Here is a 67,441-nt window from a genome sequence, read left to right as displayed (position 1 = left end):
AAGCTAAGAAATAAACATAGAAGTTATTTATATCATCAGAGAAAGAAAAGGTAATAATGCATCCACAAGCAAGTTTTAGAAAGAGCTCTTGGAAATTAAAAATATGATAACAAACATTAAATATTCAATAGCAGGTTTGTAAAAGAAAATCAAGAAAATTTCCCAGAAAAAAGGGCAAGAAGACAAAGAGATGAACTATAGAAAAGATAAGAAATTTAGAGGATTATTCCACAAGGTCTGACATACAACAAATAGCAGAGTTCTAGAGAAAAAGACAAGAGAAAATGCAAAGAGTAAATTATTAAAGAAATAATACAAGAAAACTTCCCAGGACTAAAGGACATGAGTTTTATAAATCCATGTCTGAGTGCCTTGCACTATAAGTGAACCAAAGACTCATCTCATGGCACTGTGCTGGCGTATAACATTTAGAATAAAGGGAAGACCCTAAAAGGAAACAAAATCAGATAGCATACAAAGGATCTAGAATCAGAATGGAATGAGACTTTCAAAAGCAATGTCGAAAGCTACAAGATTCTGTGGGAAAATGATTTTCAATCCATAGTTCTGTACCCAGCCAAACCATGAAACAGTCATGAGGTAGAATAAAGGCATTTTTAGATTTGCAAATTCTAAAATTATCTCCCATGTACTCTTTCTTAGGAAGTTATTGGAGTGTGTATTCTCCTAACAAAGACGGAAATTTAAAAAAACAGTAATTCCAACACAGGAGAAACGCAAAAGAAATTCCCAAGACTTTAGGTGATCCTAGGCTGACACTTTTTAGTTGGCCTGAGGAGCAGTCAGTACACGTTGGAATAGAATGATAAGGAAGGTGGGTTCTAAGTGGGACATCTCCAAGCAAAAAAATGAAATTGATAACTTACTTGAGGTATTTGAATGTACTGAGAAGAGATTTACACTTCTGGTGGAGTTGGAGATTAATGAGCGATAGGTACAGAAAAACTAGGCAAATCAAAATAAGCAAGGCACTATTAAATCTGGAACAAACTAGCTGTTAAAAGAAAAATTGGAAATCTAATCATAATACGGTATTTAGGGCACTTTGGTAAATCATATGGTCATAAAATAATTAAAACACTGAATACTGATTTAACCCCAAATTAGGGTTCAATTATATTGGAACGGTGGGGCGAGAGGGGGGGTTGTGTTTGAATGTGCATATGTGCTGATGGTATAAAAGAGCTAAAAACCCTCATCTTCCATTGTTAGAAGTTAGTGGGTAATGTTTAAAACTGTATAACAGCTACCAAAAAAACAGCAATAGAAGAAATTTATTGAGCATTATGACTGTAAACAGCAAATCACACAGTTAAAAGAATAGAAAATGATTCTTTTTAGAGAGCAGGAATGGGAGACAGGGGTGTGTTGATTTTGTTAGAAGTTTAAAAGAACTATTTGACTTTTTTTTTTTTTTTTTTGCGGTACGTGGGCCTCTCACTGCTGTGGCCTCTCCCGTTGCGGAGCACAGGCTCCGGACGCGCAGGCCCAGCAGCCATGGCTCATGGGCCCAGCCGCTCTGCGGCATGCAGAATCCTCCCGGACCGGCGCACGAACCCACGTTCCCCTGCATTGGCAGGCGGACTCTCAACCACTGCGCCACCAGGGAAGTCCTATTTGACTTTTTAAAACAATACACGTGTGTAACTGAAAAAAAAAATTAAGTTTAAAAGACTGAGAGTGGTTGATTGTATTGACTGAAAATCAGGCACATTCACACTAAAATGTTGATAGAAACAGGAGTTGAAAAAGATGACAGTATACATAAAAACACCATAAAATAACTTCCTCAGTTGTGTACATTGACTGTATACATTTGTAGAGCTGATGTATATTTTAATCCCTTATTACTGTCCCTTAAATTGTTGATAGCACTGGGGGAGATTTGCCTTTTTTAAAAAATTTAATTTTTTTTTAGGTTTTAGATGCTATATTTAATAGTCAAGGAGGTTATACAATAAAGAGTTAGTCCACCTCCACAAAGGAAAATATATTAAAAGGTTCTTGGGTTTCTTTCAAAAATATTCTATGCACATATAAGAGTACATACTTTTTTTTTTGGCCATGCCACGTGGCATGTGGTATATTAGTTCCCTGATCAGGGACCAAACCCGTGCCCCCTGAAGTGGAAGCACAGAGTCCTAACCACTGGACCACCAGGGACTTCCCATATAAGAGTACATAGATTGCCTCTCACCGTTGTGGCCTCTCCCGTTGCGGAGCACAGGCTCCGGACACGCAGACTCAGCGGCCATGGCTCACGGGCCCAGCCGCTCCGCGGTATGTGGGATCTTCCAGGACCGGGGCACGAACCTGTGTCCCCTGCATCGGCAGGCGGACTCTCAACCACTGCGCCACCAGGGAAGCCCTGCTTTTACATATTTTTATATGCTCAGTAACTGCTGCCTTCTTGTGAGGGCAGAGACCATATCAGACCTCTTTGTATCATCCACCCGGCTTTGTACACTTTAGGCATTTAATGCATCTGTTGCCTTTAACAAAAATGGTTCCCACAGATTAATTTAGGACTGTTGCCTTGGGACTGTGATTAGGACTCTGCGCTTTCACTGCAGGGGGCGCAGAACTAAGATCCCACATGCTGCGCGTTGTGGCCAAAAAAAAAAGGACTATAGCCTTGATTGCATAGGATTGCAAGGGCTTGATCACCTTATATTCACTGGATCTAAACCCTATCATTTTAAGTCAGAGAATAAGCAACTGGCCCTTAGACCACAGCTATGGGGGAGAGTCTGACTCCTAGGCCAGCCAGTGTCCAGCCCACTATATCAATTTTAGTCTTTCATGTTAGGCATTCCTATCCTGCTCCTATGGAAAATCAAGGCAACCGACAATAGGAAACCCTACTTGAAATAAGGCATTTGAAGAGTATAAGTCACTGTAACTTACCTGATGATTTTTAAAGAGCTAGAAAATGAAACCCCATATGATTACCTAACAGGTCTGTGGTTAACTTTTCCTTCCTTCCCCCCTCCCTTCCTTCCTTCCTTCCTTCCTTCCTCCTTCCCTCCCTCTCTTTATTTTGGTTGTGCCGGGTCTTAGTATGACAGGCAGGCTCCTTAGTTGAGGCTCCAGGGCTCCTTTGTTGTGGCATGCAAACTCTTAGTTGAGGCATGCATGTGGGATCTAGTTCCTGGACCAGGGATGGAACCTGGGCCCCCTGCATTGGGAGCGCGGAGTCTTAAGCACTGCGCCACCAGGGAAGCCCCTTGTGGTTAACCTGTAACCTGGTATTCAAATATCTTCAATGCCCTGCTCCTAACCTTCGTAATCATAGGCCTACTAACTCCACATCCACACCCGAAAGCCATGATTGTGCAAAACTGAACTACTGATGGGTATACGCACTTTACTCCAGAGGAAATTAATCCCCTTGCCTTCTATTTCCAACCCCACTGGTCTCTTTGATCTATCAAATGCCACCTCCTTTGTGAAGCCTCACCTTCTTCCCTTCAGCTAAAAGTAACTTCTCCATTTTCTGAACTTTGCCACTCCCTTACGGCACCAAATCTCTCTGAATCTTGAATTATAGTTACCTACATCTTATCTTCCCTACCGTAATAAGCATAGTGAACGCAGAGTTTGTGTCTGATTTTTTACCTTAAACAGCGAGCTTTTGGGTAAGAGGCAATGAACATGCTGCTTAGTCTACCCAAGTCCCCATCCTCTCTCATTTAGGCTTGGGCAAAAGCCTTCTAACTCTTCCTTGGATTCTACTAGGCTCTTCTATCATGATCCTTTTGAAACACATCAGCTCGAGTCAGTTCCTTACTCAAAGCCCTTCACAGACTTTCCATGTCCTCACTACACCACTTGACTAATTTTGCTGCTATCACACTGGCCTTCTTGCTTTTCTTCTATCATGCTAACCACCTCCTGCCTCAAATGCCTTACATTTGATATTCTTTCAGGATAGAATAGTGGCTATTAATAGAATACAGGACTTCCCCGGTGGCGCAGTGGTTAAGAATCCTCCTGACGACGCAGGAGACACGAGTTCGAGCCCTGGTCTGGGAAGATCCCACTTGCCGCAGAGCAACTAAGCTCGTGCACCACAACTACTGAGCTTGAACTCTAGAGCCCGCGAGCCACAACTACTGAGCCCATGTGCCACAACTACTGAACCCATGTGCCTAGAGCCCATGCTCCACAACGAGAAGCCACCGCATGAGAAGCCCGTGCACCGCAATGAAGAGTAGCCCCGACTCGCCACAACTAGAGAAAGCCCGCATGCAGCAACAAAGGCCCAATGAGCCAAAAATAAATAACTAAATAAATGAATAATAAATTTATTAAAAAAAAATAGAATACGGTCTAAGATACTAGGTACGATTTGCTTCCTTACTCAAATCAGGTTGTCTTCCCCCATAGAGATCCTTTTTGGCCATTCTCTAGCACCCCTGTTAAGGGTGAAACCAGAGTGCCTGGTTTGGACAGTTGGCTTTACCACTTACTGGGTGTATGATCTGGGGGCAAGTTAACCTTTTTCTTCCTCAGTTTCCTCATCAGTAAAATGGGGATAATAATTACACATATTGATTGCTTAGAACACTGCCTGCCTGGTACACAGCAAGCGTTCAATAAGTTATTGCTTTTCCTCATAGTGCTCATCACAATCTGACATCTTTACATATTAGTCTGTGTCCTACACTTGAAAGGAAGCTCCTTTAGGGCAGGACTGTTTTATTGGTGATTTTATCCCTAGCTCCTAGAGCAGTGTCTTGCTATAAAGAACTTCAATGCATTTTGTTGAGTATGAACGGATTTATTCAATGTTTAAAAAAAAAAACTACTGAATTGTATTATTTTCTTAAATAGGCTTTCCATAACTGTGTGAATATTAATATTGACAGATCTATGTATTGTACTTTGTTGCAGAGGAAACCTCCTTGGCCTTTAAATTCAAGTGGAAAATAGCCACAAAGAGGAACAATGTATCTGAAAAAAATCTAGTCCACTATACTGTGTTATTGAACTAGATCAGTTATAGCTAACTTATTATGTGATAATACCAGAGTACTAGGAGAAAAAATGGATAATTGTGTGCTTACCACACAGTAGCTTCGAATAATTACTAGCAAATTATAAAAGCACTTGAAAAAGAAAATGCAGAAGTTATACTTAAGATTTTGACAATTGTATACACCTGTGTAACCACCACTGTGCTCTAGATATAGAACACTTCCATCACTCCAAAAAGATCTCCCTGCCCTTTTTTTTTCTAACAAACTCCCAGTCTTTGCAAGGCAAACACGTGGCAGGCAAAATAATGACCCCCAGAAAGATGTCCTTGTCCTAATGCCCAGAACCTGTGAATATGAACACACCTGTGACTATATTACACGGCAAAAGGGACTTTGAGATAGGGGATTATCTGGTACCTGGGTGGGCCCAAAGTAATCACAAGAGTCCTTAAAAGTAGAAGAGGAAGACAGAAGAGTGAGTCAGAGAAAGGTGCTACAGTGGAAGGAGAGGCAGGAGAGATTTGAAGTGTAAGAAGCACATGACCTACTCTTGCTGGCTTTGAGGATGGAGGAGAGGGGCCACAAGTGAGGATGGAGGAAAGGGGCCACAAGCCAAAAAATGCAGGTGGTCTCTAGAAGCTGGGAATACCAGCAAAGGAACAGGGACCTCAGTCACAATCATTAGGACTGAATTCAGCTAACAACTTGAATGAGCAAGGAAATGGATTCTGAGAGCCTCCAGAAAGAAATGCAGCCCGGTGGCAACTTGATTTTAGCCCAGTGAGTCCCATACTGGACTTCTGACCTACAGAATTGTAAGATAATAAGTTTGTGTTAAGCCCTACGTTTGTGGTAATTTGTTATGACAGCAATTGAAAATTAATGCTCTATTGAAAATTTCTATGCTCTATCACTATAGAGTAGTCTTCTCTGTTTTTGTACTTTATATACATGGAACCATATAGTAGACCTCTTTTGTGGCTGGCTTCTTTCAATTATATGTATATATAAATATATATATAAATATATATATATATAAATACATATATAGACACACACACACACACACACACCCATATATATATATTTTTTTTTGTCGCACCCTGCGGCATGTAGGATCTTAGTTCCCCGACCAGGGATCTAATCCGTGCCCCCTGCATTGGGAACGAAGAGTCTTAACCACTGGACTGTCAGGGAAGCCCCTCACTTATAATGTTTTTGAGATTCACTTATATTGTTTGTAACAGTAATTTTTAAAAAACTGCTGAGTAAGTAGTCCATTGTAAATACACCACAACTTACTTATCCATTCTCTCGATGATGGACATTTGGATTCTTTCCGGTTTTGGGGTCTCAAGAAGATGTACATTCTTGTACCACTCTTTTTATAGACATGTTTCCATTTCTCTTGGGTAAATACCCAGGAGTAGAACTGCTGGGTCACAGGAGAGCTGTATGCTTAACGTTAAAAGAAATGGCCAAACGGTTCTCCAAAGTGGCTGAAATTTCAAATTCCTACTGGCAGTTTGTGGGTTCCAGTTGCTCCGTATCCGTGAATTTGAGCAGATTGTATTCTCATTTTATGTATGAGGAAAAAAAAGATACCCAGAGAGGCTGATTTGCCTAAAGTCATATGGTTTGTATGAGCCAGAACCAGGACCCTGGTGCTCTCCATACTGGAGTTTACCTACTTTCCATCTGTACTCCCTCACCCTTCAGTGTTGCATTCTCTCTCATCTTGATAGTTGTCCATCACATTAGTTTAATTTTCTTGCTATTTTTATGCCTTCCAAGGGAAATGACAATTAAAAAAATGATGTAATATTTATTGTACCTATCTACTTAAAATTTTTTAATGTATAAAAATTACATTAAAACATCAATATGCAATTATTTTCCCACCACTCAAAAATTTTAATATGTATTGAAGATTTTGGACCAGAAAATGTGTAAAGAGAAGACAAGAAATATCAAAATAACTTATAACAAATTTCTAAAACCTCTCACATTTTAAATTTGTAAGACAAAAATATGATTTAAATACATGTTTGCCATTATGGTATAGATAAGAAAATAGCATCCATACTAAAATTTATTCATCCTACTTATCAAAATTCCTAGTATAAGAGTGAAAATACTCAGATGCTTATAAATAGGTATTCAAAAGTTTCTCTTGGTCAACATTCTTTGGTGTTCATAAAACTGCATATATTATTATGTATCTATTTATCATACAGTCTTTTCAGACTATACATTCAGTTTAAATTGTAAATAAAAAAATATAGATATTACTATAGAAACTAGTTATAGAGTAAGTATTTTGATTTCATAGTGCCCAAGGGTTTATGAACAAGATTTACTTATTAAACTTTAAAATAACCACCTAATTCTTTGATATTTCTTCTACATCTACATGTTCCAGAAATTAAAAAAAAAGTTACATCTATAGGCAGAAAATTAACTCTGAGTTGACAATTATTTATGACTCTCTCCACTGGCTGTTCCACAACATATGAAAAGATGAAAAGCCTAGCATTGCTTGGATACCAGCTTAATAAGCAACTTGGAATGCCAGATGCATAACAAGAAATGGAATTTTCTACTTTAGAGGAAGAAGACAAGAGTGAATAACATGAACACAACTTAGTCTAAGTTCTTTACCCTAATAAAGTAATTATTCATTTGCAAATATTACCAAAAGTAAAAAAATTTATTTTACAGAGTGGTTGGCTTTTGTAATACATCAAAAACTGTCATGTTATCCTTCACTATTCTCACTGCTGCCTCATATCAGTGGTTGAAGTTTCTCCCAAATAATTTAGTTTACATTTAAAGTGGCAATACAGGTTTTACTTAATGGATTTAAGTTATAATTAGAAACCAGTTTTATATACAGAAAATCCATAAATATAGAACTTTTATTCCTATTTTATCCTAGGGCTATGCAAAAAATTGACTAAAAATTTTTCATTTGGGTCTTTGTAATAAACATGTAAATACATTATTTACAATGGAGATGCTTTCTTACAGAAAGTAAACACACAGAAGTTATTTTGGTCTTCACTAGAATCCATCATTATATGTTCACTTTTGAAGATGATATGATACATCATGTTCACTTAAATTTTAAGTTTCCTGTTTTACACGTAATTTAAACAATTATTTTACTTGTACAATTAACGCTTCATTCTGTATTTAAATTTCCTTTAAGAAAGATTCCTTGATCCAACTGTAGGGAACTTTAAAATTTTTTTCAAATACCACAAAATGTTTCTGTACAATTATGTGCAATTTTCTTCCTTCTGGCGATATTATAAATACCCGGTCATTTCATCTTCATTGTTCATACCCCAGGGGTAATTCCCAAGTTATCTCACATGATGTAAGTACCATCTTTGTAGTATTTCATGGACTCCATTTGTTTTGTCATAGCCAGAACATCATGAAATCCAGTACTTAGGCCAGACATATGTTGAAAGTATGCTTCTTTTTCCACTTGAATTGTTAAATTGTTTACTCCAGCATCTTTAAGTATTCCTGTAACCTGTTATAAAAATCCATACATTTAAAAGCATTTAGATTAATGCATTTAGTGCACTTGGATTAAATAATAGATATCACATTCTTTAAAATAGCCACAGATAGTCAATGATAAGTCCTTAAAATAATGTTTATTATTTAGCTGGTCAAATATTACATAGGATCTTTTAGAAGGCCAGTAAATCACTGACCTGACATTCAAAGTAGAAAAGGAAAACAGCTACTGTTTCCAATTCGGTAGGTCTAGAATAGGGATACAGGAACTGTTTTGATCCTTATCTCCAACCATGACACATACCTGCCAACTTTATTATTATTATTAACTTAGGACTATATTTATAATAACTTATTTCTTGACCATCTATTGGGAACCAAGGTGGATTACAAATGAACTTTTTTTTACATTAACTTAAGCTTGTCCTCCACATACTAAAACTTGACTTTATTTTTTACCATTTTTGGATATAAAACAAATCTAGATGTAAAAAAACAACTTATCCTTGGACAGCTGTAAGAATGATATTTTTAAACAATTAAATGACTACTGAGCTGTATAACTTACAATGCGTGCAATTACCTCAACTGAAATTATTTTAAAAACTTAAGATTATTACCTGCTGTACTATTCTTTGTTCCAGCACATCAGATGTCACCTGTATATGAATTGTTCCTGCCACAATATTGGCAGAATGACGCCAAAAATGTGGATCTCGGTATGATATTAATCCTTCAATTTTCTGTAGCTGTCAAATAAAAGGAGAGGTGATATAAATGGATTTGAAGGCTAATTTACTGAACACAAAGCAGTCTTTCTAGTCCAGAAACCATTATTAAGCTGCTTAAAAAAAAAAAAGTAATAAGGAGAGCCCAGAAATGAGAAAGGAATGGGAGGGACAACTAACTTCAAGTAAAGGTGTCTAAAATATTTTGACCTGGCAGTGATGCCAGGGAAGGAAGTTTGGAATAGGAAGTGAACAGGATTACACAGGTGACTTTAAACCCATTTTCACCGATGTAAGATGTACTTTGCCTAGTCTAAACATTGGATACGTTCAATAAACCATGTTGTTTCCTTTATATTGATACAAACATTCCAGTATTATTTGTTATATTTGAGATAACACATGCAAAAGATATCCTTCATGTTCAACAACGGAGGGCTAGTTAAATAAATTATAGACTATCCACACAATGTAACACTACCCTGTCATTAAAAATGTATTAGAATATTTATCAACATGACATAATTAAGTGGGGAAAAATTTACAAAGCAGTACAAAACATTTTTTTGGCCATTTTTATTTTAAAAATATTTTTATACAGAAAAACGACTCAAAAGTGTTTCTGGGCTTCCCTGGTGGGGCAGTGGTTAGGAATCCGCCTGCCAATGCAGGGGACATGGGTTCAAGCCCTGGTCCGGGAAGATCCCACATGCCACGGAGCAACTGGGCCCGTGCGCCACAACTACTGAGCCTGCGCTCTAGAGCCTGTGAACCACAACTACTGAGCCCACATGCCACAACTACTGAGGCCCATGTGCCTAGAGCCCGTGCTCTGCAACAAGAGAAGCCACCGCAATGAGAAGCCCACACACCGCAATGAGTAGTCCCTGCTCACCACAACTAGAGAAAGCCCGCGCACAGCAACCAAGACCCAATGCAGCCCAAAAAACAAACAAAAAAACCAATAAATAAATAAATAGATAAATTTAAAAAAAAGTGTTTCTTTCCAGGTGGTGAAATTATATGTGATTATTATTTTTTTCTTTTTTCTACTTTGAAGCTTTCTGTAATGGATATGTATTATTTTTGAAATAAACTTTCTTTTTTAGTAGGATGTATTAGTTGCCAATTATGAGAAAGTGAGAAAACTTTACTAATTTTATTTATGAAACCAGTGGGTTAAGATGCTATACCTTAAGTATTCAAGATGCCAACTGTTCATCAGCAGATCCTAATTACTTTAATATGATATGTCAGGGACTTCCCTGGTGGCGCAGTGGTTAAGAATCCACCTGCCAATGCAGGGGACACAGATTTGAGCCCTGGTCCGGGAAGATCCTACATGCTGTGGAGCAACTAAGCCCATGTGCCACAACTACTGAGCCCACGTGCCACAACTACTGAAGCCCGTGTGCCTAGAGCCCGTGCTCCGCAACCAGAGAAGCCACCGTAATGAGAAGCCCGCGCACCGCAACGAAGAGTAGCCCCCACTCACCGCAACTAGAGAAAGCCCGCGCACAGCAACGAAGACCCAATGCAGCCAATAAACAAATAAACAAATAAATAAACAAACAAATAAATAATAAGATATGGCAAACCACAAGCTGAAATACATTCTATTTTGTGTTTGGTTTTTCTATGAATTGCCTGTTTATATTATCAGTCCATTTTCCTACAAGACTGTCATTTTCATTTCTCATTAGGTCAACTTATTTAATTTCAAATACTATTTTAAAAGGAAGAAGACTAGTAAACAAATTATACACAGTACCTTTTCTAAGGCAATATGTAGTTCTTTTTCATATTCTGGTGGCAGTCTCAGAAGGAGAACCTGACAGGCATCTTTAATCAGTGGGACAACACTGAGAAATATTAATATAGCGATAAAAAGAGAACAGAGGGGATCAGCAATGAACCATCCAAACTGCTCTATAAGAATGGTGGATACGATCACACCAATACTGCCAAGTGTGTCTGCCAAAACATGTAGAAATACACCTACAAGTAAGATACATAAAATATTAAAAATTAAAGCACATTTAATTTAGTTCTTTTATTCATTCTACAAATATTACGAGGTACCTATTATTCACCAGGCACTCTGCTAGGGGCTGGTACTTCAAAATGACTAAACATGGTCACTTCCATCAAGGAATTCATGGCATAGTGGTGAAAGTAAAGATGTGGGCAACTATTACCAGTGTGGTGAGTTTTATGATGGTGTGTGGGAAAGCTTCCTAGAAATCATACATGAGCCAAGTTTTGACATTACCTAAATTATTTCTACTAAAATATCAGAATAGGGAATTCTCTGGCGGTCCAGAGGTTAGGACTCTGCACTTTCACTGCTGAGGGTGAGGGTTCAATCCCTTGTTGGGGAACTAAGATCCCACAAGCCATGCGGTGTGGTCAAAAAAATAAATAAATAAATAAAACATCAGAATAAATATCTCAACATAAATGATACTTCCCCCATATTTTTTTTCAGTACAATAAAAATTTCTTAGTTCTTTTATAGTGAAAGTGCGTAATGCACAGTTTCCCTTGCAACTAATATTTACTCAAATGTCACTATGAAAAGGACTCTATAATTACAATAATTTATTTTTAAAAATTGACATTTATGAACAGTTGTGAGCATTTTCTGTAACAGATGACTTTAGATCTCTTTTTAGTTACAGGTTGGTTTTTTAAAATAAAATTGTACCAAGAGCCCAATATTTAATACAAATAAACAATGTCAATTCAGAACACAGTTGAAAGGTAGGACAGTATCTGGCAAGGACTCACCCCTCATGTTAGCATTCATGCCTCTGCCTGCAGATCCGTGGCTGTGACCGTGCCCATGGTCACTGTGTCCATGCACATGGTGTGAATGGCTGTGATCAGAGGAGTGACAGCTTCCTTGAGAAGCTCCATGGGTATGGTTATGGGCATGGCTAAAGGCACAGATACCAATAAGGTTTACTATCAGCCCTCCAACTGAGACTGGCTAGCAAAAAAGAAAAAAGAAAACCTTTAAATTTGTAATTAAAAAAATAAACTTGTTATTTAAAAGTTATTATGTTGCTATATATGTCTTTTGGTTTATAGTTTTGAAAATATTCATAGTAAAACCTCATTAAATTCAATAAGAAAATTTTAGAAGTGTGAATTTTAGAAGAAGCATTTAACTTTCAAATACCAAAGTGCTCACAAGTAAAAGGATTTAGATTTGCTTTAACTAAATGATTAAGAATAAAAATGTACTTGATTCAGGGTTTATGAATAAATAAATGATGCTAAAATTTTGTTTTGTTTTGTTTATTTAAATAAAGAGTTTGAAAGTACTGCTTACTAGAGCAAGTATACACTGTACCTGAAATCTCATTTATATTACTAGGTAAATATCAATACTTTAAAAGGCAATGATTGTAATTTACTAATGAGCGGATTACAAATAAACACAGTCTTACTGTTTCTTAACTATAGTAAAATTTCCCAAAGTAAAAAAAATACAATGGAAAAGCATTTTTTAAAAAACAAAGTAAATGAGATTATCTTGATTTAATGGTGCCACAATAACACCCCAAAGGATACTTACCCTTGATCATCCCCTCTTACAAAATGATTTTGAATAGTAGCTCTAGCTCAGGGCACTATTTAATTTACATACAGCTACAATTTCTCCTTTAGAGAAATCCATTTGTTTTATTTTTAATTTTTTAAATTAAAAAAAAAATTTTAACATCTTTACTGGAGTATAATTGCTTTACAATGGTGTGTTAGTTTCTGCTGTATAACAAAGTGAATCAGCTATACATATACATATATACCCATATCCCCTCCCTCTTGCGTCTCCCTCCCACCCTCCCTGACCCACCTCTCTAGGTGGTCACAAAGCACCAAGCTGATCTCCATGTGCTCTGTGGCTGCTTCCCACTAGCTATCTATTTTACATTTGGTAGTATATATATGACCATGCCACTCCCTCACTTCGTCCCAGCTTACCCTTCCCCCTCCTCATGTCCTCAAGTTCATTCTCTACATCTGCGTCTTTATTCCTGTCCTGCCCCTAGGTTCATCAGAACCATTTTGTTTGTTTGTTTTTAAGATTCCATACACATGTGTTACCATATGGTATTTGTTTTTCTCTTTCTGACTTACTTCACTCTGTATGACAGACTCTAGGTCCATCCACCTCACTACAAATAACTCAATTTCGTTTCTTTTTATGGCTGAGTAATATTCCATTGTATATATGTGCCACATCTTTATTCATTCATCTGTTGATGGACACTTAGGTTGCTTCTATGTCCTGGCTGTTGTAAATAGAGCTGCAATGAACATTGTGGTGCATGTGTCTTTTTGAATTATGGTTTTCTCAGGGTATATGCCCAGTAGTGGGATTGCTGGATCATATGGTAATTCTATTTTTAGTTCTTTAAGGAACCTCCATACTGTTCTCCATAATGGCTATATTAATTTACATTCCCACCAACAGTGCAAGAGGGCTCCCTTTTCTCCACACCCTCTCCAGCATTTATTGTTTGTAGATTTTTTGATGATGGCCATTCTGACCGGTGTGAGGTGATACCTCATTGTAGTTCTGATTTGCATTTCTCTAATGATTAGTGATGTTGAGCATCCTTTCATGTGTTTGTTGGCAATCTGTATGTCTTCTTTGGAGAAATGTCTATTTAGGTCTTCTGCCCATTTTTGGATTGGGTTGTTTGTTTTTTTGATATTGAGCGACACATATCTTAATTGTGGAAGAATGAAAAACTAAACAACAGTTATAAGTCAATGTTGCTAAAAGAAGATTGCACAAGATACAATGGGAATATTCAGAAAGGGAAATCTAACACACTTTAAGGTGGGAAGAGAGGGACTAAGGGAAAGTATCCCACCAAAGGTAACTTTAGAAGCAAAGCCTAAAAGGGCAGAAGTGAGGGAAGGGCGTGAGAACTATAAGGAACAGCGCATGTAAAGATTTGGAGGTACAGGGAAAACATTAGAAGTTCCCATAGCAGTAATTTAATCTAGAGTAAAGCCTTTGAATATTTCCTCAGGTATTCAAAAACACATCTTCAAACAAAAACGTTTAATAAGGCAGAAAAGAAACTGTTTTAGGATATTATCTAATATTTGACTACTAGTGTATTAGAGAAAAGTGTATTAATTAATTTCGAAGAGTCAGCAGTGTAAATGTAAATAGCAAGATAGGAAGTTATGTTAATTTAAATTAAAAAATAAGTAAATAAAACCTTCCTAGGTCAGTAACTACAAGTAGTTAAACTTTAGCAGGGAAAAAGCTGTATGAGTTTGAGCAGAAATTCAAATAGGAAAATGAAAAGACTTACTGTTAACATGTGTGTGTCTAATTCCGGAGGATCAATTAATCTAGCCACTGATTCCATAAACACGAAAAAAGCTATTACCACTAGAAAAAGCCCATTAATAAATCCAGAGAGAATTTCTATTCGGCCATACCTAAAAATGCAGAATATATTTTTAGAAAAGGAAAATGACAAATATTTTTAAAGTATAAACATTATTATGTTACAAATGAGGAAATGATTTTCAATGACAGATTTTCAATTACACAAATAGTAAGACTAAAAAATTACCAAGATTATAAATATCATACTAATGCTGGAAGGTTCTTTCCATACATATATGTTTGTTGAAATCTTATATATTTATCAAAGTCCTTTGTCAACGTCCCTTCTTACACAAAGCCTGTCCTAATTTCTTAGCAAGAAGTTATTTCTCTCTCCTTTAATCCTTTGGTGTTCTCTGTATCTCCGTCACAGCACATAGATTGGGCTTTGTATCAAAATTTTTTGTAATTTGGAGTCATCCATCTTTCAAAATATAAACAGCTGAAAGTAAGAGCTGAATTTATTAACCTATTTACAATAGTTCTTATCAAAATATCTTGCACAAATCAGGGATTCTAATATTCGCTGAACTGAATGATGACTTAGTGAAAGGCTACTGCATCATTTCACTAATGATGACTTAGTGAAAGGCTACTGCATGCATAGCCACTTTAAATTTTGAATTCTCTTTCTAACTGCAAAGATGTGAATGACCATGAACATTCCATTACCTCAAAGAACACTGTTGGCCAAATAGCTCACTATTTAACTGATTTTTTGCTATCTACCTATGAGAGGGATTTGTCAGGGAGTATATAGTCTTAAGCTTACTGCCATTCGGTATTTATCAAATGCTTGGTTTAGTTTCTCTTATCTACTTTAAATTAAAGAAAAATGAAGCTCTGAAAAATTAAATTTGTATTAAAAGTAGTAAAATTTTATTCTATAAGATGGAATTTGCTACAAGCCTTGACAGTCAGGGTACCTACCCATAGGAGAAAATCCGAGTTGCTTTCCATCTACTCATCAGGGCTGCAAAAAGTCCCATGACCAAAGCAGAGCAGTCAAAGAGCATGTGAAATCCATCTGAGATCAGACCCAGACTATTGGTCAACACGCCATAGAATAATTCCACAAAGGTAAAAAGCTAAAACACGTTGAAAAAAAAATAGGAGAGGAGTATGTTGGGAAATACTGTTTCAAGAGAGATTTATCAGAATTTAATCATAAGGATTTTAACCTTTAGTTACCCAAACCTTACTTGAAGATATTATATAACTGTCTCTTTCGTTATTTAACTGGTTCTCACACAAGAAACCTCATTTCATATAAACTATAAGAAATCAAGCTAAATCAGATATGTCTATCTTATAAACTATTTAAAAGGGGATAGTTTTATTTATATGTCTGTACAACTAAATAAACTAGACTATAAAATGTCAGCAAACTGGTTGGTAGTGAGATCTTATAAGGAGTAGATAAAAATCTTTTTTTCTTTTTGGCTGTGCCGTGTGGCTTGTGGGATCTTAGTTCCCCGACCAGGGATTGAACCTGGGCCCCTGGCAGTGAGAGCAAGGAGTCCTAACCACTGGACCACCAGGGAATTCCTGATAAAAATCTTTATAAACTACTATATCTACTAATTTGAAATAGCACACTAAACCAACGTTTTTAAAATACTTCAAAAAATTGTTTAAGTAGTATGAATATGATCCTGTAATCTTTCTAATACTTAGAGAAAATATAATTTTAGCCCATTTCTAATTACTAAAATTATTCGGGAATTACTAAAATTATACCAGAACTGTCAAAATTAAAAGATTAAGCTTTTAAGATATGCCACTAATATTTAAAACTCTTACCAGATTCAAGCACAAGAAGTAAAAGATCTGTCTAGAGTCATTCTCCTCAAGAATTTGTTTTAGTGATTCCTTAATAAACCTAGGGACTGACTGGGAGCTATGCTGAAAAGCATCACCCATGAAGTTATAAAGAGGTGTTCCTTCAGGAGAATATCCAATTAGGGTACCTTTCTGTCCTCTCTTAGAAGGAGATGATAAGATGTTGGCAGCTAGAAACGGAAGAAAAAAAAAAAAAAGGGATATTACAAAAGTTTAAAAAATTTAAGCCACCAAAACCCAACACAGTATCTATCAGCACTAAATGTATGAAGCATTGAACAAATTCCCAAATTTAGTAAATGACTGAACATCAGAATCCAAAAGATGAAATTTGCTAAGGGGAAAAATGCTTACACAAAATGAAGAATATAGCGCTCACTACCACCCCTCCAGAAAGGACGTGTTCTGTGCTCTCCTGGTGTGCTGCTTTGTTTATGGCCCGAAGCTGGTCTGTTATTGGATGCGTCCAAAAATTTCCAAAAAGTAGAGCACTAATAAAAATGGGAAAGGATCCATATCGGGCACATTTGGAAACTTCCATTTTGACTGAACAAATGGAATCGACATAGAAATCCAGGATCATGACAAAAAAAACAACCGTTGTGAAAGGCATAATGAGAGAAAACCAAGACTCGACTTTACTCTAGAAATTAAAAAAAAAAATTTGTTAATACCATACGGGTATAAAGTTCACATCTTATATTTTAGTTAATCCCTTTATGTATAAACAAATATTCCCATGATTCAATATGATTTGTAAAATGCCAAAATATAAGAGTTATAAGATATTGGCACATTTTCCTAGTATTCCCCAAAGTATTAAAAAAAGAAGCATTATTGTTTAATAATTTTATAAATACTTGGTGATATATAATCCTTGGGTTTGTGGGTAGGTATTAAATTATTATTAATATTATTATTAGTATTTAACTGATTTCTATGGGCCACAGGAATGGGAGGGATATATAAATGTAATAGTACTCAATAATTTAAAGCCACTTGCAACATCAAATTGAAATAAAATACAATGTACTGAACTAAAATCTATAAATAACAGCAATTTATTTTACTTATTACCAATAAATTCCTGCTCTTACCTCAGTTGTCACAGAAAGAACAATGACCCATGGGCATAAGAGAAGCACAGAAACAATATGGGATAAAGCTTGAAGACGTTTGGTTCCACCAACATCTATAGAGAGTTTTCTGGAAGCTGTATGAAAACCAACTTTACAACACAAAGCCAGTACTAGCAATAATACTCCACCCTATGAGTAAAAGTAGATAAGTCTCATTAGAAACACACAGTTCAACACTCAAGGCTTAAATACATAATATTTAAAGAAATGGAGCTAGCATGTTTTTTCCATAACCCAAATTACTGAACTACTTAAATGGCTGGCAGTACTGTAAATTACTGATAACCTATTTTAAATGTACTTTTATAGCTACAGTTGCTGTAACTTTTCAGAATCTTTTGATCACCTTAGGAACAAAGAAAAGAACATACCTTGTGATCTGCCACACCTAAGAAGGCAATGGCTGTGTAAAGCATGTGAGTTAGAGCACTGTCATGATGTCCTTCAGCTAAGTGAGTTGGAGTGAAGGAAAAAAAATTCCAAATATTAACTCTTTGAATCCTGAAGTCCTCGTGGAATTTTAGCTACATTATTTTGGGTTGACTATACACTAATCTGAGGGCAAACCTGACTATCCTCAACAATATATTTCCCTTAAAAACAAAAGGAAATAATTAAAAATTTAATTTTGGGACATGATTTATAAATTAGAATGGCCTATATATATTTCTTTTGTTGTCTCCAAAACAATTATAATAGTGCTTAAGGCACAGTTGTTAAATTTTAGTGCTTAACCTCCAAAAGACATATGCATGCATACTCTAAAGAGGACAAAGGGACAAGGGCAAGGAACCTCCTTAGATCACTCCTATCCAATGGAATTGGATATGCCATGTAAAAATCAGTGCTAAATCTGTTTCTAAGCCATTGACCACATAAGCCTCAGCAAAGCAAGCAACAAGCAAAAGGGTACAGTGGGCAACAATTGTCTAACAATCAACCTGGAGTTCTGCAAAGTCATGCTGTCCTCTTTCACTGTAACAAAGTAAACTGACATTAGTTAACTAATAGGTTTTACAGCAGTATCAGTAACCAGAAGGATCAAAACTGGTGTTCTGAGTCCTGCTAAATGGAGTGGGCAAGGGTATGTAGATAGGAAAGAACAGTGCATGACTGCAGAGGAAAATGAGTAGATATATTTGATTGGAAAGTTGGGTTTATATAAGAGACAAGTGGGGGATGAGTTGGAAATAATAATTTAGAGCAAGAAGGAGAATACCAGGTTAAGGAATTTGAACTTCTTCTTTCAGGCAAGATGCCAAAGGTTTTTCATTTAATCTCAAAAAAGTTTCTATTTAGTAACTGCCACTGACTTCTAAAAGGAGCATTTAAATTGTTAAATTACAAGAGAGCAAATAGATTGATTTTGTTGAGTGGTAAATCACCTATTTTTTTTTTAATAGCATCAGGACATTCTCAAATATTCTTTCATTGTCCCTAAATTTCTGAAAACTTAGGGTGCTGTAAAAGATATTGAGATGCTATAAAATATTTAATTTAGACTGAATTTATTCATTATTTGAATGCTGATTTAGAATACCTACATCAACCTATGAAAGTTTCATTCACGATTGATCAGTATAATCCAGTCACTCCTTCATTTCCCATTGTGCCAGACTAAACAACTCCGATCTTTTGCAAAAGGATACGGTGTTCAGCCATTTTAGCCATGAGATCATCGTTGTCGAAAAGCAATAGGCAGATCACAGCAATAATGAAAAAAGCAGCCCCTCTTGTCTGAAAATGAAGAGAATAACAGCAAGAATAGCTTTTTCAAGTGTTGATTTTTAAGACCATGACTATACAAATGCTAAAGAAAATTTTTTTCAGATAAATATTTAAAGAAAAAATAACATCTGACATTAAAGTCCTTACACTATACAATATAAATTTACAGTATTAACAGTAAGATACAAAAGTAAAGAGCTCCAACAAATCCTGTAGGGTATTTTTAGGGCACTTGATAATTTGACAACTTCAGCTGTCTCCTTGCTAGTACTGATCAGCATGTTACCATGTACAAACCATTAAATGTTCACAGAACCAATCTTCCTAAATGTTACTTTGCTTCTGTTTGAAAAGCCCAAGTAACTAAGGAATAATTAGTAGTGACCTAATTTATTCTACAACATGCAAGTAATAGAGAAGACAGCTGATTTACAATAATGTCAGTAACCTAGTTACCACTCTTCTAGGGAAAAAGAACTAAGAGGGCATGTTAAGAAAATTAGCAAAGTCATCTCTAATAGCTAGTAAAGGTATTAAAAGCTGAATACACTTCTTATGTTCTCATTCCAGGGAAAGGATTTTGACAAGAGAAAATTATAGAAAGGGCATACTATCCACGTTTATGCAAACACTTCAGAATTTTTGGTACAGAAGCAATCTAAATAGCATTATTATACACTCTCTATTTACAAATTTATAGGTGTAATACCAGATATTTCGATAAAATAAAAATTTTAAGTGAAAAATGAGGATCCTATTTTATTCATTATATGACTACCACTACATTTGATAAATTCTCTATTAGTGTGGTAGGTATTTTGACAAAAGTTAGTATACATAAACCACATAATTTAAAATTTCGTAATTTTCATTGAATCAGGACAAGGTAACATTAACAATACCCAAATATGGAGAAATAACTTAATCTTTTCTTAGCAAAGAGGGCAACTGAGAATTTTGTGATGCTTCAGAGTCAGACTAAGGAAAAAAAAAGTCACAGTCCTGGCGAGATGCCCAGATTCATTATTGACACTAATGACAGGATATTAAGATCCATACTCTCATTTATGATTAGTGCAGTAAAATGTTTGTTTAATGTTTTAAAGTCATTTGTATTTCTTTTGTGAGTTGTCTTTTCCTGCCCTTTGCTCATTTCTATTGAGGATCTTCAGCATTTTTTTAAACTATTTGAGTGATTATATTTAAAAAAAAAAAAGTAGGGGTTTCCCTGGTGGCGCAGTGGTTGAGAGTCCGCCTGCCGATGCAGGGGACCCGGGTTCGTGCCCCGGTCCGGGAAGATCCCACATGCCGCGGAGCGGCTGGGCCCGTGAGCCATGGCCGCTGAGCCTGCGCGTCCGGAGCCTGTGCTCCGAAACGGGAGAGGCCACAACAATGAGAGGTCCACGTACCGCAAAAAAAAAAAAACTTTTATCTGTGGCAATTTGTTATTGTTGTTAGTCTGTTGTTTGCACAATGATTTCTGTTACACAGATGCTTGTAATCATTATGCAGTCAAATGTACGTAGTTTCCCCTTTGTGATTTTTTTCTACTGGTTTTATGCTCAGAAAGTTCTTCTCTGTCCACAGATTAATTATCCATCTATATTTTATTCTATGCTTTTACAAATATCTTTTTTTTTTAACCACAAAAATCTTCAATCCACTTGACATTTATTTTGGAGTACTCTGTGAGTGAGGGGAAAAGATTAAATAGTGGCATATGCTTTAATACCCAAGGATCCAATTTGAAATCTACAGGCTGGGTAGACTCTGCTCTACTTGGCATGTTACTTTGTTCACTTTATTTTATTCATCTGCCTCCATTATTTAGCCTGAAAGCCCCTTTCAGAACAGAAACTATTAAACCTTATTTGCCTTTATTTCTCCTTTCCTCTGTAACGAGCACAATGCGTCATGCATAGGAAGCATTTAATTTGGTAAATAAAAGTATTGTAGGTGTAAGTTATAATTGCACATTGGTGATGCATTTACTGAAAAGAGATTAATACTTAAATTATGGAAGATGAATAGGGTCACCTAGTTGGCAAAACATTCATCAGACTTTAAATATAACAAGGTCTTAGGGACGTATTTTCCAAAAATGATGTATAGAAGTTAAGAATGAGAGAGGAGAGGGATCAGGTATAGCATGAAGGAGATGTCTGTGGTGATCAATCAGTCCTGCACCTTGACTGTGGTGATGGTTACACAAATCTACACACACACACATATACACACGAGTGTATGTAAAACTGGTGAAATCTGAATAAGGTCCATGGATTGTACCAATGTCAATTTCCTGGTCTTGCTAGTATAAGAGCTGGGTAAGAAGTTACTATTGAAACTGAGTGAAGGGCACAAGGACCTCTCTGTACTATATTTGCAGCTTCCTAGGAATATATAATGATTTCAAAATAAAAAGTAAATATCAAAATGGTTGTGAGAAAAATTTATAATTAGCAGAAAAAGCCTCTGCATTCTTTTAAATGGTAAAGGATCCTATTTTACTGCCCTAGATAGCATTTTACATGTACACTTTCAATTTTCAAGTAATGAATAATGTAAAATTCTACCTTTGCTGGTCCTCCTCCAGAACTAGTGAACAAAACACTGAGCAGTGAGATGACAACAATATCACTGTGCTCGAATAGCAGCAAAGTCCTACAAAAATAAAACATTATCATTCATGAAATATATCTGATCTTTATCAGGAAGCATGAATTCAACGAGAGTAAGGGAGAAGAAAATAAATCTTTCCCCTTGATTTTCATAAAACATTATGGGAAAAATAAACATGTACAGCTGTTTTGGAAAATATTCTGGCATTATCTGTCTTAGGAAGGTTGAAGCTACAAATATCTAATAATACCACTTGTAGGATTATATCATACAGGTTTCTTGTATATATGTACCAGGAAACACTTATAAGATACCAGCATTGTCTGCAATAGCCCCAAACTAGAAACAACCTAAATACCCACTGATGAGAGAATGGATAATATAATTTAGAGTATATTCATTCAAAGGACTATTATACAGTGGTAAAAATGAATGAAATTCTATGAATATATTAAGAAATACAGAACTGTCTACTTTAAAAATGCTACAAACTGAATGTATGTGTCTCCTTCTCTCCCCCATTCATACGTTAAACTCAATCACCAACGTGACGGTATTAGGAGGTAATGAACACCTTTGAGAGGTGTTTAGGTTATGAGGGTGAAACCCTCATGAATGGGATTATTGCCTTTATAAAAGAGACCACAGAGAGCTCCCTCGCCCTTCTGCTATGTGAGGTTACAGTGAAGAGACGAGACGGCCGTCTATGAACCAGGAAGCAGTCTCTCACCACACACTGAATCTGCTTTGCCTTAATCTTGGCCTTCCTAGCCTCCAGAACCATGAGAAACAAATCTGTATTTTTTAAAAGTCACCCAGCCCATGGTATTCTTATTATAGCAGTCCCAATGGACTAAGACAAAAAGAGTGAATTTTATGGTATGTGAATTACATTTCAAAAAACTAACACAAAAGTGAATGAACTATATATATATGTGTATATATATATACACACACACACTTACACACACACATAACATACATACATACACACACACATACTCTACATGCATCAAAATGGGCAAATCTCAAACACAACACTGAATGCAAAAAGTATGCTGCACAAAAATACATGCAATGTAATTCTATTCATATAAAGTAGAAAACTTGCAAAAAAGAAATGTGTACATATATGGTAAAACTATAAAGAAAACCAAGAGAATAAAAATCAAAATTTAAGATGCTGGTTATATCCAATGGTAGGGGGAGAGGGGGATACACAGGGCAACAAAGGAACTGGTAAGGTTTTATTTGGGGGGATACATGAATGTTCATATTTATTTATATTTATTCTTTTATATGTATGAATATTAAAAAAAAATTATTGCCAGCTAAAGGGAGCTTATAGGATCTACATGGGAACAGATTTTCAGCTGCTCATTAGAAAAATTTTCATTTTTCCTCCTTATTCAAAAATCTGTAATGAGAACACAGTAGTGATTATTTTAGTTCTGTTAATATTTGGGAGATTACAATAAAAAAAATATATCAGCAGAATGATACTAACTTAAAATAAGACAGGCTATGAAACACCAAAGGAGTCTTTCTAATCAAGAAACTGAATGACAATTTTAGTAAAAGAATGAGAAGGGCAGTGTTGGCAGAGGAGCTGGTGGTAGTGAGTGGTTGTAAGGGCAGAAGTAGATGACTAAATAAGGAGCCAAGGAAGAATTTAACAACTTTCCCCCTTCCTTCCCTAGCCTAACACACAGGGACAGTGATTTAGTAACAAACAGACCAAAAGATCACTTCATGAATAAGAAATTACCGCTCAATCATATTCAAGCATAAACTGAAAAGGTTTTCTCCAAGCTGAGAAATCCCAGCCAGCTTTCCCACCACGCCAGGAAGCTGCTGCTGTCACGGACAGGGATATGACATTGGAATTATATACACCCTTCCTTTGACAAAGCACAGAGTAAACAAGCCAAAGGGAGCCAAACCCAGAGCTATTCTATTGTCTGGGAGAGGAGAAAAGACTTTTCACAAAGCATTTCCCACTGATCACTTTCTACTGTCCACTCCATCATCCTCAGTGAGACTCTTCAGAACACCCTTCATCTTATTCCTTACCTCTTGTCCCATATTCCGCCCCCCCATCAATGGCAAGGCACTTTTGCTTATAATTTTGAGATAGAGAAATATTAAAATAAGACTTATGCACAGTTGCACCTGTTATGATTCCTATTAAATTAAGTGGCCCTAAAGCATTCCCCCCCTCCCTGAACCGACCAATTTACATTAAAAGATCTATAGAGACTTAAGGGAATATGAAATGAGAGTTAAACTTATCTTTGACGATTGGCTCACTATTCCCAAGACATCTGTTTATAACCGTATCTTTCAAGCATCTTCTGCGGGCAGTAGAGGACTTTCAGAGTTGGGGGGAGGGGGAAGCATTTTTTAAAGATTTCCCTTTCCTCCTTATTGGTTGATTTTATTTACCATTTCAGACTTTTCATTTCTAAAATCAGCTGCTAAAAGGGATCACCAATGAATAAAAAGTCACGTATTCTAAATTTTTCTGAAACTGTTTGGACTCTAACTAGTAAAATATCTATGACAGATCATGAACAATACATTAATGGTATTCACCAAAGAACTAGGCCACAAGCTAAACAGGTCCTCAATATATATATATACTCAATGAGTTGTACCCAATGCTATAGAAGTGAAAGAAGCATTTGTACATAACTGACAAGCATTTGACATAAAACATAATGGCATAAAACTAATATTCAAAATGAAGAAACATAAACATTCAAAATATGCATTTCTATTTACCTTAGTGGTCCACAAAGAGTGAGGCCAAAAAACCACAAAAGTGAAATGATACACCCAGCAACTGCATGTTTAAATATTTTGATCCACTAAAAATGGAAACAAAAAATTAAAAATTTCAGTCATATGTTTTGCCAAATATCTCAAAATCTTAAATAAAATACATAGGGAAAGATAATGGTAACACAAATATTTTAATGGCCAAATAGTTACATATTTTAAAATTAAACAGAAATTATTAAGATCCCTTGACTAAATCTAGATTTGCAAGACAGTATTCTGTTTTTCATTTTCCATATTCTTGTCTGTCGCTAGATCCTGAAATCTTTTTCTATAGCGTACAATTTTCTCTGTTTTTTACAGTAGTTCTCACTGGTTTGCTAGGAACACTTAATGTTTTAGTTTTTAAATTCTTCTCCAGCAGGGATATTCAGTCCTTCAATTATTTGAAAAGAGAGGGAAAAAAGTTAAGATGGGTTTTAAAATATTAATCCTGTTTTAAAAAATGTTCTTGGTCTCTAAAACAGAGGTACTTAAATTCATCTAATAAAAAATCATGGCACAGGTTTCTAAGTTGTGGCATAAAGCAAATATGTAGTAGGGTGTAACTGCTGTCCAAAGAGGTGATAATATGAGATGATGCAGAATGAAGGACATTTCTGGTATGCATCCTGAACCTCAGATGCTTAAAGGGAATAATAACGATGAAGAGGGTGGCAGCTGATAATGTACTGCATACGCACTGTATGCCACACACTACTTTAAGAACTTTACATGTATTAATTCATTTATTCCTTATAGCTCCATTAGGAAGGCATTATTATCTCCATTTTACAGGTCAGAAAATGAAGGTAGAGAAATTAAGTAACTTGCTTAAAGTAAGGTTTGTCATTAGAACAGCCATGAATTTGTCTGACTCCAGAGGCCTTGCTCGTAACCCTTATGCTTTATCTGCTTCCCAGTGACATTTATCCTAGGCTTGTGGGCATGTCTACATGTCTGATTTGTAAATCTTTTCAGCATATGGATCCTGTATTAAAAAAATAATTATATGCATGCTGGAAACATTTTCTACCCTCGTCTACATTTTTAAACACTTCATTATCTTAGCACTTTAGCATTTACTCTTAAAGCCTCAGTTCTGAAATGCTAAGTCAAGGGCAAGTTAACTCTGGAAATGTTCTGCTGAGCACTTAAAATCATTCAGTAAGTAACCCTGATCAAGGAAAGAACACTGCCTCCTGGTCCACTGCTAGGACAAAAGGATTCTGCAAAAGACTTACCTGGCGTTTGGTAATACTTTTCCCAGAAGAAAAAGGCTTTTGAAACAAAACCATAAAAAATGCAGTCCTGTGAATATTGAAACATTAATATATTAATATTAATTAATCTTATATACAAGGTGTGGTTTTAAGTAAAGACACTTAAACAAATATACTAGAATTTGAAGGGTATGTTAACCTCTAAAGAAAATATACTAGAGAACAATATTTATTTTAATAAGGCTTCCACTACAATATTTTGGGAACTCTTCTTTCTTTTGTATCTGCCTTCAGAACCAGTTTACAAGCCATAAAAGAAGTCTCAATATTTTTTTATACTTTACTAAAGAAAATAATTCCTATCTTCTCTAAAACAGTAATAACAAATCTTGAAATAGAAATGAAGAAAGTACTAATCATATATCCCTACTTTTCATATTCCCAAAATAGTTAAATAAAAATATATTCAAGTGGTGCTAAAAATTTTCTAGTCAAGAATCACTTTCCATAATTACTAAAATTGCCAGGAGTCTAACAGATTCTTTTCTTTCCTTTTTTTTTTTTGTCTGAGTTGGGTCTTTGTTGCTGCACACGGGCTTTCTCCAGCTGCAGCGAGCAGGGGCTACTCTTCATTGCGGTGCGCGGGTTCTCATTGCAGTGGCTTCTCTTGTTGCAGCAAGTGCGCTTCAGCAGTTGTGGCATGCAGGCTCTAGAGTGCAGGCTCAGTAGTTGTGGTGCACGGGCTTAGTTGCTCGCAGCATGTGGGATCTTCCATGGACCAGGGATTGAACCCGTGTCCCCTGCATTGGCAGGCGGATTCTTAACCACTGCGCCACCAGGGAAATCCCTAACAGATACTTATTAATACAGAGGTTGGTCACTATCAATCTCAAGGTCCAGAGAATCTTTACTTAGAGAGAATTTCTTACTAGATGCAGAATAGTGTAAAATTTATACTGTAAGGGGACCCTATACCATGAAGGGACATGTAGTGAACACAGCCCATTATGGTTTAACTTGGAAAATAAGGAACATCTGTGCCAAGACAAGTCTCAGGTGAAATTCTATGCCTGCTGGAAGGTTGGACTATGCCAGTAGGATGGTCTGGGAATCCCTAGGGTCCCTGAGGCCCTTTTAGGGAGCTGTGAGATCAAACTATTTTTTTCTTAAACATTTAAAAAAATTATTTTAAAAATATTTATTTTTTATTTGGTTGCGCTGTATCTTAGTTGTGGCTCATGGGCTCCTTAGTTGTGGCATGCATACTCTTAGTTGTGGCATGCATGTGGGATCTAGTTCCCTGACCAGGGATCGAACCCGGGCGCCCTGCATTGGGAGCTCGGAGTCTTAACCACTGTACCACCAAGGAAGTCCTGTGGTCAAACTATTTTTACAGAAGTATTAGGATATTATTTGCCCTTTTCACTCTTATTCTCTCAGGGGTGTATATTAGAGCTTTTCAGAGGCTAGTTCATGTGAGATACTGCAACAGACTGAATAATGACTCAGATATGGGGATCCAGCTGTATTCTATTAAGCCAGACATTAAATTTGCAAAAACCTCATTAACACAAACTAAAGCAAAAGCTGATGTTTTGGCAAGCTAATAGAATATGACAATCCTTTTTTTTTTTTTTTTAAATCCAGTCTCTTGGTACCTCTAACCTTAGGTATTCTGTCTTTAAAAAAAAAATTATCAAGTACTTGTCAGGAGGAATAAAATGCACAAAATATTCTATGTAAAATATCCTAAAGATACTCAGTTAAAACAGGATTTTCAAAGAAATTTAAAAACATTAAGGAAAAAAAGAACCATACACACTCACCCAAGTTTTAATATAAAAATAAACTGAACAATGTGAACTACTTTCAGGAGGTCATATGATTCAAAAAGCCCCACAGCCTTCAAAACTTTAGTGACACACAGTAATACAATATATTTCGTTAACCTGAAAAATAAAAACAGAAACAAGTTTCAGTATCATTGAAATCACAAAGAACTCTGTAATCCTTTTTTTTCTTATTATACAAGTAATAGGGGTCTTTATGAAAACCATAAATATAAACAAAAAATGAAACAAACAAAAACTCAACTCACCCCTCCACGTGATAACTACTATTAACACTTTGGTATATATACTTTCAGATTTTTTGCAATATACATGGACGTATTATGTATGTATAGATACCGTCTATTAAAGAAAAAAAGGCCAAACTAAAAATAAAAATGTTCTTGATTGAGTTGCCTCAACTATTTTCTAATGTGCTTTTTAAACAATTACTCCAAACAAATAAAGAGAATAAAAACAGAAACCAAACCATCTGTCATGAAACGAGACTATAATATAGGAAGGGAGGGGGGAATGGTGAATGCCTTAGGTTTACCTCTCCTCTGCTTCGCTCAGTGACTGCAGTGAGTCACAGTTGAAGTGACCTGACCTACAGAGCCCTGAGAAGGCTCAGGAATCTGAAGCACCTCAGAAAGGGTGTGGAGAGCTGCAAAGAGGAGGATCATTAGGAAGTCTGCCAGGTAGTTAGGTCCCCAGAATCCCACCCAGCACAGCCAGGCAACCATCCCTCCTAAATCATGACAGGACAAGAGCTTCGCCTTTGGAGAACTCTAGACATAAGGCAAAGCGGAAAAGAGGGATGAAGTGTTGGACTAAAATCATGGAGATTAAAAGGAAGTTTCCCTTCTTAACGCCACCCCACCTGCCTTCCCTCATTTAACTCTAACATCCTAACTGCCAGGCTTCAATCTCCCAGCAGGAGAACCCTTCTCTGGAGAAGCCCACCCGGGGACAAGCCCCATACAGGTCTTCTAACTAGCTTTTTGGGCCTCACTCAAATAAGAATGGCCAAATATGGATAATCAATCCTTTATGATAAGCCTATAATGAGAGACCAAACAAACTAAAACAGCAAAGAAATTTAAAAGATACAGAGATCACAGGGAATAGCAGAAAACAACGAAGAACTAGAAATAATATTCTTGGATAAGAAAGAAAAGTTCATCCATGGAAAAATTAGGCTGCCATAAAAAGAAACGAAAAAGAAGCTCCTGAAAGAGCAATCAGAAAACAGTGAAGAAATTATCTCAGTTTTCTAGCTTAGTAGTCTTCTTTGGTCATATACCTCTAGTAGTAAAAAAAAATTTTGCACCTGAAACCGATTATTTGTACATTACAAACATGTACTACTCTCCTGATATTATGTTATAAAACATACACAAATTAGAAATGAAAAAGAATGAGATAAAAAGGTGAGAACTTCTAACATCCCCCCCCATCAGATCATCTTTGCAAGTCATTCAGGAGACTACTTTCTAAGTTTATATCTAACAGGTGTTAATACATTAAAAAGGAGATAAAAGGGATGTCCAAAGCCAGCACACCAGCAGGAATGAGAAGTCTCTTCCAATGGGAGAAAAATACAAAAAAGCAAACACAGAAGTTTAAGGGAAACCTAAGTCATTCAAATAGCAGTTAAAACAATTTGATATGCAATGATATCAATGTATGTAGGATGGTATAAAAATCAATTAGTGTGACTCATTAAGTCCCATGGCACTGAGTCAACAAACAGCAATCTGCTTAAGAAGGCATGAAAATTTATATATTTTTGCAAGATTTTGATGCAACTACGAAAATAAATTTCAGTCCTTGAAAGAATGAATCTCAGCAATTCCAACATCTTCACTGTCCGATGGCTCATTTTCTGTTTTAGTCCAAATAATATCATAGTATATTAAAGAAAATCAGATTTGGAACAAAGTGGTTTTTCTTTTCATGAACATAGTCTGGGGGGCTTTTTAATAGTGCAATCTGGGAGTTTTAACAATGTGAAAATTAATCACCAAGAAGTTAATAAAAATGTTATTGTGGAATAAAGTAAGTCAAATCCTAAAGCACAGAAGTTCCTACTTAATTTACCTGTAGAATAGTATAGACACTGAAATTTCTGTTTAAAAGATCAAGCAGATTTTCTGGGGTGACAAAAACGTCCTATAGCTTGATTATGCTGAAAGTTACATGGGTATGCATTTGTGAAAAATGAAAACTGGTACCTTTAAAATCTATGCATTTTATGGTAGGTAATTTTATCTCAATGAAAAAAGGAGTATTGGAAAAAATAAATAAAATTAAAATTATGGCTATGATAAAAAAAATCGAGTGTATTTTGTGTATTTTGTTTCTGGATTGTTTGCAGACTGGCTGAAAACACACAGTACAACATGAAAAATCTACCAAATTTCTAGTAATTGTCTAGGTATTTACTAGAAAGTAAATGTATATATGCTAGAAGAAACAGAACACTAATATTTAAAAGCTGAAAAACACCTTAGAGATTCTCTAGTCCAATTCCTCTCATGTCACAGACTGGGAAGTTGAAGTCCACAGAGTTAGCTAGGGTCAAGTCCATGTCTCTTAAGTATGCTCTTTTAATATGTCACACAGAAAACCAAAGTTCATCCAAAAGGCTTTGAGGATTCCCATCTTCTAAACTGTTCCCAATTATACATTTACAGTGGCCCACATATAGGGTAAAATAATCTTTAAATATGAAAAACAAAATGTATATTAAAGCCTAAGATTAATGTCGATTTTGGCCCCTTTAAGCTAGAGAAAAAAGTCAGATAAACTTAAGTAAATTAACTATATTAATGTTAATTAAATACTCCAGTCATGGTAGCAATTTATAATTAGCAAATAAAAATACTACTCTTGAGCTAGAAATCTTTTGTTTATTCAGTTCTTAACTCAGGGACTTGCATATAATATGTGCTCGGCAAATGTTTACTAAATGAAAGAATGCGAATTCTACAATTACACTTGTGTGATACAGTAATATCTAGCACAATAATGTAGATAGTGCAGTAGTACAGTACATAGCTGGCAGTCAAGCTTCTGGCAATTTAAACTGTCATCAACCCAGTTATGAATTCAGAATGAAAGACACACATCAAGTAGAGAGAGGAAAGTTCAAAACCTCAAGTGCTTCACTCCTTAAGTTCTTAACTAGGTGTAAAAATAAAGCAGCAGGATAGAAGCAAGGACACAAAGAACAACACTGTCAACAAGACAGGGAGGGAGAAAACAAAGACCAGGAAAAACTGACAAAGGTACATTAAAATTCACAGCAATCTGGGGATTCTTGAGGTCAGCAAAGAGCCTTGTACACCCTCATGGGGCTACTAAGCCATTCTTCAAATATTCCCTGCTCACTTACTATGTGCCAGATGTCATCTGTGGCTAATGAGACCTGTCTGTCAGGGTGGTTTCAGGTACTACAGCCTTCCCTCTTCCTGATAAAAAGGCCTGATGCAGGTGGAACTAGTTCTGCATTCTTTCTGACTTCAAAGGAGGACTTTTATCTAAAATTTATCTTAAAAATATTATCAACATGTTAACATTCTCTAGAAAATGTCACCCATTTTATAATAAGCCTGAATATGAGAGCCACACTTGGGATGGCAGAGAGCAAAGACCAAGAATCTGGTCCCAGATGGTACTGCTGAGGGGCTGAACAAATACCAGCAACCTCTGGTTTCTTTTATGTGAGAAGAATATATCCGTATGTGATTAAAGCTCTCTTAGTTTGGTTGCTCACAACTAAATGCATTTCTAGGTGTTATCCAAGAAACTAAATGTGTAACAGAGGCCCTGCCCTCAAGGAGTTTGAGGTCTAAGGAAGACAGGAAAGAAACAAGTATTTATGTGACCCAAGTTAGTAGCAGAGATCTAAAGGAATAGATGTGGAAGTAACTAACTGTAACTAGGGAAGTAAAAGTCATCTTCAGAGTCTGAGATGTCTAAGTGTGTATTAAAGACTAAGTAGAAAAAACAAACAATCCAATCAAAAAACGGGCAGAAGACCTAAATAGACATTTCTCCAAAGAAGACATACAGATGGCCAAGAGGCACGTGTTATTGCTAATTATCAGAGAAATGCAAATCAAAACTACATGAGGTATCACCTCACACCAGTCAGAATGGCCATCATCAAAAAGTCTACAAATAGGGCTTCCCTGGTGGTGCAGTGGTTGAGAGTCCTCCTGCTAATGCAGGGGACAAGGGTTTGTGCCCTGGTCCGGGAAGATCCCACATGCCGCAGAGCGGCTAGGCCCGTGAGCCATGGCCGCTGAGCCTGCGCGTCCAGAGCCTGTGCTCCGCAACGGGAGAGGCCACAACAGTGAGAGGCCCGCGTACCGCAAAAAAAAAAAAAAAAAAAAAAAGTCTACAAATAATAAATGCTGGAGAGGGTATGGTGGGGATGTAAATTGGTGCAGCCACTACGGAGAACAGTAGGGAGGTTCCTTAAAAAACTAGAGTTGCTGGGGAATTCCCTGGTGGTCCATTGGTTAAGATTCCAGGCTTTCACTGCTGGGGGACCAGGTTCGCTCCCTAGTCAGGGAACTAAGATCCTGCAGGCCACACGGTGTGGCCAAGTAAATAAATAAATTAAAATGTAAAAAACAAACAAAGTTGCCATATGATCCAGCAATCCCTCTCTTGGGTATATATCCAGAAAAGATGGAAACTCTAATTGAAAAGATATGTGCACCCCAATGTCCACAGCAGCACTATTTACAATAGCCAAGACAAGGAAGCAAGCTGTGTCCATTGACAGATGAATGGATAAAGAAGATGTGGCGCGCGCGCACACACACACACACACACACACACACACACACACACAATGGAATATTACTCAGCCATAAAAAAGAATGAAGTAATGCCATTTGCAGCAACATGGATGGACCTAGAGATTATCGTACTAAGTGAAGTAAGTCAGACAAAGACAAATACCATATGATATCACTTATACATGGAATCTAAAAAAAGATACAAATGAACTTATTTACAAAGCAGAAACAGACTCACAGACATATAAAACAAACTTATGGTTACCAAAGGGGAAAGAGGGGGGGTGGGAGGGATAAATTAGGAGTTTGGGATTAATAGATACATGCTACTATATACAAAATAGATAATCAACAGGGACCTACTGTATAGCACAGGGAACTGTATTCAATATCTTATAATAATCTATAACGGAAAAGAATCTGAAAAGAATATATATACATATAACTGAATCACTTTGCTGTACACCTGAAACTAACACAACACTGTAAACCAACTATACTTCAAGTTAAAAAAAAGAAAAAGACTAAATAGAATTACGAAGCAAGGAAAGGGAGGGGGAATTTCAAAGTACGGAGAGCAGCATATGAAGAACGCTAGTACTGGGACGGACCTTTGAAGAAAAGCTCGGTTCACCAGATTATGCTCATAATGATCAGAAGTCATCAAGAAAAAGGTAAGCTATATTTAATATACTCGTTTTAAAAAGATGGGGCAATATATAAAATTATTTCTAAATAATTTTTGTTTGAAGTATTAACAAAACTTGGGCTTCCCTGGTGGCGCAGTGGTTGAGAGTCCGCCTGCCGATGCAGGGGGACACGGGTTCGTGCCCCTGCGCGTCCGGAGCCTGTGCTCCGCAACGGGAGAGGCCACAACAGTGAGAGGCCTGCGTACCGCAAAAAAAAAAAAAAAAAAAAAAGTATTAACAAAACTTAAAAATTTGGCACTTTAATGGCAAGATTCAGTCATATGGAACATTAAGTATAATACTTCTTGACAATATTACTATTATGAAATTTCTGATACTTTATTCCCCTTTTAATTTTTAAAAAACAGATTACGAAAGTAATTCCTGAGTAGTTGGTTGTTATCAAAGTTTTAAAGAAAACCATTCCCAATTTCCTCCTCATAGGTGACCAACTGGGGACATCCTTCCACACCTTTTCCTTTGCATCTCCACGTATGGACAAGCACTTATTTTAGATACACTCACGTATTCACCATTGTACATATATTTTGAAATTGTTATGTGACTTTTCATGTAATATATAGTGAAGATCTTTTATCATTATTAACTAGGAAAATTATTTTAACATTTAGCTAAAAGGTGAATACTTTGATTTTTAAAGTGTCAATTAATGAAGTCTTCCTGTTGGGCTAAAGACAAAACACTAGCTAAGGCCAAATAACCATATACTAATAAGTACACAATCCTAGTTCATGTTGTGGAGGAAAACATACTAAGGGGGAAAGCTGGGGTGTGAGGAAGGGAGGTTCTTAAATGGGGGCAGTGGCCCCTGAGCCATTCACTGACCCTTTGGGCAACTTAGCGGGATCCAATCCACTTCCCCTTAGTACCTGAGATGGCTTATATATCATTATCTGCCATTAACTAGTCTCATCAAAAGTATCACTGGTATTTTCTGTGAAGGGTTAGAAAAATCTCTGGTTCTTTAAATCTGAAATTACTGAAATTTGAGTTTGGGTTCAAACCTGTTTCTTGGGATTTGCCCACTGTAGCAGCTCACAGTTCTCCAGTTAAAAAAACAAATTCAGTGTATGTAACTCAAGCTTGATACATTCAATAAATATTTAAGTGTCCACTGCGTAGAAGGCGCTATAAATGAAGTTTGAGGTAACTGACTCCCAGATTAGTTACTAGGTGTGTGACCTTGGGAAAATTACTTTTCTATGTCCCAGTTACCTGATCTGAGACAAGGATGCAACTAATGAGTCTGTGCTGTTGTAAGGATTAAGTGAGATGCTGCACGCAAAGTACCTGGAACATAGGAAGTACTTAATAAATGCTGGCTGTCACCCTCTGCCCTTTCCTGCAAAGAGGACTTATTGAAGTCAACATAGAAACATTTTTTTTTTTTGCAGTGTGCGGGCCTCTCACTGCTGTGGCCTCTCCCGTTGTGGAGCACAGGCTCCGGACGCGCAGGCTCAGCGGCCATGGCTCACAGGCCCAGCCGCTCCGTGGCATGTGGGATCCTCCCGGACCGGGGCACGAACCCGTGTCCCCTGCATCTGCAGGCGGACTCTCAACCACTGTGCCACCAGGGACGCCCAACATAGAAACATTTAAAACAATTCATATTTGTGAATTCAGGAATAAAAATATCCACAATTAAAGGATCTGTTAATTAGCTTTTGCTGCAGGTTATAACCATACTTTGATTTTTAGTCTACATAAAGGAAGACTCTTGCAACCTGAAATCTATTCAAAGTTCAACCAGTCCTGATTTGAATTTGATTCTGCAATGAACTACAATAGGAGGGCAGCTCTGCTAAGCAAATAATGAAAATAAGATGGCAAAGGACTGTTGACCACATCTAAGATAATGAGCTCTTGAGTAAATAAAAATTTTGTATTACTTATTTAAAAATAATTTCAAGTGATAGAAAAGGTGCAAGAATAGTACACTCTTTACCAAGATTCTCTAATTGTTACATACTACCTTATTTGCCTTATTATCTCTCTCTAAATACAAACTTTTTTTCCCCTGAACTATTAAAGAGTAAGTTACATACATCATGCTCCTTTACCCCTAACTACTTGTATTCCTAAGCCCATGAACATCCTTTTATGAAATCAGAAGAGTTATGAACTACAGGAAATTTAACATGGATATACTTTTATCTAATCTATGGTCCACATATCAGTTTTGTCAATTGACCTAGTACTATCCTTTACAGCATTTTCCTCACTATTAAATCTACACCAGAATCACCTATTGCATTTAGTTGTCATGTCTCAGTAAATAATATCTGATAGGCATTGTTTTTTACAAAATGAGTTGCTCAAAATAGACTAGAAAATTAAACTTGTAACTACAAAAAACGCAGCTGATTTAACTTCTGTTCCAGCATTTCACACAAAAATAGTTATGTTAGAAATGCTATTTCTACAGTTCCAAAGAATTTACCGAAACAACCATGTCTCAAAAGGAGGTATCCAAGAACAAAAAACACTGAACTAATCTCATTAACCTTATTAAATATACAGGCAATGAAAACCAGTTCCAACCAAACTGTTGGGCCATATTTTATACATCTTGCGACACTACCTCAGAAATTAGGACAGGTCAAGAAGGACACAATGGAAAGAGATCACTGTAATTACTTACCTCTTGGGGGTTCGTGGGAACATTGCGGGGATGGGGGTAATGGGACTGTTTCCTTTTTATTCTACGAATTTCTGTACTGTTTGAATTTTTTGACCATGAGCACACATGTCTTATTTAATAATAAAACAAAATAAGCGAAGAAAGGAAAAGAAAAACTAGATGGCGGGGTGGATTCTTGTTTTGCGAGGTTAACCTGAACATCAAAGTCCATCTGTTTGTACTTTTGGTTTCTTCGCCTGAAGAGATGATGGTGACCCTTCCTTTAACTTACACAGGCAGACATCAGAAAGGTTAAGTATCACCAAACTACTATTTCAGGGAGAAAGAGCTAACAGACATGCTTCTCATAGGTCAGAAAAACCTCTCACTTGAACTGGCTGGCAGTTCTAAGGTTAACGGTCTGCCCTGAAAACCAGAAACTCAAGCAGAACCTTCCCGGATCTTAGAGCATTCATTCTGCAGCGGGGAATGGCGGAGCCAATGAAAGCTGTCGCGGGAGGGAGTACGGAACCGAGGAGGGCGTTCCGGGCTGTCAGCCGCACGGGAGGGACGCCGGGCCCCGCGCGCACCCGGGAGGGTCCGGGCAACGTGTGTCCGGAGCTGTCGGGCAGGCGTGGGGAGAGAGCGGCTCCGGAGGCGGGAGCCCGATCGGTCCCTTACCGAGCGCTGGGCACGTCCACCGGCCCGAGGCCGCCGCTGCCGCCGCCGGGGCCGGCTAGCACGTCCCCGCCGTATTTCTCCTCCATCCCGGGGATCAGGAGCCGCCGCCGCTGCCCCCGCTGCGGAGTCTCCTCATGTCTCGCCGCTGCCGCGGAACACCGGGCGCAGGCGCGTCACTCCCCCATGCCAGCGGCCCCGTCGGGTCCCCGTAGGCCGGGCCGCTGCCGCTGTCCCCGGCTCCGGCTCACAAGCACACGCGCGTCGGGACTAGGCCGCGGACAGTTCCGGCGCCGCCAGGTTTCCCGGAGGCTCACCGGATCGGACGGGGCCAGGCCACGTCATCGGGCCCAGCAGCCCTCACTCTTGGGGGAGTGCCCGGCCCTGCGCCTGCGCACAGTACAACACTCGCCGTCCCCTCCCCTTCCTAAGGCTCTACCTACCGCTGGGCTACGGACGGAATCCTCGCCCCGTATCAGCTCCTCTCATTGACGAGGCCTGAGCACATACCTGTCCCTGCAGCGCCACCTATGGGCTGTCAGGAACACAGCGGGTTCTTCTGGAGCGCAGGTAGGGGACATAGAAAATGCACAACTTGCGATTAAATAGAATAGAATTTCTTTTAAATTCTGGCTCCTAAACTGTGTTACTTAATCCTTGCACATCAGTAAACCTAGGCAGGTAGGACCAGGCTTTATTAGAGTTATTTTTCTGTTGCTAAAAAGTTAAGAAGGTGGGTTCCTGTATCTGTGTTTGTTTGAATCCCAAATCTGCCACTTACTAATTGTGTCACTTGGCCTTTCTGTACCTCAGTTTCCTTATCTGCAAAGTAAAAATAGTAATATCTATATCATAGGGTTGTTGGGAGAATTGTATGTGTTAATATGTGAAAAGTGTCTATAACAGTGAATGATACATAGTAATAAATGTTAGCTATTATTATTATTTATAGGTAAATTTGAGGATTGGGATATGGAGATGAAAATGGGGTTTTGAACAGTGTAAATTATGATTAGTTTACAATACTCCACTTAATTCGAATGTACATAAAGACTCTTGGTAACATATAAGAGAATGAGGAGTCATAGTCTCTGCCTGCTGGGACTTCATAATCTATTGTGGAAAATATTTAGCAATTTGAGAGCAAGACCTAGTTGGCAAAGGCACAAATGCTAAGGTTTCCCAAATAAGGTGTGATATGGGTATAACCAGAAAAGACTCACTGATAGAAGCTGACCTGGAACTTGGATAAGGTTTTGGATATGGGAGAAAAGCATTGTGGGAAGGTGTATCCTATGTGTAGAGCACAGAGGAAGGCATGAAATTTAAAAGCTAAAGATACATATTATCCTGTTTGAGGCAAAGAAGAGAGCAAAGATACAATACGCCATCAGTATGTTGGGCTTTTAAATTCAGGATGTTTGCTTATTGAATTTGTACAGAAATGTTCATATCTTTTGCCTGCATTAGGTGATAATCATTGACTTAGAGTGGAGTAGATCAGGTAAAGCCTAACAAAGAGTGACATTCTTGCTTCACTTTCTTGAAGTGACTTTTTTGTAGCATTTTTTTTGTAGCAATTTCTTTGCAGAATTGCTATTTTCTAACCCAAATAGCATTGGTAACAACTAACTATTGTATTTTTCTAGAGCTAATTCCATTCCTTTGGAGTTCAGAGAACTAGGTAAAATGACACATATACATTGAGATTAATTTTTATCCCCAGTGGAGCTTGAATTCAGTTGATATTTGATTTGGTTAGAATTAGGACATTTTTCTTTTAGGCTAATATGTTTCCTATTTTTTGGAGTGGAAGGAAAAGTGTCTCTGTTTTCTTTCTTCCTACTCACTTCTCAACCCAGTCCAACCTGGCTTCTACTTTCATCATTCTTCTGAAGCAGCTCTCTCATGGATATTTTTGAGCTACATATTACCTTATCTCTGTATGGCTTTCAACATAGTTGATCTCTCCCTCCTTCTTGAAACATTCTCTTTGCTTGGTTTCCAGAACCCCACATTTGGTTGTCAGAGGAAGCTCAAGTTCTTTATGTCCAAAACTCACGATCTTTCTGCTAAACCTGATCCTCTTTTAATGTTTCTTACTTCATTGGATGACACCATTTATTCAGTTTAGCAAACCAAAACGCAGGTGTCATCCTTAACACCTCCCCTTCCTTATGGTCTATATCCAGTCCATCACCAAGTTGTGTCATTTTTTACCTTCTCAATATTTCTTGAATCAATCCAAAATTTTCCATCCTCATCTCCACCATCTAGTTTAGATGACCATCATGTTTTGTTTAGACAACTACAGTAAACTCCTTACTAGTCTTTCCAAGTTCACTCTTTCCCTTTTCTAAAATCTGTTTTCCACATTCTGCCACAGTAACAGTAATCTATTCCAGTTGCCCATCTTATCATGCACTGTCTGCCCCACCCCCACTCTACTCTCCAGCCTTCCAGCAGCTTTCCATTACTCTTACAACAAACTCAAATCATTAACATGGCCAACGGCATCCTGTATGGGCTTGCTCTAACCTATCTTTTCAGCTTCATCTCATATCAAGCTGCCTTCTGCTCTCTGGATTCCAGTCATCCTTTCCCCCCTTCAATTACGCTGTTTCTCTTCCAATACAAGACTTTTCTCAGGCTAGTTTTCATGTGTAGAATGCATACCACCTCAACCTTTGCTTGTTAAGATCCTACTCACTCTTTTTGTTTCAGGTTGAGTTCTCTAGGAAGCAGACTCTGAGATGGAGTTTAATGTGCAAGATATTTATCAAGGAGTGCTTTTGGGACTAACAACTATAAAAGGGAGGGAAAGGAGACATAATTGGGCAGAAGGAGAAGTTGAGAAATGGTGCAGTCCAACAAAAGATATAGTAAACCTCATGGAGACTTTGGGAGCTAAAATGGTCCTTGAGAAATATTTTACATTTTTCCCCCCTAATACAGTCTTTTATAGGTCCAGGATTCATCCAAGATCATGTGCTGCATTTAATTGTCATGTCTCATTAGTTTTCTTTTATCTGGAACAGTTCCTGGTCTCTCCTTTTTTCATGACATGATGTTTTTGAAGTGAATGGGACAATTACTTTGCAGAATGTCTGTCAGTTTGTGTTTGTCTGATGTTTTCTCATGATTGGATTTTAGGTATGCATTTTTGGCAAGAATAACACAGAAGTGATTCTATATTCCTCTCAGTGCATCACATCAGAAGGCACATGAAGCTGACTGGTCTCATTAACTGGTAAAGTGAACTTCTATCATTCGATAAGAAGACATCTGCCAGATTTTTCAATGTAATGTTAATGAATAAGTATTTTGTCTGGAGATGCTTTGAGACCATGTCAAGATTCTGTTTCTGATCACACTTTCACTCACTTTTATTAGTATCCATTTTTGCTCCTTGACCAAAACAATTATTACTATAAAGTTTTCCAAATGCTAATCATCCCTTCCATCATCTCTTCTACATTTATTAGTTGACCCTCTACTGTCAGGTAAAACTTTCCTGTCCCCCCCTGCTCTACCATTTATCTATCTATCTATCTATCTATCTATCTATCTATCTTAGTATGAGCTCATGGGTTCCTATTTTATTAAACGGATTATAATCAACTGCTGTCATGCTTTTGATGCTAAAATTGTCCCAAATTTAGCAATGGGAACCATTTGGCTGGTTCCTGTGCCATTTTGACATATTCCTATCATTCCTTCAGAATTTCCATACTTTCTGGTATAAGGTGTTCCAGGTTTATTATATACTTTCCCTGCCTTAGCTCTGGAATTAGCCATTTCTCCAAAGAGCTCTGGTTCCTTTTGAGGAGAATGGTATTTAGAAACCAAGGTCTATAGATGCAACTAGAGATTACCATAGTAAGTGAAGTAACTCAGAAAGAGAAAGACAAATGTCATATGATATCACTTATATGTGGAATCTAAAATATGATACAAATGAACTTCTCTATGAAATAGAAACAGAATCACAGACATAGAGAATAGACTGGTAGTTGCCAAGGGGCAGGGGGGAGGGAGAGGGATGGTTTGGGAGTTTAGGATTAGCAGATGCAAACTGGTATATATAGAATGGATAAACAACAAGGTCCTACTGTACAGCACAGGAAACTGTTACGGTGATAAACCATAATGGAAAAGAATATGAAAAAGAATGCATATATATATATACATGTATAACGAACTCACTTTGCTGTACAGCAGTAATTAACACAACATTGAAATCAACTATACCTCAATAAAACAAAAACAAAAACCAAGATCTAGGTGTTGGGTATCACATTGCTGCTGGTGTACTCATTGCTTCTTTGGCTTCTCAGTGGACAGAGTTAGGAATTATATATGCTCAGCTAGGGGTGTGTGTGTGTGTGTGTGTGTGTGTGTGTACATAGGTATATCTTTCTATTTATCATCTACCCAAAACCAAAAGTTCATACTTATACCTTCAAGTACAATCCAATCTTAGATGTTTTATCCTAGACTTTGCCCTTTCTATGTTTGTATCTCTCTTCCCTGGGGTGAAACATCTGGCTCCCAAAAATGGTTAGGTAAATTGTCCAAAATTATATAATCTGTAAGGCAAGACTCCCCACTAACTGGGCAAATTGCACCTCAGTGTCAGCTGTTCTGCTCCTCTCTTCCTGATTGTGTGGGTGATGCCTGTTCCAATGATGTAAGAGAACCTGATGGGAAGCCCTGTTTTGTAAGCCATCTCCAGGAACCTGGATCAGAGAATATGGTGGAAATTGGCATGAGTAGCAACTTAGTGCCTTCCTCCTTCCTTCTAATGAATACTTGTTGAGTGCTTACCATGAGCTAGGTCCAATTCTAGGTAATTGCTGGGCTTCCCAGAGCAAACTCTGAGATGAGGATTTGTGTGAAAGTAAGTGTTCCCAGAACAAACTGGTAGGAGTGTGGGAAAGTGGGACAGGAAAGATAGGTGAGCAGGGATGTGATATCAGGTTCACTCCCACTGGGGAGCTTGGATTCTGTGAAAGTCCCACCTCAGAGGGTCCTGATCTGGGGTAAGGTGTCTTAGTTCATCTGGGCTGCTACAACAAAAATACTGTAAACTCAGTGGCTTATAAACAACAGATATTTATTTCTCACAGTTCTGGAGGCTGGGAAGTCCAAGGTCAAGTGCTGGCAGATTTGGTGTCTGGTGAGAGCCTACTTCCTAGTTTTTAGACAGTGCGTTTTCGCTGTGTCCTCACATGGTGGAAGGGGTGAATAGCTCTCTGAGGTCTTTTTTCTTAAGGGTATTAATCCAAAAACATCATGACCTAATAATCTCCCTAAGGCCCGCCTCTTAATACCAACACATTGGGGTTTAGGATTTCAACATGTGAATTTTGAGGGAGTCACAAATATTCAGACCATAGTATAAGGCTATTTTGGGAGCAGTTCTTCAACAAAGAGATAAAAGTGCTGGCTGACTATTAGGAGTGCTCCTGCCATGTGTAAAAATGCGAAAAGGGTCAAGGGGATATGGGCAGAGGACTTATTGATGATAATGTCCACTACAAGACTACATATATTTTGATCATTTCCTACATTATATGTTCTACCTTCCCAAGGTTAAAACCAAAAAACTCACATTCCCAGACTTCCTTGCAGCTGGGCATGCAGTCTGAGGCATGTGACCTGGGTTTCACTAGTCAGACATATCCAGGTGTGACATGACTTCAGTTGAGGAGCAGGAAGTTGGGGCATTGATTTTTCTACTCTGGAAAAGGATCCAGTATTTTGGAAATAGCAGTGGCAGAGCTTCTGTGGTCCATTTCTGGGGGTCATTGGTGATCAGTGGCACTGGCAGTGGTGTTTTAGGAAGAGTGGCCTTCATGGCATGGTTGGACCTTGTTTTTGGCTGCCTAGCTCCAGAGCCTGGCTCTGTGGTCCTCTAAGAGATTCTTTGATGTACCCAATGCCCCTTAATAAATTCCTGCCTGAACTAGTCAGAGTGGAGGTTGCTGTTTGTAATTAAATCACTGAATGGTACAGGTGATATGGCAGCAAACCTTCAGTAGCAATAAGCAGCTAAAAGATTTTGTAATTGCATATTTTTTCAGACCTAGGGGCAGTATGATGCTCATGAAAATCAACTCTTAAAATGTTGCACCGTAGTGGAGAAAGCTACCCCAAACTCATCAGATGACTTCACTTGATGCCAAACATATCCTTATCCTCTATTTGAAAGTAGAAAAAGAAAACGAGACAATGTTCAATAATTCCTTATCCATCCTGACCAGGTAGGAAGCAAAATGGAGGTGTGTATACCCTGGAATTCTCAGGGAGATACTGGGCTTCACAATACAACTGCAAAGCTATAAAGGGAGATGAATAGTTTTAAAGGTTTGAGCTCTTAGCATTAGAGACTCTAATGTGTGTAATTTCTTTAGCAGACATTAAATGTGGGCAGTTAAAAATGAAAAACACTAATTATCTACAGGACGGTCAGGAGGATGCAAATGAGAAGGTGGAGGGAAATAATTGATAGACATTTTCAACTGGCAGATCAGAATTTTGCAGTGGATCTTGAAGTTTCATTATAATTGCGCCCCAAGTTTTTCAAGAATTTATCTTGCCATTCATCCATTCATATACCCAGTAATCAAAAAGGAAATATTCACTGAAAGCCTACTATGTGCCACTACCAATTATATCCCAGAGTGGAGGAAAACACATTGTTACCCTTCTTCTCAAACTGATTAGAAATTTAACTGGTAGCAACACACTGTGGAAAACAAACTTAAAAAAAGAAACTTGTTGGAAGACAATTCTTTATGGGTCTCTTGTGTTTCTGCATGCCTTCTGAGCAGAAGCATTGATGGCTTTTGCTCTAGACTGTGTTTTCAAAGATGTTTGTATAGCAAACAGCCTTGGAAGATAGAGATAATACCTCCCTCTGGAACCGAGGGAAGATTTCTTTGCTGAGCAGGATAATAAAGATAATGCCTCCCTCTAGGACAAAGGTTGGGCAGGTTTGCTAGCAGCTTCTTTAAAAGATTGGGGTTTCCTAAACCCTCAGTTGCATGCTTAGCATCCACCTAGGCTGCCATGCCTCACCCCCATGGGATTTGAGGGTGGAAGAGGCAAGGCAAAGTGGTGCAAACTTGAGGTTCATGCTGCCTACATTTTTGCATACCCCCAAAGAAAAATAAAATAAAAGGACAGAGATTTCAGACAACTTTATGAGTTAAAAATTGTATATCATTGCTATTTAATTAATTAATTTATTTTAAAAAATATTTATTTATTTATTTGTTTAGTTGCACCGGGTCTTAGTTGCGGTAGGCAGGCTCCTTAGTTGCAGCACATGGGCTCCTTAGTTGTGGCATGTGAGCTCTTAGTTGTGGCATGCATGTGGGATCTAGTTCCCTGACCAGGGATGGAACCCAGGCCCCCTGCATGGGGAGCATGGAGTCTTATCCACTGTACCACCAGGGAAGTCCCTCATTGCTAGTTTAATTAAAACAAAAAAATTTTTTCACCATTGAGTTTGAACATCTGTTGACATATTTCTTGGCTTTTCTGCCTCATTTTCAAGTGTGTGGAAATTGTTTTTTGATCTTTCTAAGTTTTCTCTTAAGGGAATTGTCTTTTGCTGATATTAAAAATAAATTTATAAACAGGATATTAAGGAAATTCCTTTGACTCTAATTCCAGCTTTGCGTTCCTTGCCTGGATCATGTTCAGGTATAGTTTCTACACCGTTCTCTGTATTCTCTGAACCACCAGTTGTTGCCACCCACATCAGTCTTTCACCTTAACTTATTCATGATGGCTGGGTGGTTGGCCAGTGAAAACTAGACAGGGAAGAATTCAGAAAGGTCAAACTCCCGCAAGATTGGCTGGAGAAGGGTCATCTGTTGTCAGGTAGGGCTGGATTGTTGTGCTGACATATTCTGGTAGAATCACTGTGATAGATCGCCATCTTGTCACATCATCCCCCTATTCAGGGACCTTCAGTGACTCCCGTGTTCCCAGACTATGTAAAGTTTCAACCTCTCTCCTCTCTCCTTAATTTGGTTCTATCCTTCCTTTCCTATCCAGCCTCATCACTGTCTGTTCTGTACCACTGCATCCAGGCTTAAAGGCACTTCAAGATGCCAAATCCTTCAGTGGCTCCTTATTTGGAGTCAGGGTTGCACATTAGATTGGAAATGTGTTAAAGCATGGTTAGATTTGTACTTTAATACATTTTTAGAACTTCACTAATAGTGAAAGAAATGCAAATTAAAACAGAAAATATGCTGTGGTGGGCACAGACGTGTGTGTCCCAGATCCCACTTCAAGGTGGGACTTGTCCAGCTGTCAGCTCACAATCCTCAGCTCTCAACTCCTTCTGGACGTGCCTCAGCTTCCTAGGGTGGCCTGCAACGGATGGCTGATCGAGGCGGGGTTACAGGGCCTGGCTATTTTGTCTCAATGCTCTGCAACTCTGATAGATCATATATAACCCAGAGCACGTCCTGGGGTTGAGGCTCCCTGGAGCCTGGATTGAAGTTCCACTTTTCTCTCTGCCTAGTCCTGCTTCCCTCCCACTCCCGTAGGTGTTGATTCCTTCATCAGTATCTTGCATGCAAATTCCAAATCAGTGTCTGCGCCTGGAGAACCCAACCTGCATCAGATCCTTTTTAAAATGTTCAAATCATTAAACATTAAAAAAATGGACAAATCTGATTTAGAAGGAGACACACTGGAATGTTGACAATAATGTTTGGGCAGAAGGAATTTGATTTTAATTTTTTTGTTTGAACTTTTAAACATTTTCTTAATTTTTCATAATGAATTGCATTTCATTTATTCAGTATTAATTACTTTTATAACTTGAAAAGTAGTACTCTAAAATTATATTCATAATGGTATTAATTCATAGTAAATGAAAAACTAGATACCACTCTTATCAAAGCACAAAGGGCACAGCAGGCAGGGGCTGTTGAGTTCTTTTAGTCTCAGTACCTCAGTTAACATATGAGAAGATTGAGAACACGTGAGATAGGTAACCTGCCCAGACAGGGTCATATAAAGAGTAACCGGCAGAATAAAAATAACGTTATTTGCAGCATCGGATGGACCTAGAGATTATCATACTAAGTGAAGTAAGCCAGACAAAGACAAAAATCATATGATATCGCTTATATGTGGAATTAAAAAAAAAGATATCAATGAACTTATATACAAAACAGAAATAGACCCACAGACACAGAAAACAAACTTATGGTTACCAAAGGGGAGAGTGGGGGAGGGATAAATTAGGAGTTTGGGCTTAACATATATACACTACTATATATAAAATAGATAACCAACAGGACCTACTGTATAGCACAGGGAGCTATACTCAATATTTTGTAATAACCTATAAGGGAAAAGAATCTGAAAAAGAGTATATATATATGTATGTATGTGTATGTATGTATATGTATGTATATATATATAACTGAATCACTTTGCTGTACACCTGAAACTAACACAACATTGTAAATCAACTATACTTCAATAAAAAAATAAAATTCTAGGGCTTCCCTGGTGGCGCAGTGGTTGAGAATCTGTCTGCCAATGCAAGGGACACGGGTTTGAGCCCTGGTCTGGGAAGATCCCACGTGCCACGGAGCAACTGGGCCCGTGAGCCACAATTACTGAGCCTGCGCATCTGGAGCCTGTGCTCCGCAGCAAGAGAGGCCACGATAGTGAGAGGCCCGCGCACCACGATGAAGAGTGGACCCCGCTTGCCACAACTAGAGAAAGCCCTTGCACAGAAACGAAGACCCAACACAGCCATAAATAAATAAATAAATGAATTTTTAAAAAAATTGTATACACACACACAAAAAAGTAACTAGCAGAGATGGGAAGAGAAGGATTGGGATGACTGGCCTTCATTCTAGGGTCTTTTCCTATGGCCTCTTCTATTGTTAATGCCTATCATAAGAGAACAGTTAAGTTGATTTTGGTGTAGTAATTTTGGTGCATTATTACACAGTCATTTAAAAAGATAAATATGCAGACAGTGAAGAAATATGGACCAGTATGAAATAATGACAGGTTTTTTAAAGGTAGACTATGATGATACCAATCCTGACTACAATTATCTTTTAAAAATATTTACATAGGGACTTCCCTGGTGACACAGTGGTTGAGAATCTGCTTGCCAATGCAGGGGACACAGGTTTGAGCCCTGGTCCGGGAAGATCCCACATGCCGCGGAGCCACTAAGCCTGTGCGCCACAACTATTGAGCCTGCGCTCTAGAGCCCGTGAGCCACAACTACTGAGCCCACGTGCCACAACTTCTGAAACCTGCACACCTAGAGCCCAAGCTCTGTGACAAGAGAAGCCACCGCAATGAGAAGCCTGTGCACTGCAATGAAGAGTAGCCCCTGCTTGCTGCAACTAGAGAAAGCCCGTGTGCAGCAACTAAGACCCAACAACAAAGACCCAATGCAGCCAAAAATAAATAAATAAATTTATTTAAAAAATATTTACATAGATATACTTATTTCATGTGTTTATTATAATCAATGTTTATACCATAATGTTCTACTTCTAAAAAGTATTTAAAATTATTTTTGTCCTTTCCAACTTTTTATTATAAAAATTTACATATAGACAGCAAAGTTGAAAGAATTTTACGAATACCCACATGCCTGAGACCTAGGTTCTGCTATTAACTTACACTTTGCTTGTTTTGTCACGTGTTTGTTCACCTACCCATTTGCTCTATTATATTTTTAGCTGCATTTCAAGGTCAATTGCAGATATCAACACACTTCTCCTAAATACTTCAGCATGTATATTATTAACTAAAGTTCAGTATTTGCTTACCAAATTTGTCTTTTGATATAAAATTTATGAACAATGAAATGCACACATGTTAACTGTACATTTGCTGAGTTTTGACAAATACGTATGTATTTGTAACCCAAACCGCTATCAAGATACGGCCTATTACCATCACCCCACAAAGTTCCTTCATGTCCCTTCTCAAACAGTCTGCACCACCACCTGACAGAGGAAACAACTACTTTCTTTTTTCTTCCACCATAGAGTAGATTAGTAGTTCTATTCTAGAACTTCACATAAATGGAATCCTGCAACGTGTTCTCTTTTGAGTAAGGCGTCTTCACTCAGCATGTTTTTAAGATTCATCATGGTTGCCGCATATATCAGTAGCTTATTATTTTTTCTTCTTGTGTGTTTTGGTACTTTTCAGTGTGTTAATTAACAAAGTTTATTCATTCTCTTATTGATGGATATCTGGGTTGTTCCAGTATTGGGACATTATGAATAAAACTGCTTGGAACATTCTTGTACAAGTCTTTGTGTAGACAGGTGTCTTTTTTCTCGGGAGAAGAATTGCTAAGTCACAGAGTAGGTGTATGTTCCGGTTTATTAAGAACATTCCACACTTTATTCCAAAGTAGCTGTATCATTTTACAGGCCTACCAGCAATGTATGAGTTCTGGTTGCTCCACATCCTCACCGTGTTTGGTGGTATTAATCATTCAATTTTAAGCCTTTCTGATAGGTGTATAGTGATATCTCATTTAATTTACATTTCCCTGAAGACTAATAAGAAGTTGAGCACTTTTTCATATGCTTATTGGCCATTTCTCTGTCTTCTTTTGAGAAGTGTCTATTTGAGTGTTTCACCCAATTTTTAAATTTTTTTTATTTTTATTTTTGGCGGTACTAGGGTCTCTTACTGTTGCGGCCTCTCCCGTTGCGGAGCACAGGCTCCGGACGCGCAGGCTCAGCGGCCATGGCTCACGGGCCTAGCCGCTCCGCGGCATGTGGGATCCTCCCGGACCAGGGCACGAACCCGTGTCCCCTGCATCGGCAGGCGGACTCTAAACCACTGCGCCACCAGGGAAGCCCTCACCCAATTTTTGATTGGGCGATTTGTATTTTTAAACTGAGTTGTAGGATTTGTTTTATTCTGTACATACCATTCCTTTGACAACAAATGTTTTGCAGTATTTTCTTCCAGCAAAAAAGATAAGACCTAAAAAAAGAAAAAACCCAATCCCAATACTAACACCTGGATGTTTATAAATTATTTTGATAGAAAAACAAAAAAATAGCTGAGCTTTAAGTGGAGAGTCATTCAGAGGATCTCAGCTCTGATACCTCGCGTGATTGCTAATCCTAAGCAGGTTTTCCCACTATGTGATAAATTCTCTCAGGGCAGAGTCAATATCTTAGCTATTTTTAAAAATTTTTTTCCATTGGTACCTGGTAAGGTAATTTAGAGCCAGAAATTTCTGAGTGAATATTTTTTCGTGGGTTGAAATCCAGTGGTGTTTTTGTTATCTGAAGAACAGGAATGGGATCTTTTGTCCTTAGTCACAGTTTCAATATAGATGATGATATCGGCTCTTGGTCATTATCGATTTGCTGTGGTTTGTTTGCTGTTGAGCGGTCTTCAATCAGGAGTGAAAGACAGGTGCCATACATTTAAAAAGAATTATTTCAGAGGAGACTTGTCCTTTCTTGAACTCCTTGAACTCCCTTTCTCTCACTCTATGTGTATTTTGCTTTCTCTCTACAGGGTAAGCAGTTTGAAAGCAAGGGTGTGTCTCATTTGCATCTCCAGCGCCTCCCCAAACTGACATCAGGGTGCCTTGCACATAGCAGAACAATAAACACCTACTGAATGGTAAATAGATACATAAAGAAAAAAGAAAAATCAAAACCAGACTTCCCTGGTGATGCAGTGGTTAAGAATCCACCTGCCAATTCAGGGGACATGGGTTTGAGCCCTGGTCTGGGAAGATCCCACATGCCGCAGAGCAACTAAGCCCACGAGCCACAACTACTGAGCCTGTGCTCTAGAGCAGCATGCCACAACTACTGAGCCCGCACACCTAGAGCCAGTGCTCCACAGCAAGAGAAGCCACGGCAACGAGTAGCCCGAGCACTACAGTGAAGAGTAGCCCCCGCTCAGCAACAAAGACCCAACACAGCCATAAATAAATAGAAAAATCAAAACCCAAACACAAAATATATCAAGCTGACACAAAAGAAAGATTAAGGAGGGACTTGCCTATGGTTTGCATGTCACAAATTGCAATTCCTCTGCTATTTCCAAACAAATTCATTTTGCTGGGTAAAAAAAAAAGATTAATAAGCTATAAACTTACATAGTTTCCTTATTCAGTGAGGTGTTATTCGAACACGACTGGGAGGTGAAGGCTCACTCCGAAGTGCCTTTTGGTCACAATATTCTGCAATAGAGACCAGCTTCAAACACTTGCTGTAGTTGTTCTTTTTTTTTAAACTTTATTTTTTATTTATGGTTATGTTGGGTCTTCTCTGCTGTGCGCGGGCTTTCTCCAGTTGTGGCGAGCGGGGGCTATTCTTCTTTGAGGTGCGCGGGCTTCTCATTGCGGTGGCTTCTCTTGTTGCAGAGCATGGGCTCTAGGCGCACAGGCTTCAGTAGCTGTGGCACATGGGCTCAGTAGTTGTGGCGCACGGGCCTAGTTGCTCCACGGCATGTGGGATCTTCCCGGACCAGGGCTCAAACCCGTGTCCCCTGCATTGGCAGGCGGATTCTTAACCACTGCGCCACCAGGGAAGACACTGTATTTGTTCTTATCAATAGAAAACTTGTAGTTATCATTTTTGGAATTTTTGCGCTCTCAGGCTATCGTACTTCCCAAAGTTACATTGGATTTTCTTGAAACTGTACAAGAGGCAGTGGCAAACTGTACTGCATTATCTACTTTATTATTTATTTTTTAAAAACATATTTTTATTTATTTTGGTTGTGCTGGGTCTTAGTTGCAGCAGGCAGGCTCCTTAGCTGTGGCATGTGAACTCTTAGTTGCGGCATGCGTGTGAGATCTAGTTCCCTGACCAGGGATTAAACCCCGGCCCCCTGCATTGGGAGAGCCGTGCCTTAACCACTGCACCACCAGAAAAGTCCTGTATCCTCTATTTTAAAGGAAAGTCAGTGATGGCATAAGTAACCTGAGCCTGAAATACTTCTGCCTGGGAGAGTACTCATTCTCCCAGGGAAGCTGAGATAGGTCATCTTATCTGGTTGCAATTGTTTTGTAGGCTCTCTGTCACTCATTTTAGTCCATTTAATAGACATTTGTTAAGCACCGTGTGTTTGTGTGGCCCTGTGATAAATACTACCCTTAAAAAAGGGAGATGAGAAATTTTTGAAACCGCTAGAGGACGATATAACACAACACAATCCACGGTGAATTTAGGCAGTGAGTGCTGCAGAAATAGCTAGAAAAGGGAAGGGAGGTCCCTGTAACCTGGAATGACTAGGGAAAGAGGTAGGTTTGTGGCCTGATCTTCTGGGGTTCTCCTGTCAAGGAAAAACAGTACAAACTATTCTTCACAGTACCCGCTTTACAGGTTGGTTAAATGTGACCTTTTCTAAAACTTGTATATATCTGGCTTTTTCCTACCTCTAGCAGATCTGCTGGACGCCTCCTCCTCTTCAGATGCGCTCACCTGACTCCGCGTGCAGCTGGGTTTTGAGAGCACAGAGCCTAGTTTGTTTTTATCATAATATACTTTGGTTTTACTGTGAGTCATTTGTAACTAATTCTTTCAACTTAATTATTTTTTTGAATGTGCTTTTCTTGCTTTTGCACCTTTTACTCTTTGTTTCTATCATAGTATGATTGGAATGGAAATGCTAGAATTTCTGTAGTTTTCTTTTTTATTATTAATTTTTATTGGAGTATAGTCAATTTACAATGTTGTGTTAGTTTCAGGTGTACAGCAAAGTGAATCAGTTATACACTTACACATCTCCACTCTTTTTTAGATTCTTTTCCCATATAGGCCATTACAGAGTACCCGGTAGAGTTCTTTGTGCTATTGTAGTTTTCTTTTGATGTGTCTTTATATTCAAAAGGGAACCCAAACATTTATCTTGATTTTTACATTATTAAAATGATTTAGCTGAGTCCTTGGTTATTATAAGTTAAAATGACCTGGTTTTGTATCTTCAGGGTAATACATTGAAGGTGTGGCACATAGGAGGCATTCAATGAATGCGGTAGAACCTCACTTAGAAAAAGAGTGGACCCTCCGCCCATGCGCCCTTTCCCAATAAAGTCTCTTGCTTTGTCAGAAAAAAAGAAAAAAAGAAAAAGCAGTGGACAGGGAAAATATCAGAGTATGCTTGCCTATCCACAGGCCATATTAAAAGTCTTCTGTCCAAAGTCTATTGCTGAGGAAACTGGCAGTGGTAAGGTCCTTATTTATAGGTGGCCGTGTTCTAAATCATATCACTTATCCCCCTACTTACAGCTGAAGGGCATCTTTTTCCAGGACCATCAACCTATAGCTACAGCAGGGACTTTCGAAGTATTATCTCTAGATCAGAAGCATCAGAATCACCTGCGGATCTCTTAGAAATGCAAATTATTGGATCCCTTAGAGATCTACCGAATCAGAAAACTGTGGGGGTGGTGTTGAGCAATCTGTGTTTTAATAAACCTTCTTGGTAATTTCATACCCACATTTGAGAACCACTGGGCTAGAGGCCTATAAGGTGGCCTATAGTTGCTAGCTAAATCAAGCAAGTTTTCTCTCTCAAGAATTTGTGCTGGCAATAAAGGGAAAGAGACAAGCAATTGGTAACAGAAGCAGATCTGGGTTCCCCCCAACCATGGAGGGCAGTACGTAGATGCCAAGAGGACGTAGAACCATGAACTAGCAGAAGCCATGAGTAATGTAAGCCACGAGGTAGAGAAAAGATATTTAGAGTGAGGTGGTTGGATGATAGCAGTTAAGCTGGACAAACGGAGAAAGAGAGTTGCTGAGTCACCGTAAGGTTGGAGAATCAGTGAACACAGCTGCCCAGGAGTCAGCCTGGCAACCTGGGGCCCTCGTCACTGCTGCTGCATTGGTGCCTTTTAGTTCTGAGAACTGCCTCCCATGCCCTGTAGCACCTGCTGTCCTGCTCGACGGGGCTCCACGATGCCTGGCCATTGTAGCCCAGATTGCTGTTTTTCTTAATCCCGTGTGTAACATGCAGTAAATCCCCTAGCACTCCAAGTTGCCTTGACACCAAAAAACCTAACACACACAGGCCTTCTGGCACTCTTTGTATGTTTTAACTTTATGCACAATTCATAAGTCAAATCCTTCTTTTTTAAAAAAAAAAATCTATTTATTTTTGGCTGTGTTGGGTCTTTGTTGCTGCGCATGGGCTTCCTCTCGTTGCAGCGAGAGGGGGCTACTCTTCTTCGTGGTGCAGGCTTCTCACTGCAGTGGCTTCTCTAGTTGCGGCACATGGGCTCAGTAGTTGTGGCATACAGGCTTAGCTGCTCCGCGGCATGTGGGATCTTCCCAGACCAGGGATCGAACCCGTGTCCCCTGCATTGGCAGGCAGATTCTCAACCACTGGGCCACCAGGGAAGCCCAGTCAAATCCTTCCTGTGATGGGTGTGAACATGGAAATGTTTCTGTAAATGGAAGTGAAGCAAGTTGAATCTTGGCTTCTCATAGAAACAAAAGTAAAATAGGGAGGTGATATTCTAACTTTGGGGCTTGATTTCTTTTTAGAGAAGTGACCCAAAGAAATGTATTTGTATAGTATTAAGCTTTCCAAATTGTTTATAAATTGACCAAGCAGGCCAACACAATAAAATACTATATAAAATTACACTTCACACGATATAATCTCATAGAACCCTAGTCAAAGTTCTTATCTTCATACTTCTAGCCTTATTTTTACTATAAACCTCAGGAGACAAACACCAGAACAGTCACGAGTTGGGGAAATCTTTGTAGGCCTTTTTGAGTAGACGTTTAGAGAGACCTAACAACCCTCCGTGTGCCCTAATGGAAAACTTATCCTGGAGCATCTGTTAAGCTGTTTTTGTTTGTTTTAATTTTCACTGCAGATTTTCTTGAAGCAAGTATAGGCTCAAGTTGTTGATTTTTTTTTTTTTTTTGCCTTTGAAACTGAGACGTTTTATGTTTCCTTGAGCAGCTCTTTCTTTCATCAGCTTTAGAAGCTTCTCCCTCATCCTGGTGTGACGCAAGCCACAGCTATATTTATTTATTTATTTATTTAACCAACAAAATGGATTTATTCAGAAGCAGAAAAGAATTGCAATTCAGGACACACAGCTATGGTGAACCATGTGCAAGTCCCCTAAAGTAAAGGAGAGGGAACTCTCTTATAGAGGAGAGGGAAAGTTGGGAGGGGCTGTTATAAACAAAAAGCCCAAACCGGGAGTTTGAAGTATAGTGGCTTTGCCTTGGCTGAGTTGTGACAGACTCTCATTGGCTCAGCACCACAGCTATATTTAAAATGCATGAATTACACACGGAGACACTGGTTTGTTTCATCCTTAGGGTCTCCCAGCACACAGTTTTAACACAACATTAATGAATTGGGCTCAAATGGGGGCTCGAAGGCTGAATTTGAATCTGAATCCACAAAGTTTAAATTCTTCGCTTTTCAACACACTCTGTAATTTGCCTCATAGCAGTAGATTACAAGGATCACTAGAGCACTCCTCTTTTGTAAGCCACTTAAGGGTTTAAGTATGTACTATGAACATGGTAAGAAATTCAAAACAAACGTGTATGCCCCAATGCACAGTACTCCTTTGAAAGTTTTCCATTTTGTGATATGGAGGTGGAATGGGTACTCACTTGCACAAATGTTGGCAACGCTAAGAATATTTTTGAAACCATAGAAATGATTTAGTTGGAGGATTAACTAGCCAGGTGCTCCCTTCCTTTTGTGAGACAAACAATTCAACGATGTTTCTGTAAGTGCTTACTAATTGCTCTAAATAGGAAATAAATTATTTCTGTTCTCTCTAGAGAAGGAGAGAAAGATCAAGTCTAGAAAGTTGGTATAAGAATTAGGACACTTGGAAAATGTTGTGAGCTACATCATATTCTTTGGTTCAGATCAAATTAGTAGAAAGGACACTTGAGAAAACAAACAAAACAACCGAAGTCAATCAGATATTGAGGGCCTGACCCTATAAAGGACCAAGGCAGTTAGGACACATACTTGGAATAAGGGGCAAGGATGCCATTACCATTGAAAATTTAGTCACTAAAAGAATGAGTGGTTTTTTTTTTTTTTTGCATTTGGTGATCACATATCTTTTTTATTAATTGAAATATATTTGGTGTACAATATTATATAATTTACAGGTATACAATATAGTGATTATTTTTAAAGGTTATACTACATTTATAGTTATTATAAAATATTGGGTATATTTCTCATGTTGTAGCTTATTTTTTACATAATAGTTTGCACCTCTTAATCTCCTACCCTAACCCTTATATGTAGAATCTAAAAAATACAACAAACTAGTGAAGATAACAAAAACTAAGTATGGATTTTTTTTTTTTCCACTCAACTCACAATTTTTATCAGCTAGACTAGACCCAACATTAAAAAAGGCAGTCTGGGTTTTTGGTTGGACTAACGGCATTTAACCTTCCCCCTCCCCCATCAGTGGGCTGGAAGAGGCCAGTTATGCCAAAAGTTAGTGGATTTGACAGTTTTATAGATTCCAAATGTTAAGTTTTCCTGGAATTGAGATGTGAATGTAGGAGCAGAGTTTTCTGAATCTATGGAGTTGAGGGAGATATTCCTTGGTGAGGAGCAGAAATTCCCCACGGACTTTATAAATCTGAAGCAGATAAAAGAAGTAAACCAAACTTTATAGTTTTGACGAGTGACAAAATTTGTCAGGAAGAGTTAGATATTAAGTAATTAGCTTTTAAGAAGCAGAGCATAAATCTTTAGCTGTGGAAATTGGAAGAGGATGAGAGACAATCATATCTGAGATACTGGCCTAAACTTGTACTGAGAAAATAAGGTTTTTGTTTTGCTTTTCTTATTTTTTAAATCAAGGGTGATAAAGCTTGTAGAGCCCCACACTCCCAGGAACCCTGAGGTAAAGGGTCCACATAATGAGGCAGGACACTTGGGATGAAAAGTAGCTGTTGCTTTGGTGTATGACTTGTTTTGCTGTCCTAGAATGACAAATATGGTGAAGAGAAGTGTCACAGCTGAGATATGAATAAGGCAGAAGGCCGGAGCTGAGAAGGGTGACAAACTAACGCACACAAAGGTTCATGCGTCACTAGAACTATTGTACCTAGGTGTTCTGAACCTATGAGTTCAGGTTTCTGATTTTTTAAAATTCAGAAACATTCTAGTTATTACTTGCTACCATAGACAATAGTATAAGCCCAGGAGAATCGGGTAGTAGCCATTGCTGAGTCTCATTTTATGCCACAGTGCCACCTCTAGGATTCTTACAGGAACTACATGCAGAAGTTATCAAAATCTGTCAGAATCCTGTCTACACAGGATTAGAATCACAGGATTTCAGAGGTGATGGGACTTAAAGGTCATTCAAGGCAAGTTCTACCCAAAGCTTGAATGAAAAAAAAAAAAAAAAAGAAAAGAAAAAAAGAAAGAATATATATATTTTTTGGCCACACAGTGCAGCTTGGGGGATCTTAGTTCCCCAACCAGGGATTGAACCCAGGCCCTTGACAGTGAGAGCACAGAGTCCTAACCACTGGACTGCCAGGGAGTTCCCACTCTTACAATATATTTGATTAGCGGTTGTCTAAATTCTGCTCGAACCTCTTCAGAGAATGGAAACACACTCTCATGAAACAGTCATTCTATTCATGTGTTCACATACTTCTACTTCCCACTCTGGGCTTCATCACTCCCTTCTGCAGTACTGGGCCTCCTGGTCCTAGGCCTTTCCAGGGTTCTTAGAGATGAGCTGGCGTCATTCTCATTGGCATCCCTCTTTGCAAGCACTTTGGTGGTGGGTTTTGCCGAATCAGTTACTATTGGCTTTCCATCTTTCAAATTATTGCTTACATCTCCTCTTCTCTATTTCTCCCCTCTAATTCTCTTTGTTTTTGTGATTTTTAATTTTATTATAAATTATCTATTGTCATTTTGGTAGCTTCTGAAAGAGAGAAGAAATAAAAGCAAGAAGTAAAACCCACCGTGTTTAATTGGAAGCCCAGTCATGTTTTTCTGATTCTGTTCTTATGCATCAAAAAATGTAAGTGTAGGGTTTTGCATTTATTCCAATTAAGATTTTTTGTTTTGTTTTTTCTTTTTTTGCGGTATGCGGGCCTCTCACTGCTGTGGCCTCTCTCGTTGCGGAGCACAGGCTGCAGACGCGCAGGCTCAGTGGCCATGGCTCACGGGCCCAGCCACTCTGTGGCATGTGGGATCTTCCCAGACCGGGGCACGAACCCGTGTCCCCTGCATCGGCAGGCGGACTCTCAACCACTGTGCCACCAGGGAAGCCCTATTCCAATTACGATTTTTATTGTTAAATTTGGTTTGTTATAGGCTTTGGGTCCACACTCTTTCATTCAAGGTATGTGGCTACCTCTCCAGCTGTCGAAGAAGAAAAGCAAGTCAGCTGTTCACTCAGCTATTACTCAGCAGTTCAAGGCTGAAGACAGAATTCCGTGGCACCGCAGACTCTGGGCTGATACTGATTCATAATCAGCATCTGTCTTTGTGATCTCTGGGCCACATTCCTCCATCTTGTTCACAAGGTGAGGGTCTCTGTCAAATGCTGAGCTCAAATGATGAAGCAGAGTGTCGATAGCTTTCTCTGATTTACTAATCTGGCAGAGTATGGATAAGAAAGGAAGTGCTGGGCTTCCCTGGTGGCGCAGTGGTTGAGAGTCCGCCTGCCGATGCAGGGGACACGGGTTCGTGCCCCGGTCCGGGAAGATCCCACATGCCGCGGAGCGGCTGGGCCCGTGAGCCATGGCCGCTGAGCCTGCGCGTCCGGAGCCTGTGCTCCGCAACGGGAGAGGCCACAAGAGTGAGAGGCTCGCGTACCGCAAAAAAAAAAAAAAGAAAGGAAGTGCTGTGAACTTATTAAATCTTGACTTGTCCTTCCTGACTCCTAGGCATGTTTAAGTGCTCTCCGTCCCTCTCTCTGTGTTCAGTATTGTGTTTGATAACCTGTCTGAGAATTGTGTCATCCATCCCTGACCCAGTTTCTAAGATTCTTTTGAGATAACAAACAGTAGCTCATTTGATCGCCAAGTTCTTCCAGTAGCAGGCTGGGATGTAGTTTGTCAGGACCAGAAGGTTTACACTGCGGCAGGGAATCCAGGTGCTGTCTTAGAATCTCTCTACCAGTTTGGATTTTTAGGTCTCTCATCTGAATGCTTGTTCTACTATTTTTTGTCCAATAATCTTTCTCCTTGTCAGAGATGGAAGATGGAAAATAGAAGAAATGTTCCATGAACTATGTATCTGCCCCTATTATCATTCCTTTACTTGCCTGGTTCTTATAACTCCTGTATAATCTCAAAAGGTCATCTGTAACATTTGAAAGTTTATAGTAGGGCACTCGGGTTTACAAAGAACTGAGTTATTCAACATTTCTGATCTTTAGTGAATGGCTTTTTATTGGGTTGGCATTATTGTAATCTATGCTTTGTAGGGTTTAGAGTGGAGATTTTGGCTTAGCAACTCATGATTTCAACTCACATTCAGGAAGAAAGAAACATGTTTCAAAATTCCTTATAGCTTTTTCTTAAATTACCTGCCTTTCCTACACATGGGATAGAATCTGAAGTTGTTTGGCTGGGCAAAGGGGGGTTGAATTTCATCATTGTGCCCCTTTAGATCTAGTTTCCACCTTTCTCCATACTGGTCCCTGCCCTGTGAGGTTGTCCTGCATGGATTACATCAAAGACGGCTATGTTTTCTGACTTTCTTCAGGAGATGGGAGGGAGGGAGAGAGGTACATGGAGTCAGGGCATTCATTTTCTTCCCATGAGGTTGCCAGAGGCCACTGTGTCCCTCAGCAGAATGTCAATGCTCTTGTCTAGGTGGCCCGCTCTGTACAACTCTCTCTCTTTCTGAAATGGAGCAGGACCCTGTGGGGCCCTTCTGGGTACAAATCCTTTCCATGTCCTGTTTCTTCTTTGTAGGAAATAGGCTTCATTCACCTTTCTTGACCTTCCTTGAGTTCCAAAGGGCGATTCAAACTTGCTTATCAGGGAAGGGAATGCAGAAACAAAGAAAGAACAATCAAAAAACAATAGTGCAGCCTTGGGGCAGCGTTCTAGTTCTTCCTCAAAGAAGATACATAAACAATACCTTTGAGGTCTGCAGGAACTAAGGCCGCCACTCAGGTGGAGGACAGCAACTTCACACTGAGGACGGCAACTTCACACTGAGCACAAGATTCCTGGAACACCGCCCTATTACCTCACCACCAACCAATCAGAAGAAAGTCTGCACACAGTGGAAGACTCTGACCCCTCCCCAAATGATTGACTTCCCTTTACAAAACTTTCTTGGTCAAGCAGAATCTTCTGAGTTGGTTTTTGGACGTGAATCCACCTTCTCTGCAGGCTGCTGGCCTCCTCAATAAAGTGACCTTTCCTTTTCTTTCCAACCAACACTTGGCTTTCAAGTGTTGAGCAGCTGAACCTGAGTTTGGTAACATTTCTAGCTTCAGGCAAGCTCTCCTTCCCATTATACCTTTGGGGATTGTGGCAGCTCTACTGCTACTGTCTCTTATGGCTCCCCTATGAGACAGAAAAGAAGAGGGCAGGGCATAACCATTAAAAGAATGACACAGCTGTTGAGGATATTATAAAAACTGGTTAGAACCAACTAGGCCCAAGAGAATGGAAGATTCCATTTCCCATAGACCTTGAGCCTCATTATACGCTCATTGTAATACATCAGCTAAATGACAAATCCACAGCCACCTGTTCTCCCTGCTTGGCCTTTGCAACAAACCTTTCTCTGCTCCAAATTCTGATTTCTTTTCTCTTTTCCATCCTATTTCTTTCTTCCTTTCTATTTTTTTGAACTCCATGAAAATTATTTAAAGTACTTGTAAATATAATTGGTTCACCAGAAATAAATAGTTCTCATTTGCATGATATCATTACCTACAAATGAACAGAAACTAATGTATGGTCATTGTAAAAAACACAGATAATCCATAAGTAGAAAAAATCTCCCATAGTTTCACTCCCTGTTATTAATACATTGATATATTTCTACCTAGTACATTTTCTGAGCATAGATATATATCTATCTTCTTTCTTTCCATCCTTCCCTCCCACCCTTCCTTCTCTCTTTTAAATTAAATTAAATTAAATTAAATTAATTTATTTTTGGCTCCATTGGGTCTCCATTGCTGCACTTGGGCTTTCTCTAGTTGCAGCGAGCAGGGGCTACTCTTCGTTGCGGAGCGTGGGCTTTTCATTGCGGTGGCTTCCCTTGTTGCGGAGCCCGGGCTCTAGGCGTGTGGGCTTCAGTAGTTGTAGCACGCGGGCTCAGTAGTTGTGGCTCGTGGACTCTAGAGCACAGGCTCAGTAGTTGTGGTGCATGGGCTTAGTTGCTCTGCAACATGTGGGATCTTCCTGGACCAGGGCTCGAACCTGTGTCCCTGCACTGGCAGGAGGATTCTTAACCACTGCGCCACCAGGGAAGCCCCCTTCCTCCTCGCTTGCTGATCTCTTTTTAAAAAATTTTTTAGAAAATTATTTAATTATTTTTTATTGAAGTATAGTTTTTTTTTTTTTTTTTTTGGTTTGGTCGTGCAGTGTAGCTTGTGGGATCCCGACCAGGGATCTAACCTGGGCTGCAGCAGTGAGGGTGCTAACCACTGGACCATCAGGGAATTCTCAGAAGTATAGTTGATTTACAATATTGTGTTAATATCTGCTGTACACCAAAGTGACTCAGTTATACACACATATACATTCTTTTATATATTCTTTTCCATTATGGTTTATCCCGGGATATTGAATATAGTTCCCTGTGCTGTACAGTAGGAACTTGCTGTTTATCCATTCTATATGTAAGAGTTTTTGCATCTACTAACCTAAACTCCCAGTCCATCCCTCTCCCACACCCTCCCCCTTGGCAACCACAAGTCCATTCTCTATGTCTGTGAGTCTGTTTCTGTTTCATAGATCGGTTCATTTGTTCCATCCTATTTCTGCTTGTCCCATAGTCCACCAAAATTTTTTAGCAAACCCTTATGTCCTGCATCATTTAGGTAATAACCATTTCCTCCCACCTCTCATAGAGAAAGTGTAATCCTTTAATTCACATTTGAAATCCCACCCTCTTTTTCCTCTGCAGCTTTGAGGCCCACATCCCTTCTCTCATGTCTCAGCCCATCATTTTTGGATGTGTATCCCCACCATGCTCTCTGCATGTCCAGGGAGAGTCAGTGATTTGTTAAAATGTCTGAGATTGGATTGGCTGCCTTCGTTCTAAGATTGAGAGGACAAACATGGTTTATTCAGGAGTAAAACGTTCTTTGAAGCCAGGGACATGAAGAGCCTTTGCAACATTCTTTTCAGAGTGGCTGGGTGGTTATCCCAAGCCCACAGAAATGAGGAAGGAAAGGAAAAGAGTCTTCCACCAGCTGAGATGGTGTCGGGAGCTCTGCTCCTTATCACATCAGCACACTCTCGTCCAGCTGAACTTTTCTGAAGACGGATTTCACAACATTTGCCACCTTATAACTCAACACGTGTGTTATTTCCTGTCAGTTTAACTTCTCCAAACTTTTGTTTAACAATAACCAGAACTTCTCAGAAATAGGAGGATACTGCAAAGCTGCTCTTCCTTATCACCACCCTGTCATTTCCCTGGAGTTCCTGAAACAATACAAATGATAGCTCTTAGCGAAGGCCAGAGGTCAGGATGGGGCAGGGGGCCCTCCCTGCGTGGCCCCTCCATTTCTTGGTCAGCCCTCGAGTCTATTATTTGACATTGTTAATGTATCCATCCCTCTTTGTGAGTGACATTTCCTAATTTTTTTTTTTTTTCCAACAGAGCTTGTTCTGTATCCAGTGGCAGCTTAAAAAAAAAAAAAAAAAAAAAAAAAAAGTAAAGTTGCCTGGCTGACAACCGCTGGGTTAGCTGGGCCAAGGAAAGAAGAGGTGGTATCCTTCGAAGGAGGCAGCCCTTTCCCACCTCCTGGATCTCTAAGTGTAAACATATATCTTATTTTCTTTTTGGACTTGGAGGTCACTCTCTTGAGATAAGCAAAAAGAGATCTTCATTTGTTTGCCAAGCTCATGACCCTGCCTGAATTCTTGTAAATGACAACTTTGTTTATTAACAGAATAATGTATTTGAGAGTTAAAGTCTCATTTTATCCAACTTTCTGATTTTGCAGATTAGGAAAGAGACCCAGAGACATTAATAGATTTCCCCAATAACAATAACATTATTTTATATCACATAGCTCAAAAGTACCATTGCCTCCATTTTACCAAAGAGGAAAGGGATGATCAGAGAGATGAGGTGACTGGTCCAGGGCAACACAGAGGGTTGGTAACAGAGGCTGGACTTGAAGCCAAGTCTCCTGATTCCCTCTGTGATGCTCTTTGATGGACACAATGCAGCCCCTGGGCATGGGAGGGGACTTTGGAAATAGCAAGGTCTGCTGTCCAGAGCCCTGCTTTATTTTCCTGTTTATACCTGGTGATCCAGAACACTACTAAAAAAGTATATGCATTAAAAAAGTTAAATTGCATTTATTTGTTCTTTATTGGTAAAGCACATGGTATAAAATTCAAAGGGCACAAAAGGGCATATGGTGCAAAAAGGTCTCCCTCATGCTCCTGTCCCCCAGCCATCTAGTTTCCCTTCCCAGTCTCATTTGTGTCCATCAGATATGTGCTATGCCTGGATAAGCAAATATATATATGTGTAAATATTAATTATATATATATAATTTTTACAAAAAATGGAATTATATTCTACCCTGCTCTCCACCTTGCATTTTAAAAAATTTGAAGGGGAAGGGCAACACGGGGGTAGGGGAGTAAGAGGTACAAACTATCAGGTATAAAATAAGTAACAAGGATATATTGTACAACATGGGAAATATAGCCAATATTTTATAATAACTATAAATGGAGTATAACCTTTAAAAATTGTGAATCACTATATTGTACACCTGTGACTTGTATAATATTGTACAGAAACTATATTTCAATTAAAAAAAGAATAAGCAGATTCTGGGATTAAAGATATTCAATATGGTGTTGTCCAATAAACCCAATGCAAAGAACTGTAAAAAAATTTTTGTTTTAATTTATTAAAAAATCTGATAAATTTTGGATATTAATCCTTATCAGTACACATAGAGCTGCCTCCTTCTTTTTAGTGGCTGCAAGTATTCTGTTGAATGGCTGTGTTATAATTTACTTATCTAGTCCTCTCTTGATGGACATCAAGGTGGTTTCCATTCTTAGGCTATTGCTATGAAGAATACAGTATATATGTTTTTGTTTTTTGTTCAAGGGTACCTAGCAGGGCTTGGCAATCTATAACCTGCGGGCCAAATTCAACGTGCCATTTGTTTTTTTAAATAAAGTTTTATTGCAACACAGCCATGCCTACTTGTTTGCATAATGTCTGTTGGCTGCTTTCAGACTACAGCAGCAGAGCTGAGTAATTGCAGCAGTGATACCTGGCCTGGAGGCCTAAACTACTTACTACCTGTTCCTTTAAAGAAAAAGTTTGCTTGCCTCTATTGGATAAATTCCTGTTGGTGACATTGCTGGGTCAAGGGTTTTGCATTCACACTTGATAGCTCATAGCCCAGTTCTCTTTGTAAAGGTTGTACTGGTTTATTCTCCCACTGGCAGCACGTTTTCCCATGTTCACACCAAGGTATCGATAGTTCATTGAACTTTTTCATCTTTGTCAATCTGGTAGGTAGAAAACAGTATTTCCCTTGATTTGTTTTGCATTTCTCTGATTTTGAGTGAAATCAAGCATCTTTTCATGGTTGGAGGAGAGGGGAGCCTCTGAGGGAAAGAAAAACAAACGTGAATTAAATTATCAGTCTTAATTCTTAGACGTGAGCAACAGAACTTACCCCATGGAACGAAGCCAGCAGAGACCCTACTGCCGCTGCCCACCTGGGGATCTTCAGGGCTCTCTTCCATTCTGCTCAGAACTAGCATTCTGAGCAGTGCCTGCTTCCTTGCGTTGCTCTATTCTGGGTTTATCATCCTGCACACTAAGAGCAGCTGCTGGGCGGGAAGAGTGAATCCTGGTTTCTGTCCTGGGGAAGGGGAATTTACACTGGGGGAAATTCCTACACATGGGAAGGCTGTTTGAAAGGTGGGGGTCAGCCTCAAATAAACGCCCCCAAGTGCTACCCTGGGAGGGGGGAGGAGAACCACCTTTCAATGGGAGGGGCAGAGAGGAACCGCTTCTCTTCCCCCTGGGAGATTAGGCGGTGCTGTCCTTGGGAACAGGTTCCTTGGTGGGGTGGTGTGTGAGAGCACGGGGATCCAGCAGTTTCTTACCAGTTTCCAGAGAAGCATCTACTCCTCTTGCTGGTGGGGAGGTAAGCACCTGAGGTCCAAAGATTCGCGGGTCCAAGTGACGCATTTGCGGGGCCTGTTTTTTCTCCTATTTAGAACGGAGAGTGTTCCTTGATCTGGTGCTAGAGGCTGGTGCCGTGGGGGGGCGTTGAGAGATGCAAGGACTAGGAGATAACGGAGTCTCTACAGTTTGTCAAATTGAAATATAAATTGCTTTGAGAATAAAGCTTTCTTCCAAAAAGATAGCAAGGTTCTAAAGTTTTGTGGCTAATGAAGTCGAAGAAAGACTCCTCAACAACTAATTAGATACGGATCTTCCTCAACTTACAATGGGGTTATGTTGAAAATATCGTTTGTTGAAAATGCATTTTCAACAGCACAGCTTAGCCTAGACTACCTCAGAGGTGCTCAGAACACTTAACATTAGCCTGTAGTCGGGCAAAATCTTCTAATCTCTCTTATAATAAAGTGTTAAATATCTCATGTAATTTATTGAATACTACACTGAAAGTGAAAAACAGAATGGGTTTATGGGTACAGCACGGTTGTAAGTGTATTGATTGTGATCAGGGGCTGACTGGGCACTGAGGTTGCTGCCGCTGCCCAGCATCACTAGAGAGCATCGGGCCATATATTTCTAGCCCCGGAAAAGATCAAAATTCAAAACTCCCAATCAGTTTCTACTGAATGGTGTATCTCTTGCTCACCATCGTAAAGTTGAAAAATCCTAAGTCGTGGACCGTTTGTGCTTAAAATGTGGTAAGTCAGTAACTACATTTAAACATGTAAAAATTAGATTTTTTTTTTTTTTTTTTTTTGCGGTACGCGGGCCTGTCACTGTTGTGGCCTCTCCCGTTGCGGAGCACAGGCTCCGGACGCGCAGGCTCAGCGGCCATGGCTCACGGGCCCAGCCGCTCCGCGGCATCTGGGATCTTCCCGGACCGGGGCATGAACCCGTGTCCCCTGCATCGGCAGGTGGACTCTCAACCACTGCGCCACCAGAGAAGCCCTAAAAATTAGATTTTTAAGTTCTCGGAGAGGAACTATTGGAAATGACTGTGCTGGAAATATGCTAAATTAATTATGGTAAATCCATTGAATTGATTAGTATGTGGCTGTTAAAAGAATCCATGTATACAGATCCGTGTATACTGATATGGAATGTCTTTCCAAAAAATCGATATGGAAAAAAAAATCCATATGAGACTTCCCTGGTGGTCCAGTGGTTAAGACTTCATGCTCCCAATGCAGGGGGCCTGGGTTTCATCCCTGGTCAGGGAACTAGATCCCACACACTGCAACGAAGATCTCGAGTGCGCAGCCAAATAAATAAACAAACAAACAAATAAATATATATTTTTTAAAAAGCAAAAAATCGATAAATAGAAAAGTCAAGGTAAGGGATGGTGAGTGAGTGCCTTGAGTCAGGATTTCTGAAAGCAGAGACTGAGACAGGGATTCCTGGGCTTTTAGGGGGGATTGCTCCCAGGGGCACGAGGGATGGGGTAGTGCAGGGGAAAAAGCTAAGGGGATGGTCTTTTTTAAAACAAACAAACAAGCAAACAAATAAATTTATTTTTGGCTGCATTGGGTCTTTGTTGCTGCGCATGGGCTTTCTCTAGTTGCGGCGAGCAGGGGCTACTTTTCGTTGCGGTGCGCAGGCTTCTTATTGTGGTGGCTTCTCTTGTTGCAGAGCACGGGTTCTAGGCAAGCGGGCTTCAGTAGTTGTGGCACATGGGCTCAGTAGTTTTGGCTTGTGGGCTCCTGATCCCACGTGGAACTCTGGAGCTTGAATTGCACTAGGAGTCAGCCAACCATTGGTACCCCGGTGTTGGCTGGGCATGCCACAGTGTGGGCATGGGGAGGACGATTCCCTGTAGAAGGGGGCAGCTGTGAACCATTAACCGCCAACACTCACAGCAGCCAGAAGATGGATGCACTGGCTGTACAGGGGATGTGGGCAGAGCTCCAGCAGCACCCACTGCAGAAGGCCCGATGCCATTTGTGGGAAAGGATAGATATGGACATATACATGATTGCACATGCACAAGAACCGTAAGAGCAGAGGCTCTTATCCTAGAGCCCAGGGATCCCTAAGGCCTTCCTGGGTAGAATCATATTTCAATGTAATTGGTTTCCTTTGAAATCCTCTGTACTTCATTTTACCTATTTTCAAACATTATTCTGAGAAGGGCATCCACAGTTTTCAGCAGAGAGCTAAGGGATCCATGGTACACACACAAATAAAGAGATTCAGGAAGGGGGTAACAGTATTTGCCCTCTTGAGGTGACAGAGAGGCAGATACTAGGGAGCTGGGGTCAGGAATGGGAGAGAAATTTTCCATTCCTTGTATCCCTTTTTGTATTGATACTATTGGAATTTTTGCTGTGTGTGTGTATTATATTTTAATAAGATAAGAGGAAACAGAAAATGTATTTTAAAAAGTAACCTACCACTCCAAAGAATTGGGGAAGAAAAGAGGAAGAGCAGATATGGGGGCAAGTATCCCTCAAATGAACCCAATTTATTCTGGGTTCTCTTTCACTCTCATTTCCTGGGTTGTTTTTTCTGTTTTATCCCGTTTCTCTGATTGCTTGCTTTCCTCTTCAAAAAGTCCTTCCTTTATCTCTGATGCCTGCATTTGATCTTGAGCTGTTTTTGTGCACTTGATGGAACCTTGCATAGTTATCCTTTACTAATTATTGCCCAACTCCTAATCAAATGACAACTAAAATGTAAAATCATTTCTTAGCATCTATGCATATATTTACAAAAGAGACTAGTCTGCACAATATTTTCATGGGTCAAAAGCATGCTTTTAGGTGAAAATATTTCTGTAAGGAGAAAAAATTGGGGGATTGTTTCAAACTCAAGATTCGTTGAGGTTTTCAATCAGGACAGATTTAAGGCCATTAGATGCCTCCTTTCCACAATATATTTCCCAAATCTCAAGATTTACTGAATTCTACCTCTGAGGATTTTAAAATGAATGTGCACTCTCCACCACTTTTGTTGCCGAGGGAGCTCACATCTGCCCTGGAAAACCTTCCCGTGGAGCATGTTGGCAGAGATAAATGACTGAGAGTATAAGCGATTCTGTAATAATAGTGCAATTTGGCTAAAGGGTGACATCATCTTTTTACTGTCATATCTGCCATTCTAAGTAGCAGTAAGTTCAGCCTAGCTAGAGAATGAATTACAAGGAGAGAATACTGGCAAAGTGGGATAAAACATAAAAAATGGAAAACAAAATTAAAAAGAAGGTAGCTTTGAATATATCCAGTCCATAGATATTTTTTTCTTTTGTAAGGTTTTGATTTAATTACCACATCATAATTTGCCATCATTTTGGATTATGTG

The 67,441-nt window shown here is 38.8% G+C and overlaps 1 protein-coding gene across 4 annotated transcripts; it reads right to left on the bottom strand.

Annotated features, from left to right (window-relative positions):
- Positions 1–7,694: 7,694 nt before the first annotated feature.
- Positions 7,695–37,063, bottom strand: SLC30A5 (solute carrier family 30 member 5). Of its 4 annotated transcripts, none has more exons than XM_019929925.3 (16): positions 36,716–37,060; positions 27,885–28,007; positions 26,080–26,146; positions 24,800–24,885; positions 21,970–22,057; positions 19,318–19,405; positions 18,040–18,116; positions 17,627–17,797; positions 16,884–17,172; positions 16,491–16,699; positions 15,618–15,775; positions 14,608–14,737; positions 12,056–12,257; positions 11,037–11,263; positions 9,158–9,286; positions 7,695–8,547 (listed from the first exon to the last, which is right to left on the bottom strand). In XM_019929925.3, the coding sequence occupies exons 1-16, from the start codon at positions 36,799–36,801 to the stop codon at positions 8,377–8,379; spliced, it is 2,301 nt and encodes a 766-aa protein (XP_019785484.1). In that variant the 5' UTR covers positions 36,802–37,060; the 3' UTR covers positions 7,695–8,376. The 4 variants fall into 4 exon arrangements, with proteins under 4 accessions (XP_019785484.1, XP_019785485.1, XP_019785486.1 ...); XM_019929926.3 differs by lacking the exon at positions 36,716–37,060 and adding an exon at positions 36,056–36,386; XM_019929927.3 differs by lacking the exon at positions 36,716–37,060 and adding an exon at positions 28,444–28,959.
- Positions 37,064–67,441: the final 30,378 nt, after the last annotated feature.

The sequence above is a fragment of the Tursiops truncatus genome, chromosome 3 (assembly GCF_011762595.2).
Source record: "Tursiops truncatus isolate mTurTru1 chromosome 3, mTurTru1.mat.Y, whole genome shotgun sequence".
Taxonomy (NCBI): Eukaryota; Metazoa; Chordata; class Mammalia; order Artiodactyla; family Delphinidae; genus Tursiops; species Tursiops truncatus.
The sequence above is the reverse complement of the archived record's forward strand: the minus strand, read 5'-3'. Positions and strand labels throughout refer to the sequence as shown.

Coding starts and splice junctions, on each gene's coding strand:
- SLC30A5 (XM_019929925.3), bottom strand. CDS start 36,801: ATGGAGGAGAAATACGGCGGGGACGTGCTAGCCGGCCCCGGCGGCGGC. Junction 28,008..36,715: donor GTGGACGTGCCCAGCGCTCG/GTAAGGGACCGA, acceptor TTTATTTTTCAG/GTTAACGAAATATATTGTAT. Junction 24,886..26,079: donor AAAGTATTACCAAACGCCAG/GTAAGTCTTTTG, acceptor TTCCATTTTTAG/TGGATCAAAATATTTAAACA.